A 55,734-nucleotide genomic window follows, 5' to 3' on the forward strand; every position below is an offset into this window, starting at 1 on the left:
GCACAGCTGCCATGGGGCAGGAGCAGGATCAGCAGAAGAGCTTTTCCTTTTCCACACCATCAGCATCTGAGGAAGGCACTGTGGCTTCCCAGGCCCATCCGACTGGCGCTGTGGCAAAGCCCCCGGGAAGCTTTCACCTGGTTGCCTATTTCACATGCAGTGCCTTGAGCCTTTTGGCCCACACCCAGGCACAGCGGCCCAGCACGAGTTCTGCGTTCCTACAAACTTCATGGAAACAGGCGAAAAGTGAGAATTCCTGTCTGCCCAATGTCCAGAGCAGTGTCTGGGTCTGTCCCAGCTGTGCTCACCCCAGTGCTAGAGGGGAGTGGGCTGCGGCAGCCAGAGCTCTGCAGCCACATGGCAGCTTTTCTAAACCAGCCCTTTTCCCAGGGAAATGCAAAGCTGATGATTGTTTGGGAAGGGGGGTTGTTCTCCAGGAGGTTGTTCAGTGTCAGGGAGCTGGGGCCGGGGCGCTGGCTCTGCAGGAGCTCTGTGGGACTGTGAGCACAGCACGAAAACAGCCCTGTGCTTCCTCAGCCAAATGTTCCCAGTCCTCCCAGGAGCATCTAAAGCAGCCCCAGCTCACAAAGCCAACTGTGTACAGGCTTCATTTTTATGTTATATCCGTTCCCACCAAGTGCCAAAAGCAAGCACAGGGGAAAGCTTAAAAATAAACCACAACAGCTCTGGGAAGGATGAATTTGGGCAGAGCAAGGAATGACAATTCCAGCATTCTCCCAGTCAGCTGATGTTCTGCACTGAGCAGAAAGGATTTTCTGGCTGCAGAGCTGCAGGGCAGGGTTTGGAGCCCTGCCACCAGGCACATGCCTGTCCCACGCCCCGTGCAGGATCCTGGTGGGGCCAGAGCAGGAACCCACAACCAAAGATGAGTCTGGTCCATACCAACCCTGGCAGCATCCCAGAGCATCCTGCTCCAGCTTCAGCCGCTGCTCCTGCTGTTCCTGCCTTACCTGAAGCAATTGCTGGGGGGTTGTAATTACTTTCCAAGCTTAAAACTAAATCCCAACCCTTTTCCAAGACAGAAGGATTCCTGCCCTGCCATCCCCATGACAAAGTTGTATTTCGTAGCGCACATCATCCTGAAGAAGTGCTGAGGTACAAATTTGCATTTGCAGAGCTGCTGCTTCATGACTTTGTCCTTAAATTCAAGCCTGGAGTGATTCGAAATGAGTTTCCACCCCCAGGACAAGATTTTCTTCCCTTTAATACTCCAGGATAAAGTGTCAAAGTTGTTCCCCAGTTGGATCAGCGTTACCCATTCCCTGCTTGTGCGAGTGACTACAGCAGGGAGGGGCAGCATCAACCAGAAATGATCCAGGCAACCCCTGAGCTTTCCTCCAGGACTGCAAGGGAGAGGGAGAAAGGGAAAAGCTCCCCAAGCATCAAGAGCTTTCCAGCCACATGTGCATAAAAATCTCTTCCCGTGCCACGTGACCGAGGCAGAGGCTCAGATCCATTACACAATAATAAAAATATGCCTTTGGCAACGTGGAGCCAAAGTGGAGCTGCTGCAGGGAGCTCAAACTGCGCACAAAACGAAGTAAAACGGGAGTAAAAAGGACCAAAACCAATCCTGCACAGCCCTCCCAGGACCTGCTGTGGCAGGACGGGGCTGGGGATCTGCAGCAAAACATCTGCCTGAAGTGCTGGGGGCTGCCAGCGCCTGTCAGGATCTCACTGAGGAGATTAGGCTGGTGAGTAGATCCACTTTTCCTTTTTCTGCCTCTCCCTCCTCTTAACCTTAACTTTGAAAACTTCCCAAATAAGGTCTAAGTCACTGAGCACTCAGGTTGTTCCAAAGCCTGCACAGGAATCCGTGAAGGCAACAGTTGCCAGTTAAAGAAATAACACCATGAGGGAAACATTCCTCAGCCTTTGCTGGGAGCTCCCACCTCCTTCAGCCTGTCCCTGCACTGGGCAGCTGCCCAGACGGGTTTGAGCTCGGGGCTGGGAAAGGTTTGGCACAGGAATTCCCGGTACTTTTGCTCCAGGCGAGGAAGGGTTTGGCACGGGAATTCCCGGCGCTTTTGCTCCAGGAGAGGAAAGGTTTGGCACGGGAATTCCCGGTGTCTGAAGCCAAGCGAGTGCTGCAGGTTGAGGACAGAAGGTGCACCCTCTGCTTTCCCTCCTTTGCCATTGTTTTGTGCAGCAGCAGGGAACAGATCAAACCCCTGTTGGTGTAGGTGCTTCCCTGGCTCATATCAGTTAAATCCCCCCATTTCAGCTGCTCTCTGTCACTGCTGTCACACCTGATTTTGCCTAGATCAGCCTTGCACCAAGGGCTCCTGCTTCCACCCCAGGGATGCTGCAGGGCAACCTCCAGAGCTGAGAATTAGGCTCATGGGGATAATGATTATCTTGAAGAGTAATTATGACACCTTGAAGTACACTAGTGAGGCAGAAAGATGGATGTCTTGTTTGAGAAAGCCTCGAATATTACAAGGAAGTAGAGAAGAAAGTCACGGTGTTCACTCACTGCTGGGTCCCCTCATCCTGCTCCTGCCTCCCTGCAAGCAGCAATTCCCCCAGGGTGTCCTATTCCCACCGCCACATGGCACAGGGTGACTTTGCTGGCCAAAAAATCACCATCCAGCCACTGCATGTGCCACCAAACCCCGCATCTGGCAACCCTCAGGGATTTTCCTCTGGGATTTCAGCCCAGCTGCCCTGGAAGCAGCAGAAAGTACAGCTGGTGCTGACTCTTCCAGGCAGGATCTTTTCTTACGGAAACACCTCTTTAATGCACAACAGGCATTGGGCATGGCCCAAAGGTCTCTAACCCTGGTGACAAAGCCATTGGTTAAAATGTCGTTGGAAAATCAGCCCTGCTGCTGCACAGCCTCCTGTGCCGGGCTGGCTGCCCACACTGCAGAGAGGGGAGATGCTGATCTGCTTCCAATTTGCTTTTTGGAGCTCATCGGACCTTCTACATCGAGGAACAGTTTTCCTTTTAAGGTGGAACAGCATGAGGTTTGTTCTCTTTCAAAAAGATTTCTCCAAGAGGTTATTTAGAGATCCTCTTGTGGACGTGGTGCTGCTTTGCATCCCACACACGTTGCTGGGATATGGGATGAAGCGTTCTTGTGGAGCTGTTAATTAACACCAGCTCGGGAGCTGTGCCAGAGCACAGCTCCAGGTACGTGGATACTCCCCACTTATCCAAGTGCTGCTCCCACTGACCTCCCAGCCTCGGGGAATTTTGTTTGCCACTTTTTATCCCATCAGGTCAACGAGCTGGGTCTCAAGGGAACAGAAGTGATTATGGTAAGAAACTTTCAGAGGAGGAGCTGCCCTTCCACCCTCTGCTCCTTCTCCAAGGTTTCTTCTCCACGTGAGGCATTCCCAGCTTTTTTCCAGGTTAAGCTCCACAATGACATTTTTCCCTGCCACAGCTTGTGAGTGTCATCCACCTCCAGATGCCTCTCACTTCTCTGCCCCGCTGGAGGGGTTCCTGGGAAGCAGGGATGCAGCTTTCCTTGTGATCTCCCACTCCACAGGCATTTGAACATTTTGTTTCCCTTTTCATGAACTCAGAAGCCTTCATTCAACTTCCCACATGAACACTGGATGGTGTTTTCCATCTCACAAGTGCATTAACCCAACGCCTTTCAGCAGCAGCAAATCAGAGCTGAAGAACCAAAGGCCTCAGCAGCCAAATCCAGCCCTGGATCTGGTTTGCATTTCCCTCTCCTCTGCATGTTCTTAATTATAATATCACAGAACTGGGGGCTCCCACTGAGCATAAATATGTAGGATCAGCTGGCTGGATTTGGAGCATCTAAATATGCATTTCCACCCCTCAGGAGCTGAGAACAGGATGAGAGCTAAGGCCAACATGGAATTTAGCCAGTGCTTTAAGCATCTTATTTCCAGTGCAGGAGTTGCACAAAACAGTACTGAGGAGCTGCTAAATCTGAGCTGCAGTGGAGAAGGGGATGAGGCTCAGCTCGTAGGCAAAAGGCCTGGCCCAAATCCTGCCCAGCCTGTCTGAGTCCTGCTCTGCATCACACGATGGGCTTTGTGCTTTGAAGAAACCCCAGCGACCCAACCATGGGCAGGTCGTGCTGGGGACGCTCACACCAAACCCCTTCCCCTTCGTCCACTCCCCTGGTCCCAAGCAGCTGCTTTCTGCACCCCTTTGCCATTGCTCCTGGTGCTTTGGGGGAAGAGAGGCTCAGGGAGCAAAACAAAATGAGGGACGGACACAGATACAGGCTTGGAGAAGAGTAAGTTTGATAAAAATATTGGTCTGACCTAGAAAACTCCATGAGCCAAGTCCTTGGAATCACATCACACCAAAGCAAACAGCTCCCCCACCCTGCCAAGAAAAGCCAAATTATCTCCCATTTTCATGCAGATTTCTTCACCAGCCCATGCCAGTGGTGCCCACACGCTGCTCCCACGTCCGTCTCCTCCCCACAGGCCGTGCCATGATCTCTGCTGTGCTGCTCCTCTGGACTGTGCCCTGCGTGGCAAACCACATCCTGGGGGGCTTTGCCAGGCGGGAGCTGCAGGAGGGTGCCCAGCTGGCCTGCAGCCTGCCAGGGCCCCCCGGGCCCCCCGGGCCCCCCGGCGTGCCAGGGACCCCAGGGACCGTGGGCAGGATGGGCTTCCCCGGCAAGGACGGCAAGGACGGCCAGGACGGGGAGAAAGGCGAGCACGGCGATGAAGGTAAGAGAGAAGTGCTCAACACAGCAATGGAAAGGTGGAAGCTGTGGTGCAACAGCCCCTTCACAGCAACACCTCATGGGAAACTCCGCCAGAATTCCCTCTGTCCCCCCTCCAAATGGTCCCACTCGTCAGAGGGGCTCCAGACTCACACCATGTCCTGACAGCTGTGTGCAGCTTCTGTTGGCTTCATTTTGTGACACGGTGAGGTTCACCCTGTGCTGGTCAAGGCTCTCCAGAGGAGATAAGGAGCTGGCCTCTGGTTCCCGCTCCCAGGAAAACCAGAGCCACGTGAGAAAAGGAAGGACCGGCTGCCCAGAGCACTGTAACAGGACAGGCACTGGCCATGCCGGACCTAATCCAAAGCAAACAACAGCTCGTCTTCAGTCCTGAGGCGGGGCTGAGCTCTGGATGCTCCCGGAGCCAGGAGGCAGCAGGAGCAGCCCTGTGAGGAGCAGTGATTTCCCTCTGCCACACTAGAGAGCACTCCTGCCTCAGCAACGCCAGCGAGCCCAGCCTGCGGCTGCCTCCCTTCTCCCACCCCCAAACCAGGAATCTGGAGAGCAGATTTCCAGCCACAGCTGCGTTTCGATCTGCTCTTGCTACAGCAGGTCAAGAGACGCCGCATAAATCCTCACGATTTTGCTCATATCAGATGATACCACCGAGCAAGAATCACTGCCAGCCCAACTCCCTTCTCATCTCAAGGCAGCCCCTGCCCCCTGTGTTCGCTGGTTCATCCCCCAGCTAGGCTGGGCTTTTTACCACATCTAGGCTAACTTTTGCCTTGTTTTTAAACAGTTTCATGATAAATGTAAAAAAAAAAAAGCAAAGTAAAAGAAGAGACATGAGATCAAAAGTACTGACCTGCTCAAAGCGAAGCTCTGAAAGCTTCACAAACCTGCCCCACTCTGTAAAACCCAAACATTTAATGCTTGTTCTTTAATTCCTCCTTCTTCTCAAGCGAGCCAGATAATGGAACCAGAGCTCCCCTGTTACCACACCAATTCCCTGCCTACCCCGGGTGGTCAGTCCAGACAGACGTCCAGCCCCAGGTGGGATTGCATTGGGATTCTCACACCAGCAATGGCTCCCTCCTAAATTAAATCCCTGCTGCAATGCTCTAACCCCCTTCCACCTGCTGTATCAGCTCTTTCCCTCAAAACTGATAAGGAAAATTGATAAGGTCATTTGTCTTCCAGGTCCCCAGGGCAGAACAGGAAACCCGGGCAAGCCAGGCCCGAAGGGGAAAACAGGAGCCATTGGCAAGGCAGGGCCCCGGGGGCCCAAGGGTTTAAAGGGCAGTCCTGGGAAAAACGGGGCCCCGGGGAAGAAAGGGCCCAAAGGGAGCCAGGGTGACCCTGGGCTGCCGGGGGCCTGCAGCTGCAGTGGCAGCAAAGCCAAGTCTGCCTTCTCCGTGGCAGTGTCCAAGAGCTACCCCAGGGAGCGGCTGCCCATCAAGTTTGACAGGATCCTGATGAACGAGGGAGGACATTACAACGCTTCCAGTGGGAAGTTCATCTGCAGCATCCCCGGGATTTACTACTTCACCTACGACATCACTTTGGCCAACAAGCACTTGGCCATTGGCCTGGTCCACAACGGCCAGTACCGGATCAAGACTTTTGATGCCAACACTGGGAACCACGACGTGGCCTCTGGATCGACCATCCTGGCGCTGAAGCAGGAGGATGAGGTGTGGCTGCAGATCTTTTACTCAGAGCAAAATGGGCTCTTTTATGATCCCTACTGGACAGACAGCTTATTTACTGGATTCTTGATTTATCCTGACCAAGATTATCTCAATGAGGTATAGGATGAGGAACTATGGGGAAAAAATAGGAAATGGGCCTTGGTCCAAACAAAGCGTGGCCTTGCATGGGACGTGTCTGGGATTATCAGATGATTCCACATTTGCCTGTGGGATTATCAGGTGATTGCACCCTGTATTGGCTATTCAGAATTTACCTGATGTCATCAAGCCCACTGGGTGCCAGATTTCAGCAGCCTCATGAATGTCTCCATCCCAAAGCCACCCATTATGTATTCCATGATCATTCCAACATGCCATGGACATGTAACTCAAATGCTGGTGCAGAATACTTTGGTTATTACATGGTTATAATAAAGCATGAAACCAACAGTGATTTCCTACAGCTGAGCTGGGCAGTGCCACTGATGCTGGAGATTGTGTCACTGGGCCTCCTCCCCTGCAGCCCAGCACGATCCTTGATAATGGAATTAGGCTTTGCCAGCCAGTTTAGAGTCAGGAATTTGTCAGATGGAATTCTAAAGGTCCATCCCAGCCCCATCAAGGCAGTTCTAGCAGCAAAGGCATCTGGTGTGCACAGGAAGTGATTAAAAGGTCTCATTTTTAAGGTCCAGGGCTCCTCTCGGGGCACAGACTGAGCACCACTGGTGTCCCTCAGAGCAGAGAATCAGAGTCACAGAGGGGTTTGGGTTGGAAGGACCTTAAATCTCATCTTGTTCCACCCCTGCCATGGGCAGGGACACGTTCCCTGGATTTCAGCCTCATCTCCCAGTGCTGGGGTCCTTCACAAGTAACACTCAAGAGTCAAAGCATGAACCTTCCCTGCAGAAACAGCAGGACTGCAATGAGGAAATAGGGCTGTATTTACAGCTGTAAAACCTTAAATGTCTTCTAAGGTTAAGATCAGGTGTTGGCAGAAAGAGAAAACCCTGCTGGCAGTGCGAGACACTTCTAATGAATCGTAAACTGACTTTCTCTTGCTTTCAAGCCCCTCCTTTTCTGCCCTCCAAGCAGCAATGGGGTAAAAGACTTTCACCAGGTCTTGCATTTTGATGTAGGTGTTGGGCAGAGAATTGTCCTTCTCCAGGCAGAAGCTGAATGGAGCTTCTGTTCCGTAGGTGGGAGGTAGGAAACACTGGGATATGCCAGGTGTGCATCACCCCCTGAAACACCTGCACAACATCCTTTAGTGCTTTGCTGCATCTTCTGACTTTTGCACTCTGATTTTCTGAGTGCCTGTCAGACATTTAGGACTGGGGTAAGCATTATAATGAGGATGCTTGCAATACCAATAAAGAGACAAAGACAGGACTTTAATTAATTTATTTTATTGTTGGCTTTCAGAGCAGTGGAAGAGAGTGGCCTTGCTGCCTTAGGCAATCTTTTTGCTGGTCCTTTTGTAGACTACACCAGAAGAAGTAGAAATCTGGAACAAAGAACAAACCAAAACTTTGGTTGAACAGTGTAATCAGAGCTCAGGGGTCCAGGGGAGCAGCCCTGGGCATGGCTCAGAGCCTGTCCTTAAGACTTTTATCTAAACTTCACATTTTAAGCCTGCTGCTCTTGAGGTTTTTCTTTGTTTTTTAGGAACTGCCCTGGGTCTGTGAGCACTCACCTCTACCAGCTTCCCCCCAGAGATCTCTGCAGTGTGGCGGTAGTTGGGGAAATCAGCTACGAGTTTCCCATCTTCCATTTTGACAGTTGCCTGTAAGAGAGAAAGGGTTCATGTTGCTGGGATTGCTGGAATTTCTGTTGCTGGATATTCTGTAAACACCTGCACACTTGGAAGTTTATGGGACAGAGGTTGTGTGTTGCACCTGTGGCTTCTTGCACAGGGCTAAAATCCGTGGGCTTTAGTTCTTGAATGTTCGCAATTTAAATAGAAATTTAAATAGAAAAATGTTCACGTACCAACACCTGCAGGGTCCAGATCTCCACATCACTCATTAACAGCTCTGAAAAGGGTCCTGGCAGGTAGCCCAGGAATCAGGGATGATAGAATCAGGGATGATGGAATCAGGGAATCCCAGGATGGTTTGGGTTGGAAAGGCCTTAGAGCCCCTCTCATTCCACCCCCTTCACTACTCCACACCTTCACTAGGCCTGGCACTGCTCTGCTTTTCACCCTAAATCCAAATCCACCTGAGGCTGTGGAGCTGAAGAGCTCAGGGAATTTACCTTGAACTTCTTGCCCCCCATGGTCTCCATGTCTGCCTCCTTGCCCACGGTGAAGCTGTTGGTGGTGCTGTGGCCTCCTGGGAAGTGCTGTGTCCAGGTGAAGTCATTCCCGTTCTGCACCACCTCAGTCACGATTTTGCAGTTCCTTCCCATTTCAACCTTGTCACTGGGGAGACCTTAATCAACAAAAACAGAGAATTTATCAAATCTAAGCTGAATTTGAACTGAAGGATGGCAGTGGTGTGTTTGTTCTCAAAGCATCTGATTTGTGGCTCATTTATTATTTTTAATTTTTTTACAATATCAAAGCTCTGAGTTGAAATTACTGGTGTAAAGAAAGATATTGGTACATTAATGCATTTGCTAAAATAATAATCTTGATCTCTTTTCCCTGAGAAAAAATACACAGGAAAAATATATAGATACAAAGGACATAAAATATTCCCTTCTCCTTCACCTACGCATGCAATGCTTGGAATTTAATGCTCAGGCCTTTGTATTTAGCTGCACATACCTATTTTTATATTTGCTCTTGCTCTTTAAATAGATGCACATGGAATCATGGAATCATGGAACAGCTTGGGTTGGAAGGGACCTTAAGGATCATCCAAGCCCCTGCCATGGGCAGGGACACCTTCCACTATCCCAGGCTGCTCCAAGGCCCAATGTCCAGCCTGGCCTTGGGCACTGCCAGGGATCCAGGGGCAGCCCCAGCTGCTCTGGGCACCCTGTGCCAGGGCCTGCCCACCCTCACAGGGAAGAATTTCTTCCTAATATTCCCTCTAAACCTGCTCCCTGCAAGTTTGGATCCATTCCCCCTTGTCCTGTTCCTCCATCCCTTCTAAAGAGTCTCTCTCCATCTTTCCTGTAGCCCCTTCAGACCCTGGAAGGCCACAATGAGGTCACCCCAAAGCTTTTCCTCTCCAGGCTGAGCAATCCCAGCTCTCCCAGCCTTTTCCCAGTATTTTATCCAGTCCATGCCCTGTGCCCATCCCAGCCAGACTCACCAATCTTCTGCACAAAGGCATCGTAGTTCTCGTCACCCTCGAACTCGTATTTGCCTGCGAATGCCATTGTTCCCTTGGGATGTGCCTGGGAAGGTGGAACAGCAGCTGGATCAGAGTAGAATGGATCAGATGGGCTGAGCCCTGGCTTTATAGAGCAGCCCAAGCTCTCAGCCCACCTGGCCCACACCCTTTGGAAATAGAGGTTTATGGCCCCTGTGAGTCACTCATCGATGCCATTGACCTGTGTGAGAACCAAGGTTATCAGGCAGTTGTACATCCTTGCCAATAACCTGGAGATCAGCAGGAATCAAGGCCAAAAGCTCAGTTTTCATTTTAGTGCAGATTTAAACAAAATGATGTATTTTTACTTTTAAGATTTCACTGGTTTTGCATTCAGGATGGAATAAAGATAAAATAAAAATGGACCATGCACCAGTTCTCAGCTCTGCAGAGAAGGACCTGGGGAAACTTCTGGCACCACCAGGGTTTTCTTTGCACTTTTGATTTAAAAGTGGCTGTAAAATGACTCTGACTGTCCAGAAAACATATTTGACACTGAGTTTGTTAATTAAAACTCCTTCAGCTTAATCCCAAGATTGCTGAACTCAGTGAAAGGAAACTTCCTTTCCCAGCTGGACCTCGCTGCTGAGGCCCCACCTGTAAAGAGCAAAGCAGCACTAGCACAGGAAGCAGGGCAGGGGTGGCACATCCACAGGAGCCTCAGTCCTCACTGCTGTGCTCCAGAGGGACCTGCACAGCCTTGGGAAGGAGGTCCATGAACTCAAGCCATAAACTCTACCAGTCACAAAAAACTTGCAGGGGACAATTCCACTGGCAGAGTAACAGCCCAGGGACCTTGGGAGAGCGATCAAACTGGATAGGGAGAGCAGCCCAGTCCTGTGTAAAGGGAAGGGGATAATCAGATTATATGAACAGTACTTGAGCTTTTATGCTCCCTGTCCATAAAATCGGATTATATTGATAACTGTTCTATGATGAGATATAAAAATGCTGACAGCTCCTCAAGTCTCCAGCACTCAGACAGGGGGGAATGTGGTGGGCACAGAGCCGGGGTGAATCTGTAGCTCAGGAAATTCCCAAGGAGTAACTGTTTGACTGGGTGGGTCACCCTTGCACACACTGAGCAGAAGTTTATTCACCTCAGAGGAGCTGGGCACCACCCTGTGCTTGGGAGAGCAGGTGACAAACACCCATCCACACCATAAAGTGTTAATAAATGATAAAAGTGCTGCTCTGCCTGGTGCTGGGGGTCAACATCACTCAGAACAGGGCCTGAGCACAGATCAGGCCTGGGCCTGTCTGTGCAGTTTTTAGCAGGCACTGAGGATTTGCACCCCTGGTTCTGCTCTCTTACCCTGAAACAAATCCATGTTTCCATTCCTCTCTTTTCTGTTATAAAATGAAATGAAATTCAATGGAGTCTTGGAGAATGCAGAATGTCACTAAGCAATCCTCCAAACGTGGAGTCAGGACAAAGTTTATTCCAAGAATAAAGGAATTGAGTCTCTCTGACTTTACTAAAGTGACTTGCACAATCCACCAGGTCAGGCATCCAAGCCCCTGTGTCTTTATTTCCAACTAAAACCAGCTGGAGCTGGGCCAGGGGTGGGTTAGGCTGGAGATCAGGAAAGGCTCTTCCCCCAGAGGGTGCTGGGCACTGCCCAGGCTCCCCAGGGAATGGGCACGGCCCCGAGGCTGCCAGAGCTCCAGGAGCGTTTGGACAGCGCTGCCAGGGATGCCCAGGGTGGGGTTGTTGGGGGGTCTGGGCAGGGACAGGGGTGGGACTGGATGATCCCTTCCAGCTCAGGATGTTCCATGATCCCATGATACAATCCTGCTGGCTACAAGGAGCAGTTATGCAGAAAAGCTCAGCGCTGTATTTGAATGTACCAGGATGATGTAAATTCCAAGTGTGCAGCATTTGGAGACAGTGAACAGGAATGAGTTGTCAGAGAAGTAAAACTCTTGTGGAAACTCATCCCCAAAGGAAAAGGTCATCCGAAGTGAGCAGTGAATTCCCTCTGCCTCCCGAGTCAGCTGCCTCTGATATGCAAAACAGCTGAGTCTTCAAATGCTGCTGGGAACAGAGGGAACTTTAAGGAGCCAAATCAAAGCCTTGGATATCTTTACTTTGAGAATTTACTTGCACGAAATCATAAATACCACGTTTTTGCATTCCTTTTGTCTGTGGAGTCCCTCTGCCCTTGGGTGGCTCCCAGCAGCCTCCCAGGTTTATTAACCTTTCAGGAGAGTTGCAGAAAGCCGGGGAGATTCACTCGGAGACAAAACGGGGATGAGGGAGGTAATTCCAGCAGTGACTGAAGCAGGCAGTGCTGGGCTTTGAAGTGCTTTTAGAGCTGGATTGCAACTGAACTGGGAGTACGGACTCAAAAAATCAGCGGGAACTCTCCAGTGACCACAAAGTTCCCTTTAATGACTCCCTCCGAATGGAACCTGCTGGGGAAAGCCTGCGAAACCCTGAACCAGCCGTGTCTGGCAGTTCTCCGGCAGCCCTCCCTAGGAAATGCTAATGATTATTAATTCCTCTGGTACTCAGAGTAATCATTGCTAATGAATTCAGGACGAGCTCATTTGGCCTTAATGTGCTGGGTAATTCCAGGGGAGTCCTGTTACGCTCGGCCTTGTTAAGTGCCCGTTTAGTCTGGTCCGAGGTGTTGCCGCTCTCCGGCCCTGAACAGCAGAGAATTCATCACCGGGATGGGGCTGAATTATTGAACAGCTTGGACAGAGCTCAAATACTGCTCAGAAACGCCCTGCCAGACTCCACAGGTGACACAGCACAGAGCCTGTCCCTGCCCCAGGCGGGACACGGATCTGCCTAACAAAACCAGGAAAAACAGGAGCTCACCAAACATTCAGAGACACCTGCAGGGGAGGAAGGCACAGGACTTCCAAAAACCCCGTATTTTTGGAGACTCCCTAAAAGAAAATTCAATTATTTCATGTGACAATACTCTATCAGGAGACCCTTCAGTCTGTCTGGATCTCCAGAAAGGAAATTTCCAGGAAAAAAGACAAAGGATTCATTCAGGCTGCACAAGCTGGCAGAGTGTCTGTAGGAAGGGCTTGGATCCCCCCGGTGTTCCTGATCTCCAAGTGGAACCTCAGGGAGACTGCTGAGGTCTGGGCTGGGAATGACAGAGACAGAAAACTAAACCTGGGGGAAATGTACCTGATACCACAATTTCTTGGGAATTCAACTCCCTCCTTTCTCCAGGATTCTTCCCTTTAGTAAGTTATCCTGTAATAAGTGTTGTCAGTGGTATCCAGTTAAATGGGATGGGGGTGGACAGCAGAAATGGGAATTATCTTGATTTTTAACAACTACAACAGAAGACTTGAATTTTGTTAAGCCAGTTTGGATTTGTGTATCCTGAAAAGGCACAGGAGGACTAATTTTGGCTGCTCTCAATTTGGGTCCCACAAAACTGCTCAGATTCCTCTGAAGTATCATTGGATTAAGAGCCACTGTGGAATAGTTTGAACTCCAATGGTTTTAGTGTAATATAGACAATATTTCAAAGGTTGCTAAAAAGGAAGATAAAATTCAACTTTATCTGCAGAGTCTTCTGGTCAAAAAACTGAGTTAAAATCCTCCCTCTCTGGATTTCTTATCTAGAAATATATAAAGTTCTAATAAAGTTAATAACTGACAGCCCTAAAGACAGGAATCATTGCAACTCTTCTGGACTTTTCTGAGCAAACCCCAAAGCCACCCCCTTTATCTATACAGTTCATGGGCTATGCTGTAAAGATTTTATTACTTGACAATATCTGTCCTTGTTGACACATCAGATAACACAGCTCCAAAGGGAGCTTATCCTCCAGGGAATCTAACTGGGATTTCCTCACCTGCCTGTGGCTTCCAAACCCCCTTCCAGAGGAATCCTGCTGTTCCAGAGCATTCCCTCAGCTGTGCTTCCTGGAGCTCTGGCAAAGGGAACATTCCATTTAAACACTGCTCTTTTCTTTCTCTGAAGGCACCTCTGGTTTGCAGTTGACCTTCTGGCATTTCCAAGTCCCCTCCTCTCTGTGTCACCCTCTGAAGCCTTTCCTGCTCCCCTTCCCCTGCAGCTCACCTGGGAGAAGGCTCAGGCGGGGCAGCACCTGCCTGGAGCTGGGGAGAAACCATTTGAAGAAGGATTTGATCTGAAAGAATCTCAAAGGCAGACAGGAGAAACCAATATTTGAGTGAATTTTTCTTATGCCAGTGCAGCGTTTAGCAAGCGCCCCACTGAAAATACTGATCCAAGTCAAGTGTGCAGGGACAGAGAGAGTTTGAGCAGCAGAGGATTCCTTTCCCTGAAATACAAGAAAAGCCAGTTTTCTTTGCACAGAAAGCCTCTTCTGGGCCTCAGCTCTGCTTTGATGTGTGTGGTTCACAGCAACATCTCACTGCATACTTTCAGCTCTTTGGAATTGTTTATATTGCCTTAGATACATCTATCAGGAGAAGAAAATACACTTCTGTGGCAGAGAAAATACATACATTGCACGTGCCATTCCTTCCCCACCTCCACACCAAGCAGATCTTTGCATCTCCTTGTTCCAGGAACTGCTTTTGTTACATCTGGTGTCCCTCTTCTACAGTTTGATTTATTCCTGAGTCGCTCAGCACTGAGTTGGCTCTTATTAATCAAACAACATTGATGGAAAAGTGGGAAAATGGACTGGGTTGGTAACAGCTGTCATTTTCTCAAACCCTGGAATAACCCACATTTCTCTTAAAGATTCCTTCCAGAATCAGAAGAAAAATCTGGAAAACACTTCAAAATCTGAACTTCTACTTAAGAGTTTCTTTACTCCAGAGTACCAAAGAACAGCTGTTTCCCTCCTAAACCCCTAAGAAGTGCCAGATTGGCTCAGTTGGTCAGAGCAGGCTGCTGAGAGCACCAAGTTTGTGGGTTCAATGCCTGTATGGGCCATTCACTTAAGAGCTGGACTCGATGATCCTTGTGGGTCCCTTCCAAATTGGAATACTCTGTGATCTAGAAATTTGTGTATTTTTTAAAACTTGATTTTTAATCTGAACTTGCCTTTTTCAATGGCTCAGACTGGTAACACACAGATCATTCACAGGGTGTTTAAAAGTCTGGATGCTCAGCTCAGTGACTGGACAGGAGCCAACTTCACAAAATTCTGCTTTCTTGGGCACAAAATGCTCTTGCAAAATCTGCTTTTGAAAAGAATTTGCATCCAGGAGTAATGCAGGATCCTGGCTGTCCCTGTGGCTCCCTGGTGGTTCCATAGCAGCAGGATTTGTCATAGCAGCTGCATTTGACACCCAGGTGAGCTCACCTGTGCTGGCCCACAGCACCATCCAGTGCCAGCTCCGTGCTGCTGAACCCTCCCCAGGCAATTCCAGGGGCAAAGCTGCAGCTCGTGTCCTAAAAGGCAGGAGAGGTAAAGGAACCAAAATACCTCAGCTGTTCCTTCATCAGAACTGGGGTTTGTGTCCCATTCACAAAATTCAGGATCACAGGATCACAGACTGATTTGGGTTGGAAGGACCCTGAAGATGCTCCATTTCCAACCCCCTGATGCACAGGTCTGGTTGTACAATGTGGATTTTGAAGCCAAAGGGGAAGCTGTTGGTTTTTTGTTGATCTCAAACCCATCAATCTGCATTTCTACAGAGCTCTTCTACCAGTGATCTGTACTCGGGGTCTGTTTATATCCTGTTTTGGGGGGATTCTTATCTGCCGTGTTGCCACCCAGCACTGTTTGCAAGCCAGCCCTCACTAAGACTCTTTGGCCAGGGCATTGGGATCTCCTGAGCCCCAACCTTTGGCTGCCTCCCCCTCCTCTCCCAAATAAAACCTTGCAGGTTGTTGGTACTCCCTGCTGTTCTCTGCTGGCACAGGGCTGAGCCAGGGCCAAACCCAGGATCTCTTTTCCCTCCCCTCCCAAAGCTGGGAAGCAGCTCAGGGATGTTTGGGCTGCGTGCCCCTGCATGAAGGAGGAATTCCCACAGGGAAGCAGGGAATGAATCCCTGCAGTGGCTGTTGGCCATGGAGTGATGCTCACAGGGGTGGGAGCAGCAGGAGAGGTTTGTCCAGCCCCTGTGGTTAAGGACTGGGAAAAGCAGGAACACACATGGATGGGAGCTGCAGGGAGAGGCTTCCCATCCCTCCTCTGCTCCTGAGGAAGGGGGACCCCGCCAGGATTGACTCCAAGGGGTCAGCACGGCACACGGGGGCAGGAAGCAGCTCCGTGTCCCTCCTGCCCTTCCAGCAGGAGCCAGCCCAGCAGAGCCCAGAGGCTGCAGCTCCGCCCACCCTGGGAACAGGAACGCCAACAGAGCGAGACACAGGGAATGCTGCAATCCTTCAGCACTAATTTGGGGTCTTGTTTGAGAAAAAATCCTCCTCCTGCAACAATGGCTTTGTTCTGAGAGGTTTGGTTTTGTCTGGTCAGTGCCTGCTCTTTTAAGTCATTGTGACCTACATACAGAGAGGATCCAAATAAAAAATTAAAGAGAAAGAGCTCTCTGTGACACTGCCTGGCTGAGGCAGCCCTGCAGTTCCATGGCCTCTGGATATATCTCAGATATGATAATATGATAACTCAGATATGAGTTGATATAAATTTTGTATGGTTGGAGTTTTTTCTTCATTATCATATGAATGTTTAAATGTCCCTCTTCAAGGAAGAGTTTACCCACTGAGTGGAGGGATGGACACACCCTCACTAGTGCTGTTATCCTGATAATATAAAAAAACCAAGCCTGGAGCTGTGCCTCTGAATCGAACCCAGGACTGAGCACAGGGAGATGTTCTGGGAGCTGACACCTCAGTTACCCTGAGGCCCAGGTTCCTGTGCCAACACACAGCACAACAGCTTGGTTAAAATAATTTTCCCCAGGACACTGATGAGGTTTGGATGGCACAAGAAATTACTCTGGAGGTGTGGAATCCAAGCCCTGCTCTAACTCACATTTAAATCAGGATTAGTGGGACCATGGCTCCTGCTGACTGCTCATTAAGCTGGGTGAGATCAGTTTGGGATCAGCTCAACTCCCAGGAGCTGCAAACTGATTTCATAGCCCAGAGGTCTGTTCCACCTGGAATAAGCCAGGCTCTGGGCTGAAGCAGAGCTGTGCTGCTGCTCCAGCCCATGCAATCCCTGCCACAGCTGGCACCAGTTGAGAAACAAGAAAATACCCAGGGACTGAGGTGCCCTGCAGGATTCTGTGCTCGGTGCCCTGTCCTGCAGGGCAGGGCTGTGTCAGGCTGATGCTCCTGCAGCAGGGACTGCACAAAGCAGGGCAGCTCCTCCAGCCTGGCACCTTTCCCTGCCCCCAGAGAACAACAGGCATTTCAGCCCAGCCAGGGGAAGCAGCTGGCTGGGGGTGAAGGCAGAAGCAATTAGAGTTTAAGGGGATCAAACAAGCCCTCATCACTCCTTGTGCTTGGGGCTGCAAGGCCAGCTCGAAGCCACCTCGGCTGCTGATTGTTTTTCTGACAGGAATTGCTCCCTAAACAGTCATGTTCAGTGATTATTTGTCTCCTCCCCTCTTCCCCTGATTACAGCCAGACTGGGACATCCCTGATCCGCATAGAAATGAATATTTGAAAAGCCAGGGCTGTCCTCCAAGGACCCTGTGCACCATTAGGCCTCCAGATTTACTGCCCCACCAAAGGCCAGGGGGGTAATGAGGCAGCAGCAATGGGCTACGAATCAGGAGAAAGGAGCTCAAAGAAAGGGATTTGCCTTGGTACATTCCTGACTGTAAATTAAAATTATCACTGAGGTCCTGCCTTTATATGAGGAATTTTCACCTGATTTTGTAGCCCCACTCCCAGAGCCTGCTCGGAACTGTAGCAGCTCCTCTTGACTCAGCAATGCCCTGTTTTGCCTATGCTGATGAAAGGAAGCATCACCATCCAAAACCACATTTAAACAGGGCTTTTGCTGTGTCACTGTGGTGGATGAAGTTCTGCTGTTTCCTGGCTCTCTGCAGGAGAGGTTTTCCCTCGGTGCTGAGCAGTGTCTGCTCCTTGTGGGCCCTGCCAGGAGCACAGATTTGCCCAGGACTCTGGGGGAAGCACTGGCAGTAATTGCAATCTGTGCACCCAGGCTGATCCAGCTGCAGCAGGAATGCTAATGAATGCCAGGAATTGTGTCCTCCCTGTGGAAAACATGCCCCAGCCTCAGCACCTCCACAGCTCTCTCCTGCTGACAGCAGAGCCCTGCAATCCAATCTCTCCAGCCTGGGCCCACTGGGGCACCTTCTCTCCCACTGAACCGTGGAGAGATCTGTGGTGCTTTGTGTCTCCGTGTGCTTAACCCTCGGAACTGACTCATGTTTTCCCTCATTTGGGAATGATTCAAGAACTTCCTTTGGCCTGACCACATCTGACTCACCCTGGGTGACTTCAGAAATTCGAATCAAATTGAGATTGCTGGAGAAAAAGCAAAACTAAAGTCAAATTGTAACTACTGATGTGACAAAGTATTCCTGCCTTCAGTCTGCAGCCAGAGGAGGATTTATCTGGTCTGTCACTGGTCCAAGCTGCATCCACCAGCCAATTTGATTTGATTCTGAGGGAAAAATATAATGAGTAGCATGAATCCCTTTTATATTAAATTTATCCCCTAGAGCAAAACCCTTTGCAATGACAAAAAAATTCCCTCTACCACAGAGATAAAGATTTCCAAACGCCGCTCACACGTGGATATGAACCCACGGTGAAAACCCAGAGAAACAGTTTCACATTTCCCAGATACAATGTCCGAGAGAACAGTGTCTTGAACTGCAAAGTGCTATTTTGTTTGAAAAGCTTACACAAGCATTTAAACCTTTCCTATTTCATGCAGGAGACAGTTGCCAAGTCTGTTCTGTGCCTGCAAGCACAGAGGAGTACAGAGGATGCTTTGTGAGCACTGATTATATTCCATTTACCAAATTTTAAACAGCACTGATTTTTACATCTTTCATTCTTCATCTCAGAGAGGACAGGAGATTTTCTCCTTCCTCCTCTGTTCCTTCCTCCTCTGTTCCTTCCTACACAGAGGAGGTGTTTGGCTGCTTCTATGCAGAATCCTGACAGAGACTTCTCCATTCTCATTAAGGGATAACTTGATTCATTCCTGGTCATTCTTTTGGGATCCAGTCCCTCACCTTGCATTGTGTGATTCACCAAGGGAATTTCCTACAGAAATGTGTCCCTTGACAGGTGCAGCATGAAATTCCAGATTTCAGAACATTTTTGTCATTCCAGTGGATGCTACAGCAGAACAAACAGAGCACCCCAGATATGTGCTAGACTGAGGTACAAGAGGTGGAGAAGGAACACTCAGTAAACACCCAACTGCCACTGCCATCAAAGCAATCCCATGTGCCAGAGGGGCTTTGATATGAATTATCCAGAGTGCAAACCTCCAAAACACAGGGGGTGAGCCCTGTGTGAGGGGCAGATTGCTTGCAAACAGTTGTAATTCTCAACCTTTTCCTCAGAACAACTACAATTACATGGTACCGTTCATTTGTTTCCCTTACAGTTTTCCATCCATTTTTATTCCAAAAGTTAGGCTGAGCCTAAACAGAGCAACCCTACAATCTCGCAGCAGAGCAGTCATTACTGGGTGCTTCCTTTTCAGCATCAAGTACCTCTGTTGTGGTTTCACTTCTGTATTTTCTAAACTGGTATGAAGTGTGCCTGGAAAATGCATTTTTAAAGAGCATTTCTCAATGTTTTGGAAGTCTAACCTTGCCTATTACCAAGAGAAACAACCACTCACTTCCAACCAATTGTTCCAGCGAACAGATATAAATTTAGGCTGGCAGAGGTCTCTTTTCCCAGCAGAGTTTGTGCTGCTCAGCACAGTGGTTCAGCAGCAGTGGGGAAAGAACTGTTAAAAATACAGTATTATCCAGCCCCAGCAGCACATCCTGGCACTGCAGCTTGGGCCCTGCTCTGTGATAAGCCCCACATGGGGGATTAGATTAGGGCAATACAGAGAAATGCAGCGCAGCTACACCAACACATTTCCTCACAAGGGTGGTGACACAATCATTAAAGGCTTGCATTTTTCTTTTTATTATTTGCTGAGGGGTGAGTGGGGAGAGTTTCACTGGGTCAGCTCTAGAAAGAAGGTCAAAGGCAAGATCCAGCCCCTGATCCCAGGGAATGCAGTTAGAAGCACAAACAATGCTTCTCATCAAGATTGGTTCTAATTACATTAATCCTCTGCCTTTGGAGCTGCTAACAGGCAGATGTGCAGGAGTCACAGCTGAATGACCCCTGACAGAGACGTTCTCATTCCTGGCTTTTGTCACTTTGTGGACTTGTCTGTGACAGGACCAAAGAAAAGGATTTTTTGGAGTTCCCATTCTGACTGCATCACCCCAACTCTACATTCCCCAAAACTCTTGGACAAGCAACACTTACTGTCTTTTTGCACAGATCACCACCTCTCCTTATCAAATCTCTCCTGTCAATCATCTCTGCCGTGGGTTTGTGGAGCAGCTGCCAATCACTGACCCTGCCATCACAAATCCCAGTGGTTTATTGATTCCACTATCAGAGCCACAGCCTGTTTTGTTCTGGAGATGATGGGATGTTTTCTCCATGGCCTGAGTTAAAGAGAGTCTCTGAATGAGGGCAACACAATTTCCCAACCGTTGACAACCCTGGAAATGTAACAGAGCAAGCTCTTGGTGTGAAGGATTTGTTCTCTTGATGTGCAAGCCCCTTGCAAATGCTGTTTATCAGAGCCAGAAGCTACAAGATTACTTCAGAAGACAAACTAAAAACTGACCTGACTTTACCAAAGGAAGTGACTTGCAAAGGACCATGCTGGGATTTGCTGCTGAGCTCTGACAGGAATTCAGACTGAGCTTGCTGACTCCATAAATTGATCCTACTTGGAATTAGATTAGGAAAGGGTAAGAGAAGATGCCTACCAGATATCCATAAAATACAGGGATACACTTCTTGTTTGCAATACACTTGGCATAAGAGGTTCCACAACTGAAACTCTACAAGAAACCAGAACATGAGACAATGACAAGAACAAAGGTCTGTGAGAGAATACAAGGCAAAATATTGACTGAGAGCAATCTGGGAGTTTATTTCCTTATATATTCCCCCTCAGTCCCTGTGATATTTTACAGTAATAACAAACTTGTCCTTTTTGTTCATCACTAGGGTCCCTTCAATATTTTTATCCAGAATGCAAAGATACAGAAAGCAGACAGGGACACACACAGTCCAAGGTCTACTTTCAAAATCAGAAGAGCTGAAAATACTTGCCTGTGATGACAGCACTTCTTGACTTGGTAAACTGAGCACGTCAGATGAGGCCTGAGGAAGTAACAGGGTGGATAAAAGGGAACTCTGTGGAAAGACAGAGAGAAAAATGAAATAGAGAGACAAAGAAGGGATGAGAACCAATCATCCAGCAAAAGGTTACCCCCAAAAAGTCAAGGAAAAAGAAAGTCTGGCATTGAAAATTGCCAACTGCAAGTTTTTATTCTAATTTTAGGCAGAGAATAGAGTATCTGATAAAGAGATGCAATGTACAGGTCAGGCTCGGGGACATTTGCATACACAAATGGGCCATGACCTCTGCAACTGCTTTTGGTGCTTTTGTGTGTGAGTGTTTGCAGCCAGCACGAGGGACAGACTCATCCTTGGTGGGACTGGATTAAAACATCAGTGGGATTACACCAGAAATGAACATTACCCTGAATATCCTTACAGTGATGTGATCACATGGCATGGAAAGCTCCCAGCTCAGAGTGGCTTTGCTCCCACCCCTCCCAGGAGAGCTGCAGACCTCAGGAAGGCCTGGGACTTATTTTTTGGGTTGGGTCAGTTGGGTTTGACTGAAAGCCAAACTGCATGGCAAGGCTGAGCTTTCAGTACTTTTGCTTTTTAAGCACGATTTAAAAGTTGATGGCATTGTCACCTGCCTTTGGAACAGCTTCAAAAGTATCACAAGAGAGCAGAGGGACCCACGGGAGTGTGGAATCCCAGGCTCTGCAGTGTCTCCACCACAGACTGTGAGCTCCCAGGAAGATCCAGGTACAAAACCTACAAGTTGTGAGTGACACGGAAGAGCAGACAAGGACGTGAGACAAGAGTTACTTGGTTTTACTCAGGTAAACCATGAAGGCAAGCTGGCTTCAGGAGGGACAGCCTGTTGGAGGCCCTTTTGAAGTCTCCCTGGAAAATCCCACCATAAATTTGTGCTCTTTTGGTGACCACCTGCAGTGCTGGGCTCTGCTCTGCAGCCAGTCCATACCTAACTGTTGCATGTCAGACAGTGTTGAGCTGGAAACACATTTGTCTCCACCAGTCAATTTACTGAAATCCATCCAATTGGTTAAGTCAAACAATTAGCAAGAAAGCTGAATGACTCAGTAACTCTTCATTTAAGGAGAGAAACTAATTTTTAATTTATGGAATAACCAGATGCCTCTGAAAGCCCAGTTTTCTTGTCCTTGTGTCATTGTCAAGGATAACATTTAGCACTTACACAACACTTCATCCTCAAGTTGTTTTTAAACCTTCACTATAATTAAACCACATCACTCTCATGTGAATGAAATGTTATTGTCCATTTTTCACAGCCAGCAGAGCTGAGGCTCCACATAAGTGCCAAGGAGAAGGACACAGTGTCACAGGCAGTTGGCAGCTGCTCCTTCAGCTCGGGAAGCACAAAGGATCCAAATGATTACCAGTCAATTCCATTTCCTTTATTGTCCTGTCTCCTTGAGCTCTGTCAGCACCAAACCCCGATGAGAACAGACTGTGTGGGATTCCCACTTCTCTAACTAGGGTGTTTTACCCTTCCTGTTATTCCTATTTGAAATAGGATTCATCTCCAGGGACCACGGGTGAGGAAAAGCCACACCTCACCAGCTGGACACTCTTTATGTGAACAGAGCTTGGCTGCAGATGTAGAATAACCTCAAAAACACCACAAGGAACAAAAAAGTTGCTCTAATATTTATGGCTAAAGAGACTTCTGTAATTTCTCAGAAGACTTCTGTGAGAAATTCTCTATTAATTACCAAGCTGCCTTACCTACAGCTGAGTTTGGCCTCCCAGCCTGTCCTGGCTCCAGTGGCGATGCCCATTTTATCTGAATGGAGAAGCCCACGGAGACACAGTGTGGATGCCACAGCACCTGCAGCTGCACAGGCTGCAGAAGGCACAAACCAGTCAGATCACAAGACAGGAAGTACCTTCAGACTCCATTTCCTTACAATTACGAAGTGTGAGATGCCAGCAGTGAGACAGTGCCAGTCCTTCACCCCAAGGGCTCACAATTACCATTTTTTAAAGCAACCCCAACTATGGAAATCCATTTCAATCAATTCTCCATATGGACATTAGGTAAAGCCCCACTCATTGACTTCATCTCTTGTTCACAAGAAATGTAGCAGATAATTGACTTTTCAGATTGCAGGGCAGAATTCTGGGGCACGTGTGCCTGCAGTGAGGTTTCCCAAATCCTTTAATGCTCATTCCTAATCCCAACAAAATGAGCTCCGTGTTCGTATGGCCACAGAAATCAGTTACCAACATTACAGGAAGGACTGATGATGTTCTCACCCCAAACCAATTTTCTGTAGTAATTCACTAACAAATTTCAATCCAGCTTAAATATAATTAACAATTGTTGTAAGAGCATTACTTTCCTAACCTGTTAGAGGAGCTGTGAGTTTGCAGCACACAACCAAGACCCAGTTTTACTTTCAGTTCATTTGCCTGTATCCCTCTGCATTGCTCACATACAGTGGTTTTCACCGGTTACACTTTTTCTTTTTAACTTGGAAAGCCTTGAACATTCCCCACCGGCAGACCATGCCTTGAAAACGCTGACTGGTGGATTTATCAGCATTGTGTAAAGCTGTGAACACTAAACCTGCCTCGGAGAGGGTTTGGTGGCCTTGCCTGGGGTCACAGGAAGCCGCTGTCACTGTGGCAGCCTCAGGAAGCTGCTGTCGCTGCAGCTCGGATGGAGCAGGGCAGCAGAGCTCTGTGTTCGTGCAGCACAGAGCCTGCAAAGGCTGCAGTGAGGACATAAACCACATCTTGGAATGTGGGGAGTCCCAAAGCCTCAGAGGGGCTGTTGGAACCTCCTCTCCCAAGTTCCTCCACCCCAGTGCAGGTATTAGCAGAGGGATCTGCTGTCCCACCAGGACACTACGAAGTGTCCCTATAAACTCACACACCCCTTCAGAGCTCTGTGTGCCCACACTGAGACAGATCAGCCGCAGCAGGGACAGCACAGGGAACTTGGACATCTCCAGCTCCCTTGGACACCAGCAGCACCACAAAGTGCAGCCACTGGGCAATTCCCAGGGCAGCTCCTTGTGGAGCCTGCTAACACAGCCTCACTCCGAGGAAGCTGAGGGAAGCTGCAATCATGCATTTGGCTTCACTGGAACCCTGATTAGTCTCCATTTATGAATGTTGCTCCTTAAAGCTTTGCACTGGTGGTGGTTCTTTCATGGCAGTGCAGTTCCAGTGAACTTGATGCCCGGAGAGTGATGTTCCCACCATCCAGCACCTAAAAACTCCACACCCCCTACCCCTGCAGTTACTACCTGAAGCACTCCGATGTGCTGGGACTGTTCACACTTCCAGAGTGGAGTTTCATGACAGAACAAATCAACACCACTAATGCTGAGTTTAAAGGTTCCTGTGTCCCAGATCCCTCTCACGTCCCAGCTTGCCCAGGCAAACAATTCCTTCCCCGTGGGTGCCATGCACACAGCTCCAGTCAGATCTGCTGCTTCCCCACATTCCCTCAGTCTCTCCACCCAAACTCAAAGCTTCCTCAGCTGCCCATCCCCACAATTTACTGCAACACATCTTTATGGAGCTCGACATTTTTCCTGCCTTCATTTTAATTGTTCTATTCCCTCTGATTGTCTCTGTTCCTCTCTGTAATTTATAGTTTCTTCTCCCCACTTCTGTTCTTCCTGCCACTTGCTGAACACAGAGAGACTTCTTTTAATTTACAGGGAGTGTGCTAGTGCAATCTATTTCATAAACTTAATTCGTTTTATTTTGGCAGTTTCTAAAGGTTCCAGGATAGAAAAAAGATTCCAACTATGCCGACCACTATGCAGACCAGCCACTGTAAGGCAAATCCTGTCTTAAGGAGATTACAGGTTAGATTTGAAATAAATAGAAATTAAATGGTGATCAAAGGTATTTGGGATGGAAAAAAATTATATAGGGAGGGCATTTTGTTAAATTTACAAGTTCCATCCTGCATCCACACGCCTGTGTCAGTGTGGCTGAATGTAAGGGTTACCAATGGTATGATATTTCTGTGGGGCATTATTCTGGGATACAAATGTCCTTATTTACCTCTTTTTAAAAGCACACACAGCACCTTTCAACAGTCAAAGGAGCCGTGTATGTTTTATTTTGATCCCTCAGTAGGGTCAAGCACATAATCTGCTGTTGCTGCAGTGAAGCAGAGAGCAAGCCATACACCCACTCTGTTCCCTATGGAGCACAGGAACTGCTGGCAACTGCAGGGGATGTAAAACTCAACAGTTGGCATTTAAATGGCCACTGTCTTCCACAAGCAACACCTGCTGAAAAGGTGCGTTCCAGCAGAAGACTTGCAAGAGGAAATCTTCCATTTTATGCCCATCCTTCACATAAGACCGAGCTTAACATAACGAAGAACCTGCTGGGCTGAGCTGTTGGATCTGAGCGTCCTATCAGCTCCAGGGCTGAGTAGTTTTAGTTTCTTTCTGTGTTAGTCGGGAATTTCTTGCAGGCTCAGGGTTTACAGCCTAGTTCTTCTACTCAGCAATCACAGGGAAGGGAACCAGGGCTGAGTGTCCTGAGCACAAACAGAGCACTATGGAAATACCCTCACAAGATAAAACCACAACCTAAAACCAGCAAGGGCCACGACCCTTCTGGCCTCCCTGCCTGAAAGGTGGCTGGAACTCGGCTTTTGCAAACTTCTGGGTGCAAGTGTCTGTGAAGCTTTTGAGGTGCAGAATCACAGAGTGGCTGCTCCATCCCTGAGAGTGTCCAAGGCCCGCCTGGATGGGGCTTGGAGCAACCCGGTGTAGTAGAAGGAAAATAGTAACTCCTTTTTTCCCCTTTCGACGCTGCGTTTTCCACCTTTACTTGATGTGCCTAATTCACGTTGTTTAACACTTTAAAGTGCCGTTTTACCTCACAAAAGGCATCAGTCCCTCTGCCTTCCCCACATATGGTGAGGGCAACAGGAGGGTCAGACAGCGATCTGTGGTGACCAGGGACAGGACCCAGGGAATGGCTGGAGCTGGGCCAGGGAGGTTTAGGTCGGATATCAGGAAAGGCTCTTCCCCCAGAGGGTGCTGGGCACTGCCCAGGCTCCCCAGGGAATGGGCACGGCCCCGAGGCTGCCGGAGCTCCAGGAGCGTTTGGACAGCGCTGCCAGGGATGCCCAGGCTGGGGTTGTTGGGGTGTCTGTGCAGGGACAGAGGTTGGACTGGATGATCCCTGTGGGTCCCTTCCAGCTCAGGATATTCTGTAATCTTTCCTCTCCCCGGTGTCACCCCCTCAGTGCCCCCCCAGCACGGGGACCAGCAGCTCCCCTGCCCGTACTGTACAACGCAGGAGGCAGCGCCGGGCTGTGCCCCGCAGGGGGAGCCGCTCCAGGGCGATCCCACGAGGGGCAACTTCATCCCCACGAGGGGCGACCTGACCACGCTAAGGAGCGACGCGATCCCTCTGAGAGGCAACCCGTGCCCCTCATGGCCGCCCTCCCGCCCTCGCCATCTTCCCCCGCGCGCTGCCCGCCGCGCAGTAGGCACTTGGCACCGCCAATCACCGGCCCCCCTCGGGAGCGACGCCTCCCCCCACCAATCAGCTGGCGAAGCAGCCGCACAGACCCCGCCCCTCCCCTCAGAGGAGGCCTATAAAGCGCTAAGCCACGCCCCCTCTTCCTTTTCCCGGCTCTGCACTGAATGAAGTCCCCGCTGGCCAACGAGAAGTTTCCGCAGGTTTGATGGACAGGTGCGCTGCCTAATAGGAGTGCAGCATTACGGCGCGCCCGCCAATAGGAAGCCATCTGCGGGCGCGGGGGGCGGCCCTCCCTCCCCGCGGGCCGTGGCCGTCGCTCCCGCTGCTGGAGGGAGGCGGCGGAGAAAATGGCGGCCATGGCTGCGGAGGCGGCGGCGACTGCGGCGGTGCCGGGGGACGGCGGGGCCGGTGAGGCCGAGCCCGAGATGGAGCCGATCCCGGGCAGCGAGGCCGGCGCGGACCCTCTGCCCGCCGTCAGCGAGGCCGTGGAGTCGGCGGTGCCGGATGGCGAGGAGGCCGACGGCGGCAAGGCCGAGGAGCCGCCACCGGTGCAGCGCGCCCGGAGCCCCGGCGGGACTCGCGAGCCGGACGCGGGAAGGACGGAGGAGCCGCCGCCGCCGCGCAGCCCGGGGGTGGAATCGCCGCGGGCCGAGCCCCGCGCAGCGCCCAGCCCGGGGTGCTCGGAGCCGCCGCAGCCCTGCCCGCCGCCCGAGCCGGCCCGGGAGCCGCCGCAGCCCTGCCCGCCGGCTGCCGGGGGCTCCGCGGGGCCCGGGGAGGAGCCGCCCCGGCCGGAGGAGGAGGAGCCGGATGCTGCCGCCGCCGCCGCCGTGGAGCCCGAGCCGGCGGTGCCCGCGGTCCCGGGCGGAGGGGAGGCGGAGGCGCCGGCGCTGCTGCCCGGCTCCGAGGTGCGGGTCACCCTGGACCACATCATCGAGGACGCCCTGGTGGTCTCGTTCCGGCTGGGAGAGAAGCTTTTTTCCCGGGGTCCTCATGGACCTCTCGAAAAGGTGAGAGCTCGGGGGGAGCCGAGCCCGAGCCCCCACCCAGCGCCGGGCCCGGGAGCGCTCCCGAAGCCGCCGGGGGCGGGATGGGGGCGGCCCCGCCGGGACCCTCGTGGTCTCTACAGCTTCCCTTCCCTCCCATCCCATCGGTTCCCATACCCATCCCAGCCCTTCTTGGTCCCGGTCCCCCCCGGGGACCCGCGTCCTCCCCGGGGAGTGGAGCAGTAGCTCCCGGGCATCCTTCTCCTCTTCCTCCTTCTCGACCCTTTCAGCCGGGGGTGCGCGGGGCCCCCTCCAGCCCGGGGAATGGGAAAACGGGAGAGCCGGGAGAGGGGCGAGCACATGGGCACAGCCTTTGGGCTTGGCCGGGATTCCCAGGGGCCTGCAGCAGCATCCCTGTGTGCCGGGAGAAGCACCCCAGCACAGAGCTTGGCGTTTATTCCGTCTTTGTACAGAACAGCCCCAGAGATCTGATTGCCCTGTTCGTTCGGGCTTACATTGCCTAGGTAACCCTCTTTTTCAGTACGTACTATTTTCCAGAATAATGGTTTTCCAGCTAGGCTGTTGCAGTTATTAATTAGTACTGATTGCTCCTTGTATGCGATGAACGGGGTGAAGTTCCATGGTTCTTAAATATCCTTGTGGATGGGGGGATTTTTATGTGTCACTGAATAACTTATCAGACAGCAGGGTTTGGGGTTTGCCTTTTTTCACTGCCTTTCAATAGTGAGAAGCTCTTTGGAGACCAGAAATCGTGGTATCTTACAAACAATCTAGGTTCTGTCAGCAGGTGAAAATACTTCTTCATCTTAGTGGTTATTTCCTAGACATGTAAGGACTCTGTAAGTTTATGAGAGGAAAGTGAAATTTAAGCAAGGTTATGATTTAAAATAATCATTATGCAAAGTATGCAGCACTTTCCCTGTCCCCCCCCCGCCCCCAAATTTAAGCTGTGTGTGGACATAAGTCTTTTATCACTTTTTATGTTGTTAGTAGCTGTTCAGCAACTTCCTGGAATATTAATATTGTCAGTGCTTCCTAAAAGGAAAATTGTGGGAATTGTGGGGACCAGCACTTCTGGCTTGGGCCTCACGTGTGGTTGGGGTTTGACACAAAAGGCCTTGTCTGAACCCCAGGTTTTGGATAATGTCATGGAATGAAGTTTTCAGTCTGTCAGTTGACGAGGTGTGAAATACTAAGTAAAATTGCATCACTTGGAGGGTGAAACAGTGTGTCAGAGCAGGGCAGGAGGTGACACAAATGAAGTGTAATCCTGGGTAACACCAATTCTTTTGTAGGTTTGAAGTTGTCAGCAGAATACCATGGTTGCCCTGGGCAGGAGGGTAACAAAGTTTCAGCTTCCAGGAGTGCAGGAAAACACCAGCTTCTCCTTTCTCCGGAAAGGGATCCTGTCCTCCTAAACACACCCGTGTTTTCCCAGGTTCTTGTGCACTGAGGAGCCTCTGGCACGCAGCAGATCTGCAGCCCTTTGCAGCAAAATTCAGTTTGCAGGCTGCCTGCTGCTCCTGTGCCTTGGGGGAAGCATCCCCAGCCTCCCTGGGTCCAGGCACAGCTCCTGGGACAAACCTTTGCAGTGGCAACTGTGGAAAAGCCGTACAGGAAGGCTGGGGCTGTCCCTCCCAGGTTCTCTTTGCAGTGGAGCCATTTATTCCTTCAGAGGTGCTTTTACATGGGAATCAAGAAGGAGAAATTTAAATTTGCAAGACCAAGCTCTACAGAGGGCCTGGACAAAACCTTATGTTTTGAGACATAAGGTCTGTAGTATTTGGCTGGTGACAACAAAATGTTGGTAGATAACAAGAGTCTCTTACCAGATGTCTCAGACAGGAAATGCAGTGGAAAACAAGCTCTAGAAATAATCCAAGAACGTCCTAACTCTAAGAAATGGAAGCATTATCAAAAATAAGTGTTACTTGTATGTCCAGCAATTCAATTTTGCCACTTCTGTGGTGGCTGACAGGTGGTATTGTTTAGGTGTCAGCTTTTCCTTTTATCTGTTTATTTTTGTTGGTGGTAGCACCACCTGGACTTGCAGAACATGAATATTTTTCATGAACTTCCTTCTGTATCTGTGGCAGGCCCCGGAATTCTTGTAACAAGTTTTTCCACTGGACCAAAAAGAAAAAAGAAGGGCAGGGTTAAATGAAAACCACTTAAATTCCATGCATTTACATGACAACACTGGGATCTCCAGCATGGGAGATGAGTGGTTGCTGAAATCTGTCTCATTCAAATGCATGGGAATAATCTCACAAACTTTCCTAATGCCAGAGGGATCAATATTTTAAGACTGACAGTTCTTACTAAGTAAAAGTGACAATTTGTGTTAGAATTTACTCATTGAGTAGCTTCCAAAAGTGGCTGTGTTCAGCACATGCTAATGCTGTGTTCACTGTACGCTCAGAAGGAAATAATTCCTATTCTTTTTTGGATCTTGTTTTCTCTTTCTCCTCTGCACCCTCCAGAGCACTGGAGGTGCTACTTCCATACAGCACTAACGAGAGCAAGTGACTGTTTTAAAAACCTGTTCACTGGACTGTTTTTAGTTTTCTCAAGTCATGTTCTGAATTACTTGAACTTCACAGTGAAAGAAAAGCAAAAATATCCCCATACATTTATGATTTTAAAGAGTTTTTTGGCTATTTTTTAATCTCTTTTTCTGTTTGAGATGATGCCCTGGCTTTGCATTTTATTCTCGGTGACTTTGATATGAAGTCAGTGATATTTGTATGAAGGGCCTGATTCCCTCTCCCACGCCTGTAAACGGGATGTCCATTTAGAAGTTTATGCCACAAGCTCCTGAGTGTTCAGTGGACTTTATTCCTACATTTATTTGAGGTAAGGAAGCATTTCCCTGCCTGTACCAATGGCAGTCTCCTGTACCTGCTGCTCAGGAAGTTTGGAAAATCAGCAGAAAACAGGAGCCCACCTGTCCCGAGTGCCAGATCCATTTGTTACGCAGTAAATCCTCATTTGGAGAGGAGCATGTCCCCACCTCGGTTAGTCTGAGGGCTCAGTGCACACATTAAGAATGTGTTCCTACTGTTAAACTTGGTTAGTGCTGCTGCCAGTACCTGTTAAGTGCTTTACTGATGCAGGGGTGAGATTCTGCTGGGGGCTCCTGGGGTGGATGTGCCTGATGGAGTCCTGATGGGAGAGACAGGGAATGCAGCAGCCCTCACAGCAGGGAGAAATGCTTGGGCAAGAACTCAGCATATCCAGGGCTGATCCCACGGTGTGGGCAGCAGGAAAGGGGGGGATCCTGCCCCTCAGGTGAGAGCCCACCTGCAGAGCTGCTCCAGTCCGGGGGCCCAGCACAGGAAGGAGCTGGAGCTGCTGGAGCCAGGTCAGAGGAGACACCAAGTTGTTGAGGGTACTGGAGCACCCTCCCTATGGAGATGGGCTGGGAGAGCTGGGAATGTTCATCCTGGAGAGGAGAAGGTTATGTGGAGACCTCACAGCCCCTGCCAGGGTCTGAAGGTGCAGGGAGGCTGGAGAGGGAACTTCATCAGGACCTGGAGTGCCAGGACAAGGGGAATGGTTTCCCAGTGTTAGAGGGCAGGGATAAATGGGATATTGGGAAGGAATTGTTCCCTGTGAGGGTGGGCAGGCCCTGGCACAGGGTGCCCAGAGCAGCTGTGGCTGCCCCTGGATCCCTGGCAGTGCCCAAGGCCAGGTTGGACATTGGGGCTTGGAGCAGCCTGGGACAGTGGGAGGTGTCCCTGCCCATGGCAGAGGTGGGACTGGGTGGGATTTAAGATCCCTTCCAGCCCAGCCCATCCTGGTTCTGTGGGATTTGAAATCCCTGTGAGCTCCTGTACCCAGCATTGCTCACTCCCTGTTTGCTGAGGGGCAGGAGATGTCCATTGCACCTGCTGGTTCAGAGTAAATCCTGCTCTGCACCTGGAGGAAGTAGGTGGGAAGGAAACACCTGAGAAGTATAGCATTTGTAAATCTTAAAATACAGGATTAAGAAGTTATGGTTTTAGTTTGTTCTTCTGGAGAAAGGATAATTATTTCTTTTTTTTTTCCCCTTCCCAAAGCTTAGGGAAGGAGGGGGATTAAATTTATGTTCTGTTGTTTTGCCAACAGTCAGGACTTGGCCTTTTCATTGCTTTTTCATTTAACTAAAATTTTCCTTCTAAACCTGCAGATGGGAAGGACGTGTCTTGTCTTCTTCTCTAAACTAGTTCCCTTCTGACTTGTGTGTGTTCATAATAGTTCTTGAGGGAGCAAGAGAGAGCAAAAAGTTGTTTTGTGACCTAAAAGCCTTAGTTAGATATCCAAAAGATATGCAGTGTGTTCCTAGTTGACATATGTTTGAAATTATGTCTTTATTGGGCTTTGTTTATGGAAGATAAGGAAGGACTTCCTGCACCAAGGTGTGCATGAGCTGTATGATGAAAATGGACTTTTATAGGCGGTTTGCAATCCTTACAATCCCAGAAGCAGTTTTCAGGTACAGCACTGACTCTTGAATCCTGTGCTTTCCCCAGTTTGTTAATTCAGCTTCTGCTGCAAAAGAATGATGTGAAAGGAATCAGCAGAGGCCTCACTTGATAAAACATTGCACATTTCTCCCTGCTTTCATTTAGTAACCAGGGACAGCATGTGCTCATCCTTGTCTGGGGAGGGACTGCTTTTTGTAGGAGGCCTGATGTTCTGTGATGCACATTCTCAGCAGTAAAGAAGTGTCTGTGACTCAGGGTTGTGTTTTGGTTTATTTTATAACTTACTCTCAGTTCCCAAGGTGTGCCACACCTCGTCACCTGCCCTCTTTGGGAGTTTCTCAGGAGCCCAGAGGAGCTTGGTGAAATTCTGGCCTTTGAGGAACAGCCCCAACACTTCTTTGACATTTGTTTTATTACCCCCAGAACATGGGAAGCTCTGGTGTGATGGGAGTGTGGTTAAGAGAGTAATTCAGGTGTCTTTTGCTTGTGACTGACAGAGGTTTTATTGAAGGTGTCAAATGGAGCCTCACTTAGAGGGTAAGGTTAGAATTGGGGTCTGGATTGGGCCTCAGACTCTCCTTTCCTGTAGAGATCTGTGGTCTTCAGCTGTTCTTTGTTGGTCTGGGATGTGGCAGATGATGGTTGATCTGTCTGTCCTTGTGGAATTCTCTGTATTCCAGCAGCATGGCTTGTCCTGGCTTTCTAAGGGTTGCTTGACCTGGTCCAAGGTGTTGAGGCAGGGCAGGGGTGAAATTTTCAGTCTGCTTTCATTTTATTTTGTGTTATGGGACTGATGAATCTTTGCCATCTTAAATTCATCCATTATTTAATGGTATCATTCTCTTCCATGTGTCCTGGGTCTGGCATATGGATGATCTTTAGGAGTATATTTAAGGTATTTTATCTTAATAATAAAGTTTTGCAAGTGTAATACTTCAAAATAGATCACAGCAAATGTATCAGTGAAGTGTCTACTTCAGAATGCAACTGACAGCTAATAATGGCAACAGATGTAAAAATTAAGAGATATTTCATTTTAAGCAGACCTTCAGCTTTATGGATATGCCAGTAAAGTTGTGGTAGTTAATGGAAAGCCTCAACTCAAAGCATCTTGTCTTTTCTTTATGTTGTGCTGTTCCAAAGAGTCACTCTTGCTGCAGTCCTTTGCCATGTGTTCAGAGCTCTCAGTGAAATGTGCATTTTCTAGTCTATTTAGCCTGGCGTTACATTGCTCAGGAGGTGAATAAACCCTGGAGTTGATTGTCTGGCTTCTGGGAGTGCTTTTTTCAGGAAGGTGCCCGCATTTAAAGCAATATATTCCATCTTGTGTTTTATCACACCAAGTAAATCCTTCATTAAAAATAGGTTGTTGCATAATGTGTGTTTTCAATCCAGGTTATTTTGAGGAGTTCTGCAAAACTTTGTGTTCAAATGGCTATGATCTAAGTGTGTATTACATGGAATGTTATAATTTAAACCCTCAGTTTAGACGCATGAGATACATATCCATAGCTCTTTCAGTGTATTATTATACTCCTGGAACTTCCATCCATGCAGTAAAAACGGCTTCAGTTGTTGCTGGTCCTGGCTTTTGCAGAGCCCCAAGGATGATCTTCGGTACAAGAGCGATGCAGAAAAGGCAACAGGAGATTTCTGCACTGCCTTGGTGGTGAAGACGAGTTTTGATCAGTCATTTACAACAGACTTGATTTAACACTTTGAAGTCACTGTGATTTGCTGACATTTGTTCAGTGTGTCCACAGACAAATGGGAAACAGTTCTGAACCTTCTCAGTGGCTTCTCTCCTTTGGCAGAACAAGGGGCTTTTCATTTCTCTTCCTTTTAATAGAGAAGTCAGACATTGGAGGCTAAAGATGAGAACTTAAAAGTTTAGGTGCTAATGTAAAACCCTTTGCCCCAGGGTGTGTTGTTTATGTACTTTGTTTATGTACATACAGTCATGAGTTAAAATGGGATTTGTTCCTTATCTCTCATGGTTGTTTCTTAAGAAATACTCTTTGACTGTTCTGTTTTGCATACAAATGGAACAGTAATATGCGTTCATTGGAGTAATTCTGCTCCAGGATTTAGAGAAAAAAGTGGCTTTACTTTCCTTAAAGTACTTAAGTTTTTATGTCTGTAATACAAAACTCTGGCTTTAAAATGACCTGAGTTCTGGGTTTGGTACCCAGACTGGTTTTTGGATGCCACAGCTGCCTATTCATTAACCTGCAGCTGGCAAACTGGAAGTGAAGCTTCCCTGTTTTTACCCTGTTTCTGTCTCTGCATACCCTGGTCAATTGAAAGCTCCTCTCAGTGTGAATATCGTTGCACTGCCAGAATTGACCAGGCTCTTAGTTCAGTCTAGGTCCTGATACCCTGTTGCTGTTTATGTCTCCAATGAAAATGTGCATTGCAGTGGTATCTACAGCAGAAGTGTGATCAATCCTGCTGAGTGCCCTGGTTACTTGAAAAACCTCTGAGAGATGAGTTTGATACAACAGATGTCACCCATCCTCTCTCAGAGGTGCATTTTCAAGGCAGGTGAGAGCTGGGACACCTTTGCAGAAGAGGAACTGGCACCATGGAAAACTGGCTCTGGTTCCATAGGTAGGAAGCAGCAGTGCACTGCTTCCCAGAGCTTGGATTGACAGTGAAGTACCTATTTCTGAGTTTTCTAGCGCTTCAGTTTTAGATCCCCATCCCCTGTCAATGAATCCTCCCATTCCTTGGAGTGTGATGGTCTGAGGCAGAAGCGTTACACGAGTCAGGAGTGGGCTGGGCAGGCAGCAGCTGGAACTTGGGCACCAGGGAATTTTTATTTTAAGCAAACAGTAATTGCAGTATATCTTTAGTTTGATCCAGAACAGCCTGTTCTTGAAATCTTGTGGGGTCAGGTGATGCTTGGGACCAAGATATTTAAAAAAATATTTTATTGTTGGAATAAAGACAAGGCAATTCCTTGTAGAACTTAAACCTGCAACATGTGACAAAAGGAATGTGTTGGGAGTCTCACTGTGGGGTAACTGAAATGGTTTCTCTTCAGAGCTGATCTGGTGCCAGCCAGTGACTGATGGGAGAATCAGTGAATGTCATGATACAACTGAGCTGTGTGCCTTGGATTTTTTAAATTTTGTTTTATGTAGTTGCCTTTTAGTCCTTCATCTCTGTGGCAGGTGAACCAAATGCTTTTGCAGCTTTTCTGTCTAACTACTAACGCAAGTAACTAGTTCAGCCTTGCAGCTGGTGTGACAAAAATTACTGTGGTTGTATGAGAAGTATTGATCTTCAAGGTCCACCAACCAGGTGTGTGAAAATAGGGCTTGAAATTCTGCTACATGCAATAAATACTTGTGCTTGCTGCAGAACTAATTGCATGCTGTGTCATGCCTTGTCCTGAAGAGGTTTAAGATCATGTCTTAATTCTGCTGCTTCTCTTAGGAAAAACAAATCCCTCTTTTCTTACCTTGTTCTTTGTGCTTTTTCTCTCCTGTATCCTTTACTGTTTCACTTGCAAGTTTTTCTGCCATTGTTTTCTCTTCTTCATTTTCATGTCATTCTTCCAAGTTGCTGGAGAACGTGATTAGCCAGGGAGGAAACAGAGATAATCAAAAACTGGTTGTAGACACAGTCTGCTGTTGGGTGAGGCCAAGAGAAGGTGTAATACACTGAGCTGTTGGAAATAATGTTCAGTCTCTTGGCTTCCCAAATATATTTTGTCCTGCAGGTGGATTGTCTTGACTGATTGTATGTTTTGTATTAACACATCATTTACAGCAATAGTGCTGTACAGAACTGGCACAATAGCCATGACTGCTCTCTGCTTCCCCAGTTCATTAATTTGTAGGTGGACAGGGGTGGGAGATTCTGGTTCATTTTTAGAGCAATACCTTTTGTGAGGGATTCTCTGGCTTCAAGGATTCACTCTGGATTGGTTTTGTGTCTTATTGAAGCAGGTTTGCATCTTGGGTAGAAATTCCCCTTTGTGGCTTCCTGTTCTTCAGTTCTGGCCTGTGTTTTGTGTTTGAAGGAAAGGAGAGTGGAAGGTGCAGAATGAATCTTTGATTTCCTGGTATCAGGCACGTGCTGAGCTTTCCATCAGCTTCTTTGTGCCTTTGGAGTGCAAATCGTGTGCTCTTTGCTGGTGAGGCAATAGAACGAAAACCTGGGAAAAGAGAGATGAAATGCTTCAATGGGATTCTTCTGGAAGCCCTTGCAGTCCTCTTCATCCACCTCTTCCTAGTGACAGCTAATTGTGCTTCATTTCCTGACACAGCATCACATAAATGCTCTCTGGGAGAAGGGCTTGGCTCTGGGCTCTGGGAATGGCCTGTGAGGGACTGGAAATGCAATTCCTGGGGCTCTGGGAGCAGCTGTGAGGGATGTTTGTGGGGGGGGGGGGGCGTTTGCCCATTTGATATCCCACTCCTGTCTAGTTCTGCTGTTGTGCTCTTTGGGATTGGAATTTGCACAGCAGAGATCTTGCCCTGTCTTGTTTTCAGCTCTTACCACAAATTAACTTTTTCCCAAATTCTCTAATCTTAATCAGGTGGTGAATGATAGGATCTGGATCTTGTTTTCTTCTAGAAGCTGAAGGATTTGATGCAAATAACACTGAAAATATTGCTAATTTAATTACTGTCAGCTGATAGTTCCTTTTAAAGCCCTACTTGGAATTGAGTGACTTGCTCACAGTCCTTCGTGGAAGGAAAAGTATTTGTGGAAAAGCAACTTCTTTACCCTTGATGGACTTGTGGGAATTTAGAACTTAGTTATGAGCGAGTCCCTTGTGGTTTAATACCAGACTATAGGCTGGAAAAATGTCTATATGAGCTGCTGAAGTGCAAACTGGGTGGATAATTTAATCATGGGTGGGTTGATTGCTTCAATTACAACTTTAGATGTAGAAAGAGGCTTGTGATAAGCAAAAGGACAAACAAGTGATGGCTTTTGTTGGTGACACTAAAGAACTGTCTAACATATGATGTCTTTTTTCCAAATCCAATTTTGAGGAAACAAAGGCAACATGTAGGCAGCTGTACAAAAAACCAGTAAATAAACTTCAGTTCAATCAGCTGGGGGGTTGTTGCTGTTGAGCAGCCACAGTGCAACACAAACCTGTGGACAGATTTTGGGGAGTTACTTCCTTGTCCTCATCTAAAGCAATTCCAGTCTGGAGAAAAGGAGTGAAGGGTTTAAAATCTTGTTTGCTCGTGGAACAGTGAGGAATGGTTTGTACTAAGGGGGGTTTTGCTGGGAGAAATTCAGACTGGGCTGGGGAGTTTTGGGCTGTAATGCATCAGATGCTGAGCTTTCGTGGCTGGAGAGTGGTGGCACTCCCTGTTCACTGCAAGGATTTAGGCAGCCCAGATTTGTCCCTGTTAAATCTGGAACATTCATCCTTTTTTGCTGTGCTAAAAATGGAAAAAAAGTTCTGAAGATGCCTTCGCATAAAGTTGACTTAGTATGGAAAATGAGCTTGGGTAGACTGGGAGTTGTTGGGGTGAGTTTGTATATTTATAAGCATTTTCTAGAAGCGTAAAGTTAATTCTTTTGCTGCTGCCCGGGGGATATTTTTGTTACATTTTCAGGGCATCCTGTTGATACGAGAGAAACTGAAGCTGTGCATTTTTTAGTCTCTACCATCTTCATTTTGGTGTCTTGCATTTTCAAAGCTTCCCATAAGGCTGGATATGAAGCTTTCATTTCCCTGGGATTCATGGTTTTCAAATGTTGCCTACCTAATGCAGACAGGTTTTCAAATGCTTTGTGATAAACGCAGCAAAAATTCCCTCAAAACATTGATTTTTTTTTTTTTTTTTTTTTTTCCTCTCTCTTTAAGGTTTGGCCCCCATGGAATCCCTGTGACCATATTTCCTAAAAGGGAGTACAAGGACAAACCTGAAGCCATGCAGCTCCAAAGCAAACCATTCCAAGAGGAGGCGCAGGTGAAGTGTGAGGCCAATGCTGCAGTCCCTGATGACTCCTCCCTCACGCAGCCATCAGAGCCCAGCATAGCTAAAAGCCTTTGGACTTCTAAACCGCCTCCTCTCTTTCACGAGGGAGCGCCATACCCTCCTCCTTTGTTTATCAGGGACACCTATAACCAGTCAATACCTCAGCCTCCACCCCGGAAAATCAAGCGGCCCAAGCGGAAAATGTACAGGGAGGAACCCACTTCGATCATGAACGCCATCAAACTACGGCCCCGGCAGGTCCTGTGTGACAAGTGCAAAAACAGCGTGGTGGCAGAGAAAAAGGAGATCAAAAAAGGTGGCAATGCAAGTGACTCTTCCAAATACGAGGATAGTAAAAAGCGAAGAAACGAGAGCGTGACTACTGTGAATAAAAAACTTAAGACTGACCATAAGGTGGATGGAAAAAGCCAAAACGAAAGCCAGAAAAGGAACGCTGTGGTCAAGGTTTCAAATATTGCCCACAGCAGAAGCAGAGTAGTTAAAGTTTCCGCACAAGCAAATACTTCAAAAGCGCAGTTAAACACAAAAAAAGTTCTCCAGAGCAAAAACATGGATCATGCAAAAGCTCGGGAAGTCTTGAAAATGGCCAAAGAAAAGGCACAAAAGAAGCAGAGTGCAACCTCCTCCTCCAAAAATGCACATTCAAAGGTCCACTTCACGCGGCGTCTTCAGAACACCAGCTCAGGGTCCCTCCCGCCCCGATTGCGTCTAAAGCCCCAGCGGTACCGCAACGAAGAAAATGACTCTTCCCTCAAGACAGGACTTGAGAAAATACGGAGTGGCAAGATGGCAACTAAGCCCCAGTCTCGCTGCTCCTCCACCCGCTCAGCAGGTGAGGCCCCTTCAGAAACCCAGAGCCCCTCAGAAGGCCCCGAAGAGGCCAGCAGTGAGGTTCAGGACACGAGTGAAGTGCATGTAACTGTTGATCAGGATGAACAGCAGACACTGGGCAAGAGAGGCAGCAAAAGCAATATAACGGTTTACATGACCCTTAATCAAAAGAAATCTGACTCTTCCAGTGCATCAGTTTGTAGTAGTGATAGCACAGATGATTTGAAATCCACCAACTCTGAGTGTAGCTCTACTGAAAGCTTTGATTTTCCTCCAGGCAGCATGCATGCACCTTCCTCCTCCTCCTCCTCCTCCTCCTCCTCTTCGAAGGAAGAGAAAAAGCTCAGTAATTCCTTGAAAACAGAAGTCTTTTCCAAAAACGTCTCTAAATGTGTCACACCAGATGGCAGGACCGTATGTGTAGGGGACATTGTTTGGGCCAAGATTTATGGCTTCCCTTGGTGGCCGGCCCGTATCCTTACCATAACTGTGAGCCGCAAGGATACCGGGCTGCTGGTGCGCCAGGAGGCTCGTATCTCATGGTTTGGCTCCACCACCACGTCTTTCCTTGCTCTTGCACAGCTCTCCCCCTTTTTAGAAAGCTTCCAGTTGCGCTTTAATAAGAAGAGAAAGGGTCTGTACCGCAAGGCCGTCACTGAGGCAGCCAAGGCTGCCAAGCAGCTCACGCCCGAGGTGCGGGCCCTGCTGACGCAGTTTGAGACGTGAACGTGGAGAGTAAGGTAGGCAAGAAACCTGGAGGCTCCACCAAATCCATAGCCAGGTTAGAGAGAACTCCCAGGAAGGACGTGGCAAAGTCAGAAGTTGCACTCGGTTGACTGCTCTTTTTATACGAGACTCGTGCCGTGCGTAGCGGTTCTTGACGGTTAAATCCAGTTGAACATGCAATCAAAATTAGCCTAAAAGTGAGGACTGCGGTATTTTTCAAGTGAGAGTTTTTTTAAAAGAGAAAGATAAAAAAAAACAAAACAAACCAAACCTCCTCAACCACCCGATGCATAGGAGCCATAGCCTCAGCTGGAAGGCAGCTGATTTGCAGGGAATTTTTTAGTAGTTTCTGCCCAGTATATAACTAGTTCTGTGTGGCCAAGGGTGGACACGAGGGATGAAAGTAGTAGCTGTGACTTTTTTGTTTTATTAGGTGGCCCATCAGGGAAGTGTAGAAATGTAAGCCTTGTCTAAATGGTCTTTAAAGATTATTTTTAACCAGTCTCTAATGGATTTAGTCTGGCCAGGCCCAGTGGGTTCAAACTCCCCTCTCCGGGCGGCGCGTCCCGAGCGGGCCGGTTTAAATGGCATTGGAGACGTGCTCAGAGTTGTAAGGAAGAAGAATTTTAGTGACTTAAAGACCAGATTAAATGGGGTTTTATCGTAGTGACCACTTAAACACTCAACCTTTCTATGCACATGGGGGCACAACTAAATCACTTCAGGGTCGGAGAAGTCGAGGGATGCCTGTAGCTCTAAGACAAAGCTGAGGAGGCCTCAGTGTTTGGGATCAAGGGCTGTTAATGCTGCATAGGTGTGAATCATTCTGGTCTTTCTTCCTGAAGAAATCTTTCAGGCCATTTGCCTGGAGGTTTAGCTTAAGAGAGGCTTTGTTTTGAATGTGTAAATAATCAATTGCTGAAATTGGTCAGATTTTCTCCTGACTGGTTGTTCCTAAATTCTTAGGATACGTCCTAGTAAATTACACTTTGTGAATTGTCAGATGTGTAATTGTTGCATTTTGGATGTATCTAACTTCCTTTTTTTTTTTTCCTTTTTTTTTTTTTTTAATATTTCCGTTTAAGGTATCTGTTTGCAGGTCAGAAAAATGAGAATATGTAATTGTGTAATGCTCTGAAATGTAAAAAAAACAAACTGTAAATAAAATTGACTAAATCTGAATTATTTGTGTGTGTTTCTCAAAAAGCTTTGAAACAAATCCAGGATGTCAGAGTATTTTATCTGTATGCCGGATTTAGAGGACACCCTTAAAAAGTAAATTGTCCTTTTTCATGCATTCTTAAAGATTAAGTGCTTGATGTAAATGCTATTGGTATACTTCAGTCTTAATTTGGAGATTATTAATTACTTGTCCCTTTTGTTTCAGAACCAGCTCTGTAGAGGGCTTTCTGGAAAGTTGATTAAATTTCTCCCTTAATTAGCTTTTGGGCCATATATCTGAGTAGAGACTGTGGATAATGTCACTTGTACAGTGGGGAATGTTTTCAGTTTCCATCTCAGAGCCAGTCAGAGCCACTCTCCACTGCCACTCCAGCTTTTCTTGCATGGTTTTTGCTCAGTATTGGGGCATTTTCATGCAATGCACTTGACTTTTTTTTTCTGTGAGTTTTGGTCCTTACTTGACCATGTGAATTCCTGTGTCCTCCAACCCATTCCAGCTTCAGCCTTGCAATGCCTTGTGAAGAGTCTCCTGGTGCTCATCCCAAAGCAGTTCTCATCCTGGTTTTTCCAGAATTGTGACAGGTGTAAAAATTTAAGCTCAGACTGAAATTAAACAGACAAGAAAATGGGGGCAAGGATTTAATCATCAAACCCTGAAAATATTTTTATTTAAAGATTTAATTTCATATGTTCATGATACTGTCTGGTCTTACCAAAGCATTCAGTTTCTTTTTACCTTTTTAAAATTATTCTGTCGTGCCCACAGAACTATTGGAAGTCTAAAATGTCAAACACATGGCTGTTCAAATTTTCCTCAAACTGACGGTCATTAATGGCTAATTAAGCTTCCAAATATACCACCTTTACCTTGGCATTCTAACAGTTCCCAAAAAGCCCCACTGGTCAATGCTTTTTGAATGTGATAAACACACAATATATTTCATTTAAGAAAAAAGAAAAAATTGGAAAAAAAAAATCTGTTTCACTTCTCTGTATTCTCTCCTGCAAACAGAAACAGTTTCTTTAAGTAAATAAGCTGTGTTTTGTTATTAAAGCAAACTGCTTTTTGGAGTCACGAACCCACGTGAGGTGAGTCAGATGTCTACACCACTTCCTTGAGGTCTAGAAGCTCAAGTGAACTGGTTTTAAGTTAGTTGTTCTAAGCCAAGTAGTGGCAAAGTCAATATTGACATTTTTTTTTTTTTTTTCTTTAGAAGACCTGGAAGCTTTGTTCTCTTAATTTATATAAAATTAGAATAGCACTGCAGCTTACATAGGCAGAGTTTGCTCAGATGTTCACTTGGGGGAGCAGCAGGTATGGGAGGGCTTTCTTTAGGTGGTTTTATGTTCAAAGAACTGTTTATGGAAGGCATTTAAAGTCAGTTTTGATTTGTAGCTGATGGGTTTTAAGTTTTTCCTCAGTTCCATAGTGAATGTGCTGTATCTCTGCAGACTGAACAGGGCTCCAAACAAATAATTAGTTTTGTTAAATTATTTTTTTACAACACCATGTTACAGCAAGCTGGAAATTTCCTTTCCATACTCGTCCCTGATTTTCCTTTAACTGCAAAGGAGCTGCTCCTGTGGATGCAGCAGAGTTTCCAGGGGCTGGGCTGGGCTGATGGAGAGCCTGGCTCAGGCAGGCACAGGGGGAGAAGAGCCTTGGAGGCTGGGACAAGGCTTGGGGCTGCTTTAGCTGGACTGCAAACCCCCCTTTGATGTGCCTGTGGTCCCCAGCAGTGCCTGGTGCTGCAGCTGGGACACAGCCCCGAGGCAGAGGCACTTTCCATGGCTTATCCATGATTTATCCATTGCTCCCACCAGGAGTAGCCCTGTGCTGGTGATCGATCCCTCAGGCTGGGCCAGGGCAGGCTCAGGGTGGACAGCAGCAGGAATTTCCCCATGGAAAGGGTGCTCAGGCCTTGGCAGGGGCTGCGCAGGGAGGTTTGGAGTGCCCATCCCTGGAGGTGCCCAAGGAAGGGCTGGAGGTGGCACTCAGAGCTCTGGGCTGGGGACAAGGTGGGCATCGGGCACAGGCTGGACTTGGTGGGCTTGGAGGTTTTTTCCACCTTCAGTCCTTCTGTGACTCTGTCTTCAGAAGGCAAACAGCAGTAGAGAGTGACTGTTATTTTTCCATCAGTTTCATGGGATAAATTGCAAATGATGCTTTTTTGACTTGATGAAATTCCTCGGTGTGGTTGTTGGATATTTATTGCCTGTTGGTTTAGGGGAGAATGGGACAGGGCATGATGAGTTTCTAGTATAGGTGTTCTGTTCCTCTGAAGATCTTCAGCTGCAGTTAAAATGCCTTGGGAGAGAGGGCAGTTATTTCAAAACTTAGCTTTCTTTTCCCAGAGGTATTTGAAGGTGTGAGGCTTCAGGAGCGAAGCTGGAAGCAATGGGAAATGCTTGTGTGTCTCTGAAGTGGAGCCATGCAGGACATTGAACAAGTATTTGTTACCTGTCTAATTAGAGTTGTAACTTTGTGTCAACCCTTCAGCCAGATGATCATCTCTGATGATTTGATATCCCTTTCAGATACTGTTTTCTGTTTGGTCCCTACTGAACTACCCTGGCGTGGGGTTTGTGGGGGAGATTTAGGTCTGTGCAAGGCCAAAATACTATTTTTTTGGGCATGTTGTAAAATACCTTTGGGTTCTTTAACATAGTTTCTAACTGTGATTAGGATTAAGAGTAGCACAAGTGAGGAAGGGTAAGAATTGCTTTTTGCATTGCTAGCCCTAGACCTGGTTCTGTTTAACTCTCCTAAGTCCTGATAGTGATTTTCTTTCATGTCTGCTAAAAATGTCAGAGTAGAATAGGAATGTGAATTTTGGGAAATAAATGTTAGTAGCTCATTCTCAGCATCATCATCTGTCCTTCTGCCTGTTTTGTGCAGTCCAGTGAGAAAACAGAGCTGCTTTCTTGGCTGAGGAGCAGTGGAAAGGAGCAGACTGATAATCAGGGAAAGGCTGTTTCGGCCCATCTTTTGCTTTCTAATTGTGTTCCAATAAATGCCTGCAGGAATAGCAAATTCAGGCAGTGCAGGGAGGTCCCTCGCTGATCTGTGGATAAAGACTGAGCTCGGAGGGACGTGCACTGAGCTCGAGCCTAAAGGGCTGGATGGCAGTGTGTGGTGGCACAATCCCTTGGGTACAATGACTAGGACTGTTTAAAAAGGCAATTTTTTCATAACTAACAAAACTTTTGACCATGGAGTGACCAGGGATCACCCACATTTAACACTGAAAGCTTGTGTAGCTGCCAGCTGACTGAAGATCCATTAGATCGGGCTTGAGAGATGGGGATGGGAGTATCCAGCTTCAAATTATCCTTAATCCCTAATGGAAAGAACCTCTGTTGTGATCCTGGTCCTGACTGACGATGGCAGTTCCCAGGCAACATTTAACCCCCTGCAGCTGCTGCTCTCTGTGACACATTTGGATTTTAGTTTAAAGAGTTCCCTCTCCCCCTGGCAGTGTGTCCATAGTGTGGCTATCTAGGTAGTTAACATCCCCTGGTATGGTGGCTTTTCCCTTCTCTTCCCTGCTCACCATCCTGGCATTTTCAGGCACCTGGTCTAGTCTGACCTCAGTGGTAAGAAGTGTTTGTGGTCATTTGGATGGGCTTTACCAAACAGCATCAATTCCTTCCCGAGTCAGAAATATGTGATTATTGGGGTTTAATTGTTGGATCCTAGTAGCAGGTTACAATTCCCTATGATTTACTCGTACGTTTCAATCTGTATTACCTGGGATGTGGATACAATCCAGACTGCCATTTAATTTAATTTATGATTTTTCTTCTCAAATTTAACAGTGACACAAGTGCCCTTGTATAAGCACAAGGCAGAGCAGCAGTTCCCAGGCAGGGCTCTGGTGCCAGGGAGTTGGTGACTGGTTTGCCATCCTGCTTTTTCCCTGCATGGCTTTGCTGTTGCTCCCAGATGGGGCAGTTTGGGAGAACTTAGTGCCAGGCACCAACCACTGAGGGGAACTCGGATCCACAGCTCCGTGTTTCCCCCAGGAAAAAGCAATTGGTGTTCCTGGCTGGAGGTGGGAACAGCAGGAGCTGGAAAGGGGGTGTTGTTGAGAGACCAGGGCTTTCAGACTTTAGAAAACCTGAGTCACCTTGCACATCCAATAGGGAGAGACATGGGAGCAAAAGGGAAAAAAAAGTGTGGAATAACCTGGAAAAGGTGACTCCCTGTGCTTGTGCCTTGGGATGTGGCATCTTTGATCTCCTCTTCCTGCCTGCCTGTGGCCTGAGGGGAGAATTCAACAGCAGCCTGCAGGTAGGAGCTGGCTCAGGGAACAAATCAGGATCCCCTGGAGCAAGTTTGAATCTGGGCTTTGCTCTTCAGTGTGTGAAGAAATGCATCTGGGGGGGTTTATTTGGGCTGTGTTTGACAAGTTAATTCCCAAATCAGGACCAGGCACATTTTGAACAGCTGTAATTCAGTTTCTATGCCAGTGATTCCGTTCCTGAGTGCAGAGGAGGAAGAGAGGACTGTGGGAACTGAGGATATTCCAGGTGTGTCAATCCCTGTGGGACAGGGACAGAGGCACAGGGGAAGCACGGCTCTGTTGAGTTGCAGCTAGGACAGGAAATAATACTGAAAATGAGGCAGGGAGTTGAAATGAAGCACTGGAATATTGATTGCATTTGTGACAGTGAAACTCTGCGTGCTGTTTGTGTAACTGCAGCCTTTGAAAAACAATGGATCAGGCTGAGCTCTGCCAGGAATGGGCTCAGTGCAGCCGGGAATGGGAGAGAGCAGATGATGGATCTGTCCTGTCACTTTGTCATTAGCAAGGCTGATTTTGGAAAACCAAAATCTTTGTAGAAATATGTCTCTAACGGAGGATTCTGCCCTCTGTGTCCTGGTCACATCCTGCAGGAATCACACTTGGAGCAATGCAAGTTTGATCTGAGGGGACCTGCACTGCCCCTCCTGCCAGGGGCCTCTGTGCAGCCTCCTGCTTGGCCGATGCAATTTATGTAACAGCAACTTGAAATCAGGTTGTTCTTCAGAGAAAAACAGATCTAGGTCAGTTTTCATGTTTGTTTACAGATGTTTTGGGTGTCAAATATGCAATATGAATAAGGAATAGTCTCCTACATGCCAGGCATGTGCTGGGAATCTCTGCTTTGGGAGGCAAGTGCTCGTTCCAGCCCTGAGATTCTATAACAGAATCACAGCAAATTCAGGTGGCAGAACTGTCCTTGCCTCCTTTTAACAGGTGCACAAAGGGGGAGATGGGACTGGCTTTGTCAGTAAAATAAAAGCAGATACAATTCCAAGCAAATATTTGCTTAAATGCTAATTTAGCATCATTTTTTATTTAGTAACATGTAGGATTTTTGTTTGGCTTTAGGAAATGCTGGGGTTTAATTGCACCTCTGCAGTGCTTCAGGATTTTAAAGCACGTGGTGCCAGTGTGGGTAATTAGTGGCTCTGGTGAAAAGGAACTAAAGCCACAAAACCTAGATTTTTCAAAGACTTTTAGTTAGTTTAGTTAGAAGTTTAGTTAATGAAAAAAAAGTCTTTTCTTAAGGTATTTCAAGTGTTGAGGGATTTAGGAATAATCTCTTCTGATACATTTATATGAAAAAACTGGGTTTGGCCATGTTTTAGGAATTCTTGATACTGTGTCATGTATTTCAGGGAATTAGGCACATAAAGGGAAGAATGTGTTGCTGCTCTTTGTGTTCCTGGTGGCTGAGGCCCTGCTGCTGGAGGGCTGTCTGGGGCTGGAAAAGAAGAAAAGAGTTCTTGCTTTTAGTAGTTCATCATCTGGAAGAGCAGCCTGGTTTCCCTCTTCTCCACTGGCTACAAATGGAATCTGTAGCAGGAAAATGGGAGTTTTGTGCCTTCTGTTCCATAGTTTTGCACAGACACAGCATTATCCCCCAGGAAGGTGCATAAATGTTACTGTAACTACTTAAATTTGGGCTCATGGCCTTGAGGTTTAGTCCCTGATGAGATGTGCTGCTATTTTTGCTTCCCTTGTCCTTCTGGGATGCCTTTTCTCCCCCTCCATGGCTGCCTGGTGTCCTTCTGCTTTTCCTTTGGAGATAAAAGCCAGGACTTTCAAAGGCAGTGCTTCTCTGTGGACAGCAGTGAATACAGGGATTGAGAACACGTTCACATGGAAAAATCAGAATCCCCATGGCAGTGCTGGCTGCCAGGAAAAGGCCGTCTGAGCTGAGTTCAGTGGGACAGGAAGGGAAAGGCCTGAGTTGTGTCAGTGCCTGTCCTGACACACATTTTTACCTTGTTCTGGGGTGGTCCTTAGGATGGCTCTGTAGGGAAAGGTCTGAAGCCCCAGGAGCGGCTGAGGGAGCTGGAAAGGGGCTCAGGCTGGAGCAAAGGAGGCTCAGGGGGGACCTTGTGGCTCTGCACAAGTCCCTGACAGGAGGGGGCAGCCGGGGGGGTCGGGCTCTGCTGGCAGGGAACAGGGACAGGAGGAGAGGGAACGGCCTCAGGCTGGGCCAGGGCAGGCTCAGGGTGGACAGCAGCAGGAATTTCCCCATGGAAAGGGTGCTCAGGCCTTGGCAGGGGCTGCGCAGGGAGGTTTGGAGTGCCCATCCCTGGAGGTGCCCAAGGAAGGGCTGGAGGTGGCACTCAGAGCTCTGGGCTGGGGACAAGGTGGGCATCGGGCACAGCTTGGACTCAGTGGTGTGGGAGGGCTTTCCCAGTCTGGGATCTGTGTGATCCTGGGATTCTGGGTGATTCTGCCTCCAGCAGCTGAATGAACCTGCTTCACAGCAGAGTCCAGCCTGCTGTGAGCTCACTGGGGATCCCGGGAGAGCTGTGCCCTCAGCCAGGCTGAGCTGTCACTTCCCCACAAACCACGGATCCTGCAGGGAGTGAATGACCCCGTGGCATGACTGATAAACAGGCAATGGGCTGCACTCAGGAAGGTCAGGGAATTCAGTGCCACAGACACTGAGCTGACACAGGCAGTCGGGTTTTCAGTCACTGTACCTGGGGAGCACAAGTTCCATAGAATCCCAGGCTGGTTTGGGTTGGGAGGGACCTTAAAGCTCATCTATTCTACCCCCTGCCATGTCAGGGACACCTTCCACTATCCCACGTTGCTGCAAGCCCCATCCAGCCTGGCCTGGGACACTTCCAGGGATCCAGGGGCAGCCACGGCTTCTCTGGACAACCTTTCTCTACCCTCCCAGTAAGAACTGGTGGCTGACTGGTGATGCTTCATGCAGGGCTCGAACTTGGGCTGTTCCTGTCCGCTTTATAATAATTTATTCCCGTTCTCTGAAGTAAGTGGGAAACACAAGCAGCCATAGGAAAGAAACACCATTAGCAGGTTTATAGCTCAGTGCTCCCTCAGGCACTCGGCTCTCGTGTGTGGAAGGGCACTGCAGGGTCAGATTTAGCTTTGTGTTGTGAGCTGCCATCAATGTATGGATTTTGTGAATTAATCTCCCTGCTTCCTGAGCTGTCTTTAAATGTCTTTACAATTGGAGTTCTCTCTGGATGCTGAAACGGGGTGAGATGTAACAGATTGGTTCGGTGGCTCCTCCTCAAAGCCCAGCCCCCAGAGGAGTTTGCTCACTTGTGTCTGTCTTGTGATAATGTCAACCTATTTTTTGTCTTCTGCACACAATGCACAAAGCAGGTGAGCCAGTAACTTTTCTGGCCACCTCAGCTTTTGCTTTACCTACTTTTGCAATATGTTCTGGAAGACATTTAACCATGTTCCCTTTCTCTCCCCTTTTCAGCTCAGAGACACTAATGACCCGCTGTTTTTATGGAACCTCACTACACTGCCACGAAGAGCACCAGCTCATCAGGACTGAGAGAAATCTGAGACTGACTTGTCCTATTTTTCCTCTGAAATCTTCACCAAGTAGTAAACATTTTTTTGAAGGGGAAAGGGGGTAAAAGATGTTAAAGCTCCCCCTCGCACCATTAGGGCACCTGTACCTAATGTACATTTTCCTTAAAATTTAAAAAGATGTTAGGAAATATTTTATAAAACTTTTTTGCAATAAATGACGCATGAAATTCTGAAAGACTCTATGACACTTACATGCAAGGAACCACTTGAATTGTTAGGATGAAGACTCACTGCAGATAACTGGGGTTTTTGTAATGTGACAGTCACGTTCGTATGTTTTGAGAGGTGCCAGTGACAGAGCCAATTTGCCTGGGAAGTTGACTGTAACTTTTGAACTTTTCTTTTAATTCTTGACTTTAGCATTGCAATTTTCCATTCTCTGAGGCTTAGTTAGTATTTAGTGCAGGTGTTAGCAGAGCTGTGATCTGTGATCAAAGCATGTCCGAACCCAGTTGTATTGTGAAATATGAACAGTCCTGCTATTTGAGACCAACATTTCCCATAGAGGTGATGGAAAGGACAGTGACCACAAACTCCATGGATCTCTGTTTTATGGGAAAGCTCCTTCTGTGTGAATATGGTTGCATTTTATTTATGCTGTTGTAACACTTAGGGAATTGAGGGTTGTGGAATAGCCTTGAGAGGGGCTACGAGGCAGAGAGCAGCATTTTGCTTATAATCGTACAACAGGATGGGAATCATGAATGGAGAGTGATTCAATGGGATGGCATTTCTATTTCAAATCATGGGTTATTTTTTCTTTTTGACATAAGTATTTTTCAGATAGGTAACTAGTAGAGAGCAAAGGTTTTATTAGAATTTCTGATGGCTGTTGATCTGACTTGCGTTGACTTCTTTGAAAAGCTGTAAATCAAAAAAAAAGAAACCCACTGGGTTTTATCCATTTTATTCCCCTCCCACAAAGGTCTTGGGTAAGACTGACTTCAGTGGAGCTTGGGAATGCTGGACACGCTGCTGAAATCTTGAGTTATTAAATATTAATTTATTTGTCACTAATTATTTCCATTGTGTGCACACTGTCTCAGCAGAACCATTTCTTTAAAGTTCTTAGCAGGGGATTTATTGTGTAACCTGGGAAAATAAATATTTGTTTTGAAGAGATGAAAATGTGCACATAATCTACTAAAAGTCAAATTTCTGTTTCTATAGAGATGAAAAGACTTGTAGGAAACTCTTTTCCTCCTTACTGATATCCTGATTGGATTGGAGAAAATAGAATGTCTTTGTCTGGATCGTTTAAAACCAGAGGGACTTTTCCAAGGGGCCTCTGGGTCAGCACAAAGACAATTTCTTCGTGTCTGGAGCCTGAATGAACCACATGGAGTTTGAAGTTAGGACAACTCTATCATTGGCAACAGGTTTATACTTGTTAAACAATCAGAGAGGGGGAAGTGAGAGGCTGGGACAGGCCCCCAAATCCCAGCCAGGCCTGTCAGGGATTCACACACTGAGTGTGTGGCAGCTCGTGCTTTGTGCTGGTTCAGTGTCTGCTTTTCAGAGCTAAATTCTTTCTTTATAAATGCAGAAATTGAATATTCACTACCTACTTTTAAAAAACAGGCTGTACAATGCTGTGCAGTGCGTTCAAATTGTACCATTTGCCATAACGATTTCATCATAAACTACAAACTTTTTTTAAAATTTGGATGAATATTTGTTCTACAGTGCTTTTCCTTTTCACCAGTGGAAGAGGCCCAGCAGTCTGGTCCTGCTCAAGGCCTGAGATGCGACTAGAACTGACAGATTGAGACATGTGAATGAGGAAAGGGGTGACTTGGTGCCGGGTCTGTGCCAGCCTTTCACCTCTGCTTGGATTGACAATGGATGGGGGCTTGGCCTAGTCAGGTACATTTTCCCCCACCCCCCCAAAAACCAAACAGAAAAGCCACCAAACCACATGGCACAAACCAGTTTCTGCTCAGGAAAAAGGCCCGGGACTGTGGTGGCAGGGTTGTTGCACATGGCATTGAGGAGTGCCTGCTGTTGTTTTGGAAGCCGGTAGTGCCTGGCTGTGCCCCCGGATCTCCCAGGGCTCTCCTTCCCTTCCCTTCCCTCCCCTCCCTTCCCCTCCCCTCCCTGAGCACAGCAGCTGAACCAGGAGGGATTAACCCAAGGGATGCAGGTGTGCACTGGAGAGTATGGGTATAGAGCAAATAGCATCCAAGGGAGCTCATGTCTGCCTTGCTTTTCCCAGCATTGCGTTGGAAACCACATTTTCATTTGGAAATGAAATTGTCAGGGATATTCTAATGAGAGAGAGTGACAGTAATGTATTGCTTTTCACTTTTTTGCTTTAGTTGCTTAATATTTAAGCTTTGCTCCGTGCTACCTTCTTGTCTGTATATTGAATGGTCACTATGCCTCTTTCATTTTGTAGACTTGAACGAGGAAAATCTGATTCACCCTTTAAGGTTTGCTGAGAAGTAAAAATGATAAAGAATGTTGTGTAACATTTATTCAAATAAAGCCTTGATTTTTTTCAGTGCTCTTTTAAAGGGAAATAATGTTTTGATGTCTTTAACTTTCTTGCTTTATTAGTCCTTGATCCCAAAGCCTTTGATTTATGTCAAAAGTGGTTTTTCTGGATTAAACAAAGATTAAACTGAGGTTGCTGGTCCACTGCTGGAATTCCATCACGTGGACAAGTCTCTACCTAACCTCACCTTTCACAGCGGCTGAAATATCCCAAGCCATGCTCAGCCAGCTGGATGCTTCCCACAAGCAGTAGGAAGAATTGTAATTAGCAAGAAAAGATGGTGTGGTAGAGACAGATCCAAGGAAGCTCTGGTGGCTCTGCCACAGTCCCAGGAGGAGGAGGGGATGCCATGGGAAGGCGCTCCTGCCCTGGCACATGTAGTCCTTGGGCTGGTTTTATGGAGTTCTCACAGTTTCAGACAAATCTTGCCCTCACAGGTAAGTGTAAGAGGAGGTTTCTCCATTCAGGGAGGAATTGCCTTGTCCTGAGCTGTGTTTCCTTGCCCTGGGATCAGGTGGTGCAGGGATCAGGAGCAGTAACTCCTATTCCAGAGCTCCATCCCACTGCGCTCAAAGCAGGGCCATGCCAGCAAGTATTTCTCCAAAATATCTGGTGGTGTTGGGTTGGTGCTTGGACTTGATGATCTGAAAGGTCTTTTCCAACCTTAGTCATTCCATGATTCTAAGGAATGGCAGACTGGAGTTGCACTTTCCCATCAAGTAGAAGGCCGCGTTTATACACATTTTTTTCCACTTGCATTTTTGTTACTGTGAAGAAAGATTCCCTGAGTTGACTTGAGCTCCTGGGCTAAACAAAAAATAATCTGCTTGAATAAACTTGATTTCTACGAAGTTCTGATTTTCAGGAAGCATTGGTGGTTTTATGGCACAGAATGTTTTTATGGCACAGAGGATGCCAGGAGCTGGTGCGTCACCCCGAGGTACTGACCCTGCTGGGAAGGGGTTGTTGCAGTGACTTCTTGTTGATAATCAGGAGTTTTTCCCCAAAACTGAATTAACTGTGAAGTGCTGCTGTTGGCTCAGCCTGGGATGCTTCGGAAGCACTGTGACAAACACCCACATCTGGCTGTGGCCCAAGCACAGCTCCAGCAGATGGTTTTCTTTTCCTTCATGGTTGTTTCTCGTTCTGTCGGGGTTACGGAAACTCCCATCCCTTTTCTCTCATTATTCCTTCAGCCTTGCAGCAGTTCCTCTTGAATTGGCGATCCTCATTAGGCTGGGAAATCCTGCTGAAATGTAATTGCTCGCTAATGGCTTTTCCTTTGTGACACGGCGTTGGCAGCAGCGCTGTGGGGACGGAGCCACGAGAGAGGTTGGCCGGGCAGATTTCAGAGCTCTGCAATTACTGCGTGGATTAATCCTCACTCCGGTGGTTGGCAAAGGGATAAAGGTGACCCAAGTGAGGCCGGGCCCACACAAGGCCCCTCTAATGGCACTTGCTGCTGCCCCGAGCATCAAAAGGGCGACGCTTAATGAGGGCAAAAGTGCAGCTCTGGCACAGGGGGTTTGGAGAGATTCCCATCCAAAGTGTGAGGGATCAGAGTTTAGATCTTGCCGAGTGACACCAGCAGGGACATTCCTGAAGGGAATGGTGGCTCTGTGACAGTGACATGGTGAATTCACACTGTCATACACTGGGGATTTTGGAACATTTCGGGTGAGGCCGCCGGGCCCTGCTGGACCTGAGGGGCTTCCGATTCCCTCGGAGCTCCCTGGGCTCCTCTCCTGCTTTATGGAACATGTCAGGCTGCCAGGTTTGCATGGAGAGGCCTTTCTGTGCTTGAGAACTTTATAGAAAGCTGGGAATGCCCCAGGCTGGGAGGAATCCGTGGCAGGTGAGGTGTGTTTGGGTGCTCAGAGCTCATCCCTCTGCTCCAAGGGAAGCAGTGCCAGGGCCGAGCCCAGCAGGGCAGAACCAAGCCCTTGGCACCAACTCCCCCTCGCTGCCGTGGTTTCATGTCCTCCTCCCTTGTCCTTGCTCCAGTTGTTTTGGGATTTGTTCTCCCCGTCACATTCTGCAGGCAGAGCAGGGAGCCAGGAAAAGGCTCCTGTTGTTTGCTGGGTCATACTGTGGGGTTTATTCACATTCCATATCCGGCTTTTATGGTTCTGCTCCTGTTTTTCCCTTGAGTGTCTCTGTGCTCTTTGTTTGGCCTCCCTTGCTTGGTTTGCAGCACAAGGCACGGGTGCTCCACGCTCGGCAGACTGGACAGCCCTGCAGAGGTTTTTGGCGTGTTCTGCATTTGGGGTAAATATTCCAAGCACAGGAGGGGTAGTTCTAATTTTGAAATCCAAATTTTCAGCTGAGCTCCGCATCTTAAGAGCTTGGGGACTGGAATTTCTGACTGTGGTTTTCTTGGTCATTAAATATTAAGTGAGGTTGTTCCTGCTGGAGGGCTCATCCAAACACTGAAGGCTCTGAGCTGTCAGGGAAGGGGGGGCTGGGGGCTCCAGAGTGTTCAGGGATGGATACTGGACCATGCTAAGGATAAGACCCCAGGAATACTGGCACTGATGGATGTGGATGATGCTTCTGTGATTCACTCACTTGGCTGTGGTTGCCTTTAAAAAGGCAACGCTGGGCATGAGCTGTGAGAGCAGGATTGGGGGGTTGGACTTCACACCCCTCTGCATTAACACTGCAGGATCCTGTCAGGAGCCATCAGCTGCATCTTGGCTTGGAAAAGCTGCTGCTGGCTCCAGGTTCCATGGCCTCAGCTGCATTCCAGCTGGGAGCAGGGACACAAACATGTGTTGGGGCACAGTGAGAGCTGTCGCTTCAAGGGCAGCTCAGGGCTGGAGCCGTGGGCAGGAAATCTGTGAGCTTCCAGCCTCCTCCTCTCCCTAAGTTCCCAAATACTGCAATTCTTCCTCCCTCAGACAGAGAAGTGCCCCACGATGGAGGGTCACAGCCAAAGGAGCTCGTGGAAATAGGATAAATGCAATTAGAAAAGCCCTGGCCCTGCTGCCTCTCCAGGGACCCCCTGGGCGCTCAGAAATACACTTAGGAAGCTCTTCCAGCAGCCACCGCCCAGACGAGATAACAGCATTTCCCCTTCTTCCTGACATCCCTGTTCCTGACATCCCTGTTCCCTGCAGGGAGGGGGGTGCTGCAGTTCACTCACCAGAGACAGGAGCAAAAACCCACTGGCCAGTGTGTGCTTACCCCAGAAGAAGAGGCACAGCTCCCTCCCGGATCCTTCCCAGCTCCCAGACAGTCAGTCCCTGGTCAGCAGCTGCTCCTGGAGCTGATGGACACCAGGCAGGCAGTCCTGGCAGCCTGGAGCAGAGCACAGGACCCAGCCAGGCCAGGAAAGGCAAACCTAATCCTGCTGCATCCACTTAGGGAATGCAGGATTTGTAAATCGTCTCCTCGGGAAAAAACGGGTGAGAAATGTGCAGTTCTGGGGACTCCAGGCTGCAGCTGCAGATGGTTTCCAATCAGGAGATTCCCACTGAACGTGCAGAATCAGGGAAAAAAGGAGTTTATTTTAATTTTCAGTTGATTTAGGGCCTTTAATCTTTGTCAGGGTAGGCAGTGATGCCTCTGGCTTAGTGCCACGATTCCTGTGCCAAGGGCTGCCCAGAGCCCCCCCAGCAGCGACTCCCCAGCAGTCACAGCCCTGCCTGGGGTGGGAAAAATGAAGTTGCTGAGCAAGAAAATGTTGGGATTCATCCAAACAGGGAAAGCTTGTGAATGAGCAATGTATGAATGCTGCACATTAAATGTGCCCCAGCGCATCTTTGCCCATGTTGGAGAGGAGGCACTGGGATATAATTGGTTCTTGGCTGCAGCAGTAATCCCTTGGGAATAACACAGCTAATTAAAGCCTAGGAACTGGTGACCAGCAGCTTCTCTTCTCTCTCTGGCTGGGGCTGTGCTAATCAGGGGCAGGTAGATCCCAGGAAGTTTTGTGCTAATCAAGGAGGGAAGGATTGGGCTTCAGAGCTCGGTGCTTTGTCAGATCCTGAATATCCCAAGGGATGAGCTGGGGGGGATTTTGGATCCCACTGGGCAGGAGGGATCAGCTGTGCTGGGCCTGTGTCAGTCCCACGGACCCTTCCCTGGAGTGTGGCCTCCAGCTGCCTCCCTTGGGGCTGGGGCTGTGGGAGACACAGCTGAAGATGTGAACTGGGGAACTGCTTTTTTTGTATTTTGAGAGATGTTAAATGCTCCAGATCTTTGGTGGGATGGAGGGAACTGCAGGTGTTCAGCTCCTCTGAGGGCCAGGCCCTGGGACTCACAGGCAAGACCTGGAATGAGCTGTTCCAGGCCAGGTTGGATGGGGCTTGGAACAAAGTGGTCTCTGGAAGTTGTTCCTGATCCCTGGCAGGTGCTCCTGCCCATGGCAGGGAGTGGAACTGGAGGAGCTTTTATGTCCCTTCCAGCCCAAACCATCCTGGCAATCTGTGACTCTCTGAGATCTAAACCTCAGCCCATCTGCAGCCAAAAGGATTAGAGTCTCTGAGGCAACAGAGAAGTGAATGAGAACCTTTGCATAAGACAGAGCTAAATCCCAGTGTCAGTTCTGGTGTCAAAAAATGGAAGGTCTGAGCCACAAGTGTTATGGAAATCCCGGAGGAAGTTCTTTGGAGGGAGAGACTTAACCCAGCTCCTGGACAAGACCAACATTCCCTTTATTTCTGTGCAAACGCCTCAGGGGAAAGGGCAGGTACTGAAAGGTTTTGTG

General features: G+C 48.1%; 3 protein-coding genes across 3 annotated transcripts; 2 read left to right on the plus strand and 1 right to left on the minus strand.

The window, feature by feature from the left end:
• The first annotated feature begins 1,136 nt into the window (after window positions 1–1,136).
• On the plus strand, window positions 1,137–6,845 carry C1QTNF2 (C1q and TNF related 2). Its single transcript, XM_019286113.2, has 3 exons — window positions 1,137–1,715; window positions 4,379–4,692; window positions 5,892–6,845. Exons 2-3 carry the CDS (start codon window positions 4,395–4,397, stop codon window positions 6,503–6,505), a joined length of 912 nt encoding a protein of 303 aa, XP_019141658.2. The 5' UTR covers window positions 1,137–1,715; window positions 4,379–4,394; the 3' UTR covers window positions 6,506–6,845.
• A 950-nt stretch (window positions 6,846–7,795) lies between these two features.
• FABP6 (fatty acid binding protein 6) lies at window positions 7,796–9,720 on the minus strand. The gene is made up of 4 exons (XM_010399609.4): window positions 9,646–9,720; window positions 8,639–8,814; window positions 8,076–8,165; window positions 7,796–7,886 (listed from the first exon to the last, which is right to left on the minus strand). The coding sequence occupies exons 1-4, from the start codon at window positions 9,710–9,712 to the stop codon at window positions 7,833–7,835; spliced, it is 387 nt and encodes a 128-aa protein (XP_010397911.1). The 5' UTR covers window positions 9,713–9,720; the 3' UTR covers window positions 7,796–7,832.
• Window positions 9,721–26,778: 17,058 nt separating this feature from the next.
• Window positions 26,779–51,048, plus strand: PWWP2A (PWWP domain containing 2A). The gene is given in 4 exon segments (XM_039559406.1): window positions 26,779–27,448; window positions 27,450–27,475; window positions 37,784–39,490; window positions 48,408–51,048. Coding segments are annotated over 3 exon segments (2,352 nt in total). The 5' UTR covers window positions 26,779–26,815; the 3' UTR covers window positions 39,477–39,490; window positions 48,408–51,048.
• Window positions 51,049–55,734: the final 4,686 nt, after the last annotated feature.

This window comes from Corvus cornix, chromosome 13, assembly GCF_000738735.6.
Source record: "Corvus cornix cornix isolate S_Up_H32 chromosome 13, ASM73873v5, whole genome shotgun sequence".
NCBI classification, from domain to species: domain Eukaryota; kingdom Metazoa; phylum Chordata; class Aves; order Passeriformes; family Corvidae; genus Corvus; species Corvus cornix.

Bases quoted from the DNA above. Each gene is read 5' to 3' on its own strand.
- FABP6 (XM_010399609.4), bottom strand. From the start codon at position 9,712: ATGGCATTCGCAGGCAAATACGAGTTCGAGGGTGACGAGAACTACGAT. The intron at 8,166-8,638 runs GTAAATTCCCTG...TCTCTCTTACAG, and splicing joins TGGGGGGCAAGAAGTTCAAG to GCAACTGTCAAAATGGAAGA. The intron at 7,887-8,075 runs GTGAGTGCTCAC...TCTTTGTTCCAG, and splicing joins CTGGGGGGAAGCTGGTAGAG to ATTTCTACTTCTTCTGGTGT.
- C1QTNF2 (XM_019286113.2), top strand. From the start codon at position 4,395: ATGCCAGTGGTGCCCACACGCTGCTCCCACGTCCGTCTCCTCCCCACA. The intron at 4,693-5,891 runs GTAAGAGAGAAG...TTTGTCTTCCAG, and splicing joins AGGCGAGCACGGCGATGAAG to GTCCCCAGGGCAGAACAGGA.